Source organism: Uranotaenia lowii, chromosome 2 (genome assembly GCF_029784155.1).
Source record: "Uranotaenia lowii strain MFRU-FL chromosome 2, ASM2978415v1, whole genome shotgun sequence".
In the NCBI taxonomy this organism is placed as follows: Eukaryota; Metazoa; Arthropoda; class Insecta; order Diptera; family Culicidae; genus Uranotaenia; species Uranotaenia lowii.
In genome coordinates, this window is record NC_073692.1 from 237,837,786 (window position 1) to 237,909,874 (window position 72,089).

General features: G+C 37.7%; 2 protein-coding genes and 2 long non-coding RNA genes across 7 annotated transcripts; all 4 read left to right on the forward strand.

Annotated features, from left to right (window-relative positions):
• The first annotated feature begins 763 nt into the window (after positions 1-763).
• On the forward strand, positions 764-2,044 carry LOC129740989 (uncharacterized). Its single transcript, XM_055732672.1, has 3 exons — positions 764-1,300; positions 1,559-1,707; positions 1,771-2,044. The coding sequence occupies exons 1-3, from the start codon at positions 824-826 to the stop codon at positions 1,997-1,999; spliced, it is 855 nt and encodes a 284-aa protein (XP_055588647.1). The 5' UTR covers positions 764-823; the 3' UTR covers positions 2,000-2,044.
• Positions 2,045-18,539: 16,495 nt separating this feature from the next.
• LOC129746451 (glucose-6-phosphatase 3) lies at positions 18,540-35,308 on the forward strand. Of its 2 annotated transcripts, none has more exons than XM_055740100.1 (4): positions 18,540-19,008; positions 19,149-19,313; positions 19,380-19,976; positions 34,740-35,308. In XM_055740100.1, the coding sequence occupies exons 1-4, from the start codon at positions 19,001-19,003 to the stop codon at positions 34,969-34,971; spliced, it is 1,002 nt and encodes a 333-aa protein (XP_055596075.1). In that variant the 5' UTR covers positions 18,540-19,000; the 3' UTR covers positions 34,972-35,308. The 2 variants fall into 2 exon arrangements, with proteins under 2 accessions (XP_055596075.1, XP_055596074.1); XM_055740099.1 differs by having other exon boundaries at positions 18,540-19,004.
• A 19,517-nt stretch (positions 35,309-54,825) lies between these two features.
• Positions 54,826-55,881, forward strand: LOC129749692 (uncharacterized). The gene is made up of 3 exons (XR_008738133.1): positions 54,826-55,125; positions 55,206-55,584; positions 55,663-55,881. It is a non-coding gene; the product is annotated as an uncharacterized LOC129749692 (long non-coding RNA).
• A 7,524-nt stretch (positions 55,882-63,405) lies between these two features.
• LOC129749221 (uncharacterized) lies at positions 63,406-65,191 on the forward strand. 3 transcript variants are annotated; one of them, XR_008737969.1, is made up of 5 exons: positions 63,406-63,948; positions 64,010-64,205; positions 64,327-64,423; positions 64,492-64,627; positions 64,684-65,191. It is a non-coding gene; the product is annotated as an uncharacterized LOC129749221 (long non-coding RNA). The 3 variants fall into 3 exon arrangements; XR_008737968.1 differs by having other exon boundaries at positions 64,507-64,627; XR_008737967.1 differs by having other exon boundaries at positions 64,010-64,423; positions 64,507-64,627.
• The last annotated feature ends 6,898 nt before the right edge of the window (positions 65,192-72,089 follow it).

Below are 72,089 nucleotides of genomic sequence, written 5' to 3' on the forward strand. Positions count from 1 at the left end.
TTTCTCAACTATTTTATTTGGAAAGCTGATAAAATTTCAATGCATTTTGATGTGCTATTTTATAATTTCCGTTGAGAAATAACAGAGTTATGTAGCTTTGAAAAATGGTTATTTTTTATTGACAAAAAAATCTAACCGAAGCTAACTCAAAAAATAAAAATGTTAGAAATCTGAAAAAATACATGTGTTTTTAAGTCGCAAAAATGAATCAAATTTTCAATTTTGGGGAAAATCTGAAGATCCCCGGCGCAAACCCGTCAGATAATAAAAAAAAATCCCCATGTGTCAGTTCAAGGTAAAGTGAAACCAGTAATTGTTTAATATTACATATTGTTTTTTTTTTCTTATCACGACTTTACCCCTTTTTCCTATAAAAATGATTTCTGGCTATACGCCACTGCATTTTACAAAAATAATGCAAAAAAAAATTACAATTTAATGTCCTCAGACTGAAAAAAAAACTTTTTTTATGATTCGATTATCCGGAAGATTCGATTATCCGGAGTGAAAAATATATCGATACTCCGAATAATCGAGTCCGACCTGTATAAAAATTTAAGAATTTGAAATTTCCATATAAAGCTTGAAGCGGTCTAATTTATTACATTGGAAAGATTAAATAAGCATAATCTAACGTTGAAAATATAATTTCAGCTTTTCAGCGTCTGCTTTGAAAATTTGCGTTTCCTTCACGGCCGTTCTGAACACCAGATAAAAGTTCAATCCACACTAGTTTGAGTTCCCGTTTACTTGGATGTTGGTAAATATTTTTAGATGGAAGTGACAGCTCTTTAGTTCGTAACACGTGGTATTAGAGGCAGAAATGGACAGCGATTCTTCAAGTCAACCGGTCAGTACGCAACTTAACCTCACAACGGATTCAGAGTTCTACAAGGATTGGAAACATGAGTATCGCCAAGATACAGAAAACGCCATCCTCAATTCCGATTATGGGACCGACTCTATCCTGGCTTGGATAACGAAAACAGTCTCGAATCTTTGTGACCACTTCCAGCTGTCTCACAGTATCGAATTCTCAACCATAGACACGTTTGAGCAGCTGCTCATAAAGGTAATCAAGAACGGAGAAGAATCGGAGCTAGCTAAAAAGTTCCTGAACAACATTGTTCCCAACCTGATGACCGTATTGAGCTTGGTTAGTAAACATTTTGATTCTCGTACTGGTATGGATCGAAGTTTGATGACGTCATTACTTAAAAAACATAACCCCTACTTCGACTTGTCTAACCATGCAATGTTGACAATGGAGTTTGACGTGCTGAAGGCGTTGAACCATAAGGTAAAATATATTCATTATCTAGAAAAAAAAGATACTGTTACTGAAAATTCATGTTTAGATTCAGAATTCAGCCTCCAAGTTCAGATTCATAATCCAGATTCAGAACTTAAAATTCGGTTCCAAAATTCAAATACTGCATTAAGACGATTAATTTAAAGCAGTGTCAAAATTTCGTTAAGTCGAATAGTTGATTCAATTTGGATGATTTATGGGTTGTAATAATGTCCCTATAACTCTGATTGTGTCTCATCATTCCAGATAACTTCTTCCCTGCTGCTAGGCGCAGTCGAGCGATTCACTAAAGACTACATACTAACATTGGGCCTCGCAAGGAAACACCACATCGGACGCGTTGGTGCTAAATTGATTCGGACCGTTTATGCCTGCAAACTGGAAATATACGCCAGGTACGAAGACATGCAACAAAAATACTTGATCAGTAAACATTAAAAATTTGAAACCATCAACAGCCTGAAACCGCTTATGAAGTCCGACGAAATGTTCGTAAGATTCAAAGCCAACAAGCTCATACTGGCAGCTGCGATTGTAGCCGCCATTCCGTTCTGCTGTGGATTGCAAATTGAACCGGCCCAACAGGACCGCATTGTCAAGCCGCTGTCAAACGACTGCTTCGTCGAACCATCAAACATAATCTTCCTGCGGGACGCCATTCTCAAAGTTGTGGCACCTGGCCGATAGAATTTGGTTTTATTTTCATTTTATTTTTTGCTCAGAGCAAAACAGAGTAGGTATTCTAGCCCACGAAAAAACTATAAAGAACCATACTGATGATATCATTGTTCTAATAAATCGCATAAATCTCGTGCATACAACTCGACAAGGAGTGTCGTAATGGATTTTAATTTGGCACTTTAAAAGTTGTTATGGCTTCAACAAAAGGCGCGTGGCTATTTAGAAGTGCCGACAAATGCCGAGACTGATCTCTGTAGGACAGAACGCCGACTTAATTACCACCCGCGCGCAAATCTTTCAAGAGATGTGAGATTTGAGTTTGATTTGAAGGTGTCGTGATTGCTGGCTTTGCGAGCGATTTCCTATTCCTAAATAAGACTAAATTAGTGTTCACACTTTAGAAACAGACAGGTCCTAGTCATGATTTGTTCATCTATTGAAGAAATAATTTTGTCGTCATTGCAAAAATCTGAAAAATAATATCGATTACAACCCTCTCGTTACTCTTCCTAGTGTCCTCATTCCGTCAGAACAGGGCGTTGTCAGAAGCATATGCGACGGACGGACCCACCAGGAAATCAAAATCTTTCGCTAGCAACCTATAGGCTGCCAATAACCGGCAAACCGAACAGTAACAGACGCGATCAACTGGTGTTACACTGCCTGTTGGTTTGAAAGATCATTAACATAAGAGGACAGGTTTTATGGCGCACATTCATACGTACATCTGATTCGCAACTTCATCACCCGCCGCTAACCTTTCGGCAATCTTGATCATATCCCTACATCAACCGGTGTTCTCAAATTACTTACTTCAGATATTTTAGACGAAATCTGGATCGGAATTTGTTCGGTTTTGTTTTTCGTTGGCCTCTCACTTTTTAGCAGTGGATTCAAGATCAAATCCATTTTTGGATCATATTTTCAACCGGCAAGTTTAGGAACATCACGTCTACACTTGTCCTGGTGCAAATAATTGGACAAAACTGCACTTGGTACATTATTTCAAAAGATTATATTATTGTCATATTTGTAGTTTTTTTAATTTTTTTCGTTTTTGTCGTTTTTGACTTTTTTGTCATTTTTGAATTTTTTTTCCTTTCTGTCATTTTTGTCATTTTTTCGTTTTTGTCATTTGGTTATTTTTGACATTTTAGTCATAACTAAGACAATGTCAAGCAGATAAGAAAAACTTTTTTTTTAATTTAGGTAGTTTAAGAGTAAATTCGATTCAAACCACTTATTTATTTTTTTTTTTAAACATCGTTATTTGAAACGGCTCATACCTTTAGGCTTTAAGGAGCCAAACTCGTTTTGTTTGTTTACAATTGTGTGCTTAAATCTAGTTCATCACTTTTTATTAGAATAGAAAAGAAAATAGATAGGGAAATATGAAAATAAATAGAATTATAGATGAAGCTAAATAGCTTTTAGGGAAAGGTATATTTCGAACATGTAGTCCAAGTCTATTACGGCCAGCACATCTCTCACTGGAACATAGGGTAGTTTTCCTCGGGCCCGAAGGGAGTCTATGAAATTCGTTCTAGCGAGAAGATGAACCTCGCACTACCAAACAATATGCTCGATGTCATGGTAACCTTGACCGCAACCACACAAATTGCTGCCAGCAATGTCAAAACGATAGAGTACCGCGTCTAAGGAATAATGATTGGACATGAGACGGGAAAATATACGAATAAAATCCCGACTCAGGTCCAATCTATTAAACCAGGGTTTAAGGCTTACCGTTGGGATAATCGAGTGGAGCCACAGACCCAACTTATCCTCGTCCCATTTGAGCTGCCAGTTGACAAGAGAGTTTCTTCGAACCAAATAGTAAAATTCGTTGAAGACGATTTCACGTGGATACGTGTCGCCTTCCATCGCCCCCACCTTTGCCAGAGAGTCTGCCTTCTCATTGCCCTTCAAACCACTTAAATAATCAAAAGACACAAAACTACTTAAACACTTCAAAATGCACATTTGGCTGGTCGAGTAATGGGCTGGAATCCGAGACAATTGTAATAAACTTCATACAAACCTTGAAAGGTCAAAACTTTCGACAATACAAAACGAGCAATAGCGTTTTTGAAAAAAAAACCGGAATTTCAAATAAACCTTTACATATTAATCCTTCAAGTTCCATACGGCATCAATATGGAACCTCTACGCACCTTGGGTGAAGGAGATGCAGTTTTTGCATTTTGACTCGTCTGCTTTTCCAAATTGATTTCCTAATATTTCGTTCAAACTATCGTTATGTTATCTTATATCCACTGTAGTCAAAAGATAACCAACCAATGATGACTTTTATGTGCAATTCACATTTTACAAGCCAAAAAAACTGACCACAATACAAATGCAAAGTTTGGCGATAAAGCTAGTTTTGTTAGCACTAAATTACTGATAATAAAAAAACCGTAAAAAAGTGAAATCTTTTCGTTTTTAAATATTGACTGAAATAAGGAAAGTTTTATAATAGCGCTTGGGTGAATAATTTTGGATTTCTTAACGACACGAATGAGCATTAAAGTCGACGACAAAATTTCTGATTTTTTGAAAAAAATAGCTGTAGTTCTGTGGTTTAACCAAACTAGTCCATCAGGATTATCCGTGATGCATTTTTCAGAAATTTTGAAGAAATACCACAGAGAACAGCTCGAACAAAAAATCTACCAAAAAGTGTGTAAAATTTCAAATGCTGACATCCAAAAATACGTTGAAAATTGACTTGAAACAGTGCCATCTATTGCGCCGTTCAAAAGTTACAAATCAAATTTTCAGGTCTCCAGTTTTCGAAAAGGCGTAATCGTAATGAATTCATTAATGATTAAACTAATGCCACTCTAAAATAGACGGGTTCAATTTATTGTTAGATAAATCCAATAAGAGTTACCTTTGGCTGGATAGAATTTTACTTCCATTAATTTTGCACTACTTAGACAGTCAAAATAACTAACAGTTTTGGAATAAGTTTTCGCACTTCTTGGACGGTTATCGTCAGATGACGAATCGTCTGTGTTTAGTTGAAATTGGTTCAAACGGTAGTTGGAAATTTTACACAAGTTTCGAAGGCTAGCTTGTACGTCTGTTCTCTGAGGAAATATTGTGCAAAACATAGAGAATTGACTAATTACACTTGAAGATTGGCATTAACATTATCATAAATCAGTTAAAGATTCTTATGCTAGAAGTAAATTAAGTTAAGAAAATTCATCTATAGTAAATTTAAAAAAAATCCTTGAAATCGGTTGAAAAAATCCAGAATAAAGATGATCTCATATAGAACTTCAAATAAAAAAGAGCTTTTCTCCGTTTGTAGGAAAAAAAAGTCGGGGCTTTGAAGACTAATTTCAATTGTGGAAAAATTTCCGTAAATACTCCAAGAAAAAAGAAATCAAAGTCAATAAATTTCAATAACAATTCAACATCCAAAGCAGAGAAGAGAGTGATTTCCTAAAATAAAATATTTTAACTAGTATTTTTTCCTGGGATTTATACTTTAAATGACAGTAATGACAAATCGTATCATAGGTTTGAGCAAAAAAAAAGGATTTTTCTCAGAAAACTGTAAAAAAAAATTCGTTTGCAATAACAGAGGGAAGCAAATCATGTATCTATTTGGAAGAATGTTTGCGAAGAAGTTCAAACCAATTAAAAGTTTATAATTATTATAAAATGATAACGATGTATCGAGTGATAAATACGGTGATAAATTTCGGGTTTCTTCAAAAACATCAATTAGTTTTATCTATCCTTTTCCAGATTTGTTTTGTAAAAACTGAAGTTTCAAAAAAAGCTCTGCTAATCTATATCTATATATGTGGGTGGGTGGGTTTGTTGTGGGTTTGTTTGTTTGTTTGTTTGTTTGTTTGTCCACTATTAGGATATATTGACAGTTCTACACGAACACCACCTTAGCAGGAGACCTCAGCCCTAACCTTAAACCATGGGAGAACACAATCGATTTTTGAGAAGGGCGCACGATGAACGCGATTTTCCGGTACTAATATCGACAAATTCGCCCTGTGGAAAAGCGTTCGTGTTTTACTTTTTTTGGGTGTTAAGGGGGGCCAAGTGCATTGATATTTGTAAAATGTTTATTTTTTTAATTGCATTGTTATTGAAAAACCTTTTCATGAGTGTACTGAGAATTTGCAACTTTCCCGTAGATTTCTATTCGAATGTGAAATTAAACGCATCATTTATCTGAACGAAATGACAACTTACTGTATCGTACACTTAAAAGATGTAGCGAATTATGTGGATATGTTTAAAATAATCAGAGCATGTAGGCGATTTTTTTCAAAGTCAACATAGACGGGGCATTGATTAATTTACATGTTTGATTTTGCATTCGTTTATAATTTAGAAACAATTCTTTTTTAATCTATCAAGCAGTACATGAAAATATATTTCAGATGTTTTGAATTCACCTTGAAAATTCATTAGCCAAAAATTACTTATCTTCATCCATTTAGGGACGCCCCGTAATGAATTGAAACGTTTAGTTGTTGATAGTGAAAAAAATTAATCAATTCAGAAATATTATAATTAGTTTTAAATAGAGATGTACCGAATAGTGGTATTCGGCGAACGGCCGAATACCGAATATTGACCTTTTCAACTATTCGGCCAAACGAATATTCGGCCGAATATTCGGCCGAATATTCGGTCAAATATTCTGTTGAGTTTCCAATAGTATTTCTTCTATTTCTACTGGTATTTATAATAGATATCTTCTGTTTCTGCCATTCACATATCTCTCATGTTTTAAGTCGATTATATCCAAACAGATGTATCAGATCTTTTTTAAGTAGAGGTCTTTTTGATTTTCAAAATGCCACCATTAGCTGAAAGGTCGTCAGATGACTTGTCGCTTCTAGCACGTTTATCAACAAGGAGATTGGGTTCCTGTGAAATCTGGGATACAACATGTTGAAGGTGCCAAGAAATTTTAAATTGCTGATTTGCTTATTCAATTTTGAGTAAGATATTTTCGAAACAGTTGTTAAAAACAACGTATCCATATGGTCGGGAAATTGCGGACGATTTTTGAAAAAATGGCAAATCTTAACGAAATCTAGGTTTTATTTTTAAACATCAAAGAGGCAAAAGAAGAATACACTTAATATTAAAAGTTTTCATAGAATCACATCATCAGTGTAAAAATCGTATCGAAGGAATAAACAAAAACTAATGTTCATTTTGGAATTTATTAAAAATCGATTTTGCTTACAAAATCCTAAAATTTTCAAAAAGAAAGTTGGGTTTTTTTTATTTATTTCATAATCTGAATAAACCCGGGTAAAATCCGGAAAATTTTAAACAATATCAGGGCATCCCGGCCAGATTTAACTTATCTCGGATTTACGGGCAACCTGGATTTATAAAGAAAATCTGGAATAAACGATAATCATAGTATAACACGATATTCGTCAGCATTTTCCTGTACGATCTACAGTGAAAAGTATTCAGATACCCCTTGAATGTTTTGCTGAACCATAAATTTTTGATTATTGTGTAGCTTTTTCAACATTACTTGAGGATATTTCATAAATTATCCAAAATCATTTTAAAAAATTGACAAATCTGTTATTGTATAAATTAAAATATTAAATATTCGTCCTATTCGGCCTATTCGGCCGAATACTTAGCTCAACTATTCGGTGAGCCGAATATTCGGCTTAACGGTTTTTTGGCGATATTCGGCGCCGAATATTCGGCTGACCGAATATTCGGTACATCTCTAGTTTTAAACAAGCAAATGTTGATTTTAGTAACGCACTAGCATCACTGGTGAGGCCGCCAACAAATCAAAATTTGAGGTTATGGCTGAGGTCAACTTTTCGCCAATACTATCGTCCGTATATACCCTTATAGGCTCAGCCATCTTAAGAGCTAGAGAGCTGAAATTTGGCATGGATACTCATTAGGACCAGGAATGATGAAAAATGTTTTCTGATTTTTGGATGACCCCTTCTAAAGGGGGTCGTCCATACAAGACAAATATTGTTTTCGCGATATTGATGTTAGTTTTCGTCGGATTGTGACATAAATTTGCACATAGGGGTTTTGAGAGATGGGCAATTGATTCCAGGTATTGAATTTCGTGTCAGGGGTCGGCAAAAGGGGTCGTCCATATGAACTATTCAGTGTTTTTACTATATTGACGTTATTACGCATTGGATTGATATGAAAATTTGCACATGAATGTTTTGAGGAACGAGCAATCAATTACAGGTATTAAATTCAGGGTCAGGGGTCGGCCAAAGGGGTCATTCATATCAACTTTTTAATGTTTTTACGATATTGGCGTTATTATGCATTGTATTGAGTTGAAAATTTGCAGACGGAGATTTTAATGAACGGACAATCGATTCCAGTTATCAAATTTTGTAGAAGGAGTCGGCAAAAGGGGTCGTTCATATTAACTGTTCACTGTTAATGCGATATTGTCGTTATTATACATCGGATTTAGATGAAAATTGGTACACGAGAGTTTTGAGGGACGAGCAATGGATTTCAGGTAATAAATTCGGTGTAAGGGGCCGGCAAAGGGGGTCGTCCATATTAACCTTTCAATATTTTTGTAATTTTGTCGTTATTTGACATCGGATTGGGATGAAAATTTGCACACCGTAGTTTCCGGAGACGGGCAATCGATTTCAGATGTCAAATGTTTAGCCAGGGGTCGTCGAAAAGGGTCGTCCATATTTAAAAATTTCTAATTGTTTTTAGCAATATTCACGTTACTATGCAATGGATAGCTTTGAAAATTGGCACACGGAAGTTTTTAGAGACGGGCTATCGATTTCAGATATCAAAGATTGTATAAGAGGTTTAAATTTTTTTTATTAATTGCGTTGTTATGCAATGATTGAATCGAAATTTATTGACGAGGATTTTTGTCACGGTCAATTGATTCCTGATTTCAAATTTAGTAGCAGACGACATAAAAAGTGATCGTCCAATATGTCTGAAATTATTACTTAACAATGAATTCGGAATACATCTGGAAAATGCTTGGCAGTTGACTTTCATACAAACTGTTAATGACATATTCCAAGTTCAAAGCGAAACGGAGTTCGTATGGGATCAGCTAGTTAATTTATAAATTTTATTTTGAATGCGATTCGCCGACAAAATTTCAAATTCAAAGTGGCCCGTTGGATCAAAAGGTTGCTCACCCCTGTTTTTTTTGTCATTTCTTTATTTAAAACGGCTCATACCTTGAGGCTTTAAGGAGATGAACTCGTTTTATATGTTTACAATTGTTTACTTAGGTCTAGGTCTAGATCATCACTTTTTGAAGAGAACAGGAAATACATAGATAGGGAAATATGAAAATAAAAAGAATTATAGATGAAGATCAATAGCTTTAGGAAAAGGTATATTTCGAACATGTAATTAATGTCTATCGCAGCTAGTATATCTCTTACTGGGGTACAGGGTGGTTTTCCTCGGGCCTGAAGAAAATCTATTAAATTCGCTCTAGCGGCCAGGTGGGTCTCACATGACAAAACGAGTTCCACTTGCAACATTTTCGTATAATTTAATTGAAAATGGTAGAGACTGATCTTAAACATACGGCAAAGCTGAAAATTTGGAGGAATTTTAGATATCACTAGCTCTTTTGCATAGAACATACAGTGTCGGACAATAGAATAGGACCACTCTAATGCAAAATATTCAAATCACCTTTAAACTACCAATTCAAATATAATAATATGCGACACCTAGCGGCAAGCACTTATTGTAGTATGCCAACTTTGTATACTGCAGGCAGGGATGCCAGGTGTTGAGGATGAAAAATCTGGGCAATTTTGAAAAAAAGTCTGTGTGTGTCTGTGCATAAGGAAAATCACAAATTTGGTACTAAACAAGAAATTAAATTTGGTGAATCGTGTGTGAGCGGGGGGGGGGGGGGGGTTTGAGGTGTGTTTGTGCTATGGTGTACGGGTTATTTTCGTGTTGATAACTACATAACAAACACTTTTTCCTACCACGTACCATGCCGATCTTATTTAAAAAACGATTGATTGGTCATATCAAAGAATACAAGTCAGATTTTAGTCAAGTCTGCCACTTACATATCAAATCTGATACATTAATATTGATTTTATCTGTCAATTTTGAAAGTCTGTAAAATCTGGGCACTCTTAGCAAAAATCTGGGCAAAATCTGTGTCTGATCAATATCTGGACAAAGGGTCAAAAGTCTTGGTTTTACAGACAAATCTGGGCACCTGGCAACCCAGACTGCAGGTTTGTTGCAATCAAAGCAACCCGTTTGTTCTACTCGACCAGAAAGCTGTCAGAGGGTGAAAAAAGTCGCGTCATAAAATAAGACCAGCTCATCGGTTCGGCTGTTCCGGCATTTTCAGCGCTCTAGATTTGAAGAAAAGGTGTTGTTTTCAGTGTTGTTTGTCCATTTTCGTGTCCTGGTAAGTATTTCTCATAAAATTAATCATGTAAATCATGAAAACAAACAAAAAATAAAGATTTCCTTCCTCCTACTCTGTTTTCAGCGAAAAAAGCGATGGGTCGGGCACAGCACTGCACGAAGGTCCAGCGAGCGATCATCCGGAATCTGTACAAGGCTGGCAAAAGCCAACGCGAGATTGCCGACTCCTTAGGAAGGTCGAAAACTTTCGTTTTCAACGCGCTTCACAGCACCGGCAAACGGGAACTGACAGGCCGCCCCCGCAAAACGACGCCGGAGGACGGTTCGGCAATCAAGCGGGCCTCGCAAAAGGACCTTTTCAAAGCGTCCAAGCAGATCAGAGACGAGCTGATCTTATCTGTGAGTTCCCGGACGGTTCAGTGACGGTTGGCGGAGAAGGGACTAGGAGGAAAAAGTCCCCGGAAGGTGCCGATGCTGACGCCGAAGCACTTGAAGGCGCGGCTGAAGTATGCGAAGGACCACTTCGATTGGGTCGGTCCGGAAAAGGAGAAACTATGGAGAAATGTGCTGTGGTCGGATGAGACAAAAGTGAACCTCATCGACTCGGACGTAAAAAGTTGGGTACATCGCCCACTCGGCTGTGCGTATATGCCCCAGTATACAAATAAAACATTCAAACATGGAGGAGGTAGCATCATGGTGTGGGGGTGCTTTTCTTGGTACGGGGTGGGACCCTTGTACTGGATCGACAGGATTATGGACCAGCATCTCTACGCCCAGATACTTCGGGAAGTAATGCTGCCACACGCCGAGTGGGAGATGCCCCTAAAGTGGCAGTTCCAGCAGGACAACGACCCCAAACATACCGCTAAATCGGTTAAAAAGTGGTTCCAGGATAATAAGGTAGACGTTATGGAGTGGCCAGCACAGGCCCCTGATCTCAATCCCATAGAGAACCTATGGGAAATAGTTAAACGTAAGGTGTACACCGAAAAATCAAAAAACAAGCAGTAGCTGTGGGAGAGAATCCAGGCGGTGTGGTACGCTATCCCGGTGAGAACATGCCAAAAGCTGGTGGAGTCGATGCCAAACCGGGTGCGAGAAGTGATGCGTAATAAGGGTTATACCACCAAGTACTAACCCTGCAAATCGATCACGGTATGAATTTCCTTTTTTTTTAATTTTTTTTTTTACCATGAATTCTAAAGCGGCCCTAGCGCGTTATTTTAGTCAGTAAGTATGCTTAAAACGCATTTTTAAAAGGACAATTGTTTTAACTACGGATGATTTTAATTTCTTTGAAGAATGGAATTTACAAATTGTAAATGGTTTGATACACTTAAATGGAATTTTTTTTCTTAAAGTTTTGTCACTTTCTGTTTTGGATTGAGCTGTGGTCCTATTCTATTGTCCGACACTGTAGTTAGGGATGCCATATGGCTATATTTCATGGTAATATTTTCATATCATATTTTAATCATATAAGTATTAAGCTCTTCTATTTTCACTGTATGATTGTAATTAGAGCGTAGATTAGATGTTTCAGTGATTAAAAGTAAAAAAAAATATGACTACCTAATATATTTTTTCTAGATAGATGCATTAAACCTTCCTGATTTGGACATTCAAAACCTTTCTGTTATTTCAATGTCTTAACATTTAAAACTTTGCTAAAAGCTTTAATTTGTTGAATTTCCAGATGAACTAAATCATATGTTGATCTATCAGCCATTTCGTAAATTGGCTGTATGCGCATTAGGTTGTCCCAAAATTACATAAAGTCTGGAAATCTGGGAGCACACCTTCCAAATGGTAGAGTAGGACGTGTAGAACAAACTTTTGTATGGTGCCAACTTAAAAAAAATCATGGCACCAAAAGTTTGTTCCCCATATCTTACTCTACCATTTGGAGGGTGAACCCCCAGATTTCCAGAAATTATGCAACTTTGGGAAACCCTAGTGCGCATATTACCTAATATGCGCATTTAGGAACACTTCCATTATTACAAGGCATTTTGGCTACCATTAATAGTTTACTTTTACAGATTGGATTACCATAAATATTTCAAACACTACATCAGGCTGCTATTTATTTACTTTATTTCCATGGTGTTAAAATATTAATAGGATAATGTGTTTTCGAAAAATCAATGTTGTCCGGCCTTAGACAAATCCCCCTAATATGTCCAAAAATGTATAGGTATTGCTCCTTTCCAGTACTGTTAAACCTGAGACCACTGTTCTGAGGCGGCCAACCGAACTGTGATTTAGAGAGAACCAGTGGCCAACGAGTTGCAACCATAAATAAGATCATTGCCAATGTTAGTTCACACGACATAAAACTTCCCCGTATCATATTGGGGCGCGCGATCAGCCTTTGTCTTGTTTCGCGTCTAGGTAGAGTTATTTGTATAGGAAAGACGCAGAGGGAGCAAGTATTTTTTTTTCATTCTGGGAGTGAGCAACTTTTTCTGTTTCCTGCAAATTCGCGGTAATAGTAGAAGGTACAGGGTCCAGTCAGACCTTGCCCCCGCAACGCGACCGCAGACCAAACTCGTAATACCTATATCGATGAACTTGCTAGTGCTAAACCAATCAGGACTGGATCGGCGACGATCAACGGTTGATCGGGTGACGACGCTGCTCCACCAGTTTTGTTTTTACGTCTGCTTCAGATGACGCGTCAGTTATTTAATTCGTAAAGTCATGCCTTGTCGACGCCCAAACTTTTCGATAACAAACTACCTATAGGCTCGAGCTAATGCGTGAGCGTAGGTGTGCACATACACCAGTAGTTGGTCGATCGGGTCAAGATTTAGTCAAACGATCGTCTACTAGGAAAGCACCGTAGATAAAATATTGGAGTTATGCCGCCGATTGGTCCCGAGCGAGAGACTCTTTATATCGATTGACAATAGTAATAAAGATAAATCTATATTCCATTAAATAATCAACATGTTATTGGCAGATTTACTCGAGAGGGGGGGCCTTACTCATAAAGCTATAATCATAAAGTAGCACGCATCTATCGGATTAACGTACATGGAAAAACTATGGACTGGTATTAGAACTTTACAACCATATGAGCTGCTCAGAGTAGAGTTAGCATCATAAATCATAATCTGTTGTTTGCAAACGATAATAAACACCAGAGACACTCGGAACGTGTTAAGTTTCCATTAATAGGTTGATTGCTCTATTGATTTAGTATAATGATTATTGACTACTGGTGGAAAATTATTCAATGGGCTTATGTGCGATTACTGGCTAAAACATTCATTCATGGGGGACGCTTGACATATGCTGATTTTCAGATTACTTTTCAGCGATAGGAGATAGATAAAGTCCATCTGTGGATAAAGCTATGTAAACGAATCAACGGTTATGTTTAGCAATGAAATATAATATTTTTCGGAATATTTCAACGACAACCAACAAACTAATTTGACTGTGAAATGTTTGTTTTTTTGTTTGTTGTTTTTATTTATCACTAGCTGACCCGGTGTGCTTTGCTACACCTTTCAAAATCAAATTATATTTTCAATAATTATTCAAATTTTTATTGGTTTGTTGGCATTATTTTGAATCAAATTATAACATAATTCATAAGCAACCGCTATAAAATGAGAGCTGCAGCTGGAGATTCGAATTGCAACACAAAGATAACTTAAACTAATATTCTGAATCTTGCTCTAATTTGTGTTAAAGATCTGATAATGTTAATCTGTCTGGAAGGTCTCAAATTAATCGTACGCAAACAATCTTACTTATAAAATATGGCTGTTTTTGCTTGATATGTTCTGGATTTATGCTAAAAAACTGATAAGAGAGCCCCCTCCCCTGTTCTTCCCTTCACCTCCTGCTGAATGGAGGTCGTGATCTTTAATAATCATACCCATTTTTTTCGTTCCAAAAAATCCTCTTATATTAAATTCTTCTCCTCTCTACACTGTAAAGCGTAAGGGTCTATAACAATCGTAGAAACATATCTCGTAACCAAGTACTTTTCCATGTCATATTTGTTTCCATTTGTTGACTTCGTTAGCATAAATTGAGAACTTATGCTAACAAAATTGTATTGGGATCACCTCCCTCCTGCTTTGTACCTACTCACTGGAAGTGTGTCAGATAATCATAGAATCATACCAAAATGATTTTCTATGTTAAGTATTGACGATTTCTCGGATTTTGTAAAAAAAAAAAAGTTAAATGTAAGTCTCCTCTTCTCTTCCTATATTCCCAATTCTATCATCCTAGTGCAAGGAAGGAATGGTTTCACATAGAAAAAAATATTTTTCATACTCAAATACTTTTTGAGCCTAAATTTGGTTTCATTTGCTCTATTAATTCTCGAGTTATGCAAAAAAATTGTATGGAAGCCCCTCTTTCCCCCTGTATATCTTTCCGCTAAAAAAGATGGCGCCTCAATTTATAATAGAAACATTTCTCGTATCCAAATACCCTCACATGCCAAATATGGTTCAATTTGATCGATCAACTCTCCAGTTATACTGAAAATTGTAAGGGAGACCCCTCCCCCTTTTCATCCACCTCTTTGAAGGAGTGAGGGATACCAAATATTCATAGAAGCATTTCTCGTACCCAAATATCGTTCCATGCCAAATTTGGTTCCATTTGCTGTTGTAGCTCTTGAGTGTTGCAGTAATAACAGTATGAAACTTCCCTTTCTCTTTCTTTTTTCCCCGCTGGAAAAAGGAAGGGGTCTCAAACAATCATAAGAATATGTCACGTTCCCAAACACCCGCCCATGCCAAATTTGGTTCCATTTGCTTAATTAGCTATTGAGTTATGTAAAAAAATATACAAAGCCCCCTCCCCCTATATATCTTTCTACTGGAAAGACGTAGGGGTCCCAGATAATCATAGAAATATTTTTCGTATCCAAATACCCTCCCATGTCAAATTTGGTTCCATTTGCTTTATTAGTTCTTGAGTTATGTGTAAAAATATGAAAGAGGCCCCCTCCCCCATTCTACTGGAAAGAGGGAGGGGTCTCAAATAATCATTGAAATATTTTTCGTATCAAAATACCTTTCCATGCCAAATTTGGTTCCAATATCTTGATTAGTTTTCGAGTTATACGAAAAATTGTAAGGTAGCCCCCCTCCCTCCTTCCTATCACCCCACTGAGAGGAGGTAGGGGTACCTAATATTCATAGAAATATTCCCCGTCCCCAAATACCACCCCATTCCAAATTGGATATCATTTGCTTGATTGGTTCTCGAGTCATGCAAAAAATTGTCTATTGTTCGGGAGGCCCCTCCCCCCCTTCCTGTAAGGGGGAGGGATCTTAAACCATAATAGGAACCTTCCCCGGCCTCCAATACCCCCACCTGCCAAGTTTCACGCAAATCGGTTCAGTAGTTTCTGAGTCTATAGGGAACAGACAGACAGACAGACAGACAGACAGAAATTCATTTTTATATATATAGATTGCAATTTAAGACACAATCTTATAAATCACTGTGAAATGTAACCCAAGTAACAGACTCAATTCTTTAATAATCTACATAGGCCTTAACAACTCAATGATAAATCAACACCAAGTTTTATGTAGCGTTTTTAAAACACTTTTTTTTGTTTATTTGAAACGGCTCCTACCGTAAGTTTTACTGAGCCAAACTCTTGTTTTTGTTTTTACAATTCATTATTTAAATCTAGTATAGTTGAAGAAAAAAGAATAAAGAAAAGAGAAAAGGAATTTATACACGAAGATCTATAGATTTAAGGTAAAGGTATAATTCGAACATGTAATCTAGGTCTACCGCAGCCAACACATCCCTCACTGGAACGTTAGGTGGTTTCCCTCGGGCCCGAAGGGAGTATATTAAGTTCGCTCTGGCGATAAGGTGGCCCTCACAAGACCAAACAAGATGCTCGACATCATGGTAATTTTTAAAACATTTATAAACATGAAAAAACCCTTCAGGAGGTGCATAGTAGGATTACCACATCCTGCAATGTAAAAAGAGTACATCGAAATCATATATAGGTGAAACGGGAGAAACCGGGATACTAAAGCCATTTAAACACTGCCAACTAAAGGGTGATACGGTCAAATCCGGTTAATATCAACTTGACGTATTTCTTTCAATTTTGCATTTAAAAAAACCTGAACACCCCTCATTGTGAAGGTGTGTGTGTGTAGAATGTTGCTCCTATTTTGATTTTTGAATTCACTCTTCAGTTGTCAAAATGCCGTCCAAGAAAGAAGAGCAGCGTATCAAAATTTTGCTCGCGCATCGCAAAAATTCGAGCTACTTGCACGCAAGGCTGGCAAAATCGCTAAAAGTTGCCAAATCAACCGTTACAAATGTAATTAAAGTGTTTGAGGAACGTTTGTCGACAGCCAGGAAGTCTGGATCGGGGGGAAATCGAAAACAGGAAGCCGCTGAGACGACAAAGAAAGTTGCCGGTGGTTTCAAGCGAAACCCTAACCTCTCTCTCCGAGATGCCGCAAATAAGCTGGGTGTATCGTCTACAACCGTGCATCGAGCTAAAAAACGAGCCGGACTATCGACTTACAAGAAGGTAATGACTCCAAATCGCGATGATTAACAAAATACGACGGCCAAAGCGAGATCCGGGAGGCTGTACACGACGATGCTGACGAAGTTTGACTGCGTGGTAATGGACGACGAAACCTACGTCAAAGCCGACTACAAGCAGCTTCCGGGACAGGAGTTTTATACGGCAAAAGGTAGGGGAAAGGTAGCAGATATTTTCAAGCACATGAAACTGTCAAAGTTCGCTAAGAAATATCTGGTTTGGCAAGCCATCTGTACCTGTGGCTTGAAAAGCAGCATTTTCATAGCTTCCGGGACTGTCAACCAAAAAATTTACGTGAAAGAGTGTTTGAATAAACGTCTGCTTCCTTTCCTGAAGAAACACGATTGTTCCGTACTATTTTGGCCGGATTTGGCATCTTGCCATTGCGGTAAAAAGGCCATGGAGTGGTACGCCGCCAACAACATGCAGGTGGTTCCCAAGGACAAGAACCCTCCCAACACGCCAGAGCTCCGCCCAATTGAGAAATACTGGGCTATTGTCAAGCGGAACCTAAAGAAGACCAAAAAAACTGCTAAGGACGAGCAGCAGTTCAAGGCAAACTGGCTTTCTGCGGCGAAGAAGGTGGACAAGGTGGCTGTACAAAATCTGATGGCAGGGATTAAGCGTAAGGGCCGGCAATTCACAAACACATCAGGATCTCAATGAAACATCATGTTTCCTCGAAGAGATTCTTTTTTTCCTTACTCTAAGCGTACATCTTTCGAGGATATGATGGCTAGCATCTTACAAATGCTAAAACCACCAACCTACCGAAAGTGTACTATGTATGCCGTGACCGGGACTCGATCTCATACCCCCTGGCTTAGAAGACTTGAAGACTGTCCACTACGCCACCGGCGGCGGCGGGGATTTGGATTTGGAAAAGCGGAAGCCTAACTGAATATTTTTCCTGAATTTTATACTAATAAAACTTGAAAAAGAAATTTAATCTGATTTTTACCAAATTTTGACTGTATCACCCTTTACTATCCCCTCCCCCCTTGCTATGTTACAACTCCGAGTGGCAAAAGAAGGATTTGAATTTTTTTCCGGCCAATATGAATTCTATAAACTTTGTTACTAATCCCAACCAAAAACTTACAAAGCTTTCATAGTAAAACATGGTCAAATTTTTATCTAAATAAATAATAAAAAAATTAAAATAAACGAATTGAAAGCAAGAATCAACTTTATCGTTGTTTTTTCATGATCGGTAAGATATGAAAATTTCTATTTATATTGATGAAATTGTTTTTCGTTCAATAATTATGGCAGATTGATTTTACTGAATCAATTCTTCCAAATTCAGGTTTTATGGCATTGGTACCAAAAGCAACAAAAATCTATAAGGAACTACTCCTCTAAAACAGATGAGCGAATGAACATTGATTGTTATTATGTTTAATTATCAAAAAAGTTTTTCCACGTGCTAAAAGTCACACTGCACACAAATGGCGCCAAAACATACTTTTAATACTTTGGTATAGAAGCGGAAGCATATGACAAACGAAAACGCATGCGCTGTATCATTTTTTGCCATGCCTTTTTATTGATTTTCCGTCAATTTATTAGCATATTCAAAAGCAGCACCGAACCGCTGTCATATTCCTCTCGTTTTTCCCTGATCCTATCAGCTGATCCTGACACTTTCCCCTAATATTCACAGTGTTCCCTTTTCGTTCCAATCAAATTGCTGTGCCCCGGTCCTCAGAACCCGTGCTTTCTCCCAGTCTCATTCCCTAAAGTTTCTGTTCGTGTGTAAGTTGCTGATTTTTGGGTTGAAAATTTTTCACCTATCTGCCCCACACGTACCTTTGGCAAACGGAAGTGCAGCAACCACAAAAGCCGAATGTGCCGCAATCTAGTCATCGATGCTTTTCAGTGACACCATTTAAGCAATTTGACCCTTTTCATCGATACTGTGATCCAAATTTCGTGCTCCCGTCTACTGAGTCTAGTTTTAGTGATGGTAACGAAGATGTACGGTTACGTGCTCAAGAGCGAGATTTATCAGATTCTGTACGTGCAGGATGTGTAAGTAAGAGACGCTTGCCAATTTTTACGCGTGTCGCTCTAGTACACAAAAAACCAACATCAACAAAAGTACACGATGCGGGAAACTGATTCTGGGGCTTGTGGGGCCGATGGTTTCTCCTTTTCTCAATGTGATGCTTCCAGCTTTTCGCGGTATGAAGACTTCCTGACCATCGTCACCAAAGCTTTCGATCCAAAAGTTTTATCGCTCACGGTCATCCCGCTGGTGGCGGCCTTCAGCACCAGGCTCTACTCGCGGCTCCTCCTCAGTGTACTGCTAACGGAATATCTCAACACTATATTGAAATGGTACCGATAGGTCTAAGTAGCTTCTCGCATCTTTCGTAAGTAACAAAAGAATATTTATTTTTGCAGGATACTTGCCGAAGATCGTCCCTTCTGGTGGGTCCGAGAAACGAAAGAGTTCAGCTCCCTAAACCGTCCAAAGTTGTACCAGAATGAGCTGACCTGTGAACCAAGTCCGGGCAATCCGTCCGGCCACCTCATGACGTCAACTACATTCCTATACGTGATATTTTCTGTGCTGGAAGACGCTGGTCTTCAACATGGCAAAGCAGTTGTCATCGTTCTTCGTGCCTGCTACTACCTAGCATTGTGTTTGATTTCGATTTCCCGCATGTACTTCGGATGCCATTTCCTCCATCAGTGCATCTTTGGCATCCTGTTTGGGGTTCTTTTCACCAAGTTCACCATGTCGTTGAGTTTTGAAAAGTACCTCTCCAAGCTGAGCCGTAAGCGGCGATTAGCCTACGTCTTCCTGACTTGCTTGCTGCTGCTGGGAGTCTACTGGGGTCAAAAACTGTTCGGAGTTGATCCACAATGGTCGGTCAAGATGGCTTTCAAGTGGTGTGAAGATCCATTCTTTTTGGATCCCAGCACAACACTAGTGTTCAGCATTATTCGGCTGTCCGGAGCATTGTTTGCCTTTGCCATCGTTGGACCAGTACTGAGGTAACAAACAGATAATTCGCAACTTTTCACTCGTTGTTCTCTCGTATCACATTTTAATCAAATTTTGATGTGTCCTCAATCAGGACGTAAGTGACAGAACTTAAACAATTTAGTTATTATTCAAAAATTTTTCTTCAATAGGTACTTATGAACGTAAAAAGATAGAGGCAATCACAATTGATCGTATACCAATGTTGTTTTCTTCGTTTTTGGAATTTTAAGGCCTTAAGCATTGATGAAATGAAATCAATACTCATCCATCTTATAGAATTTTTTTTCATCTTTTCAATGATGAATTGGAAAAAAACATTCCCTTTTGATCCCAAGAGTTTTAATTTTATACAGGATCCTTAACCTACTTCTTGTGACGAAGTTGAATTTTGACCGTTTTTAGTCGTTTAGAAATATATTTTAGAGCAGTCACTGTTGTTCAACAGGAGTGATTTTCCCGGGTTCAATCCTGTATTGTAAGAAGTTATCACGTGGCAGACCCAATTTCTTCATGGGTGGGTTGAATTGCAACTTTTTTCAAATTAAAAAACGCATGTAGAATGAAAAGTTACGTTTTACATCAAAACGAACGGCAGACTTTCGCTTATTAAAAAAAAGGCAATTAATCCTGATTTAAGTTTAATTATGAAAAAAAAACCATTGCATCTGGTGACTCGAAATTTCAGGTATTCCTATATTTTCTTCTTGCAAATGTTAGAAAATTTAATTTAGAACTTTTCATCAGAAGTCAGAGAAGTCAGAGTCTTAAAATCTAAAATCAATTCACTTTCTTGATAAAACAATATTTCTGAAAATTGGACTGAAAATCTGGCAGTGTTGCTAGATTCTTTTCATGAAAAAAATAAAAGAAATGCTCTATTTGAGACGCTTTGACTATTTTTTCACTACTCCTACCGCTTCGCAGTTTTCGACAAAGTTGTAGCCATATGCAGAGAATTTTCCGTATATTGGCGTTTCATTTGCATCGCGTGAGAACAAAATATTATAATAGAAAAATTCAAAAAGTAACATTCTCCAAACAAATTTTGGCATCTTTCCATACAAAACTTGGATATTTAAATCAAAACCCGGGTACTTTTATTCTTAGTTATATGGTTATATTGAAAATCTTCGAAAATTCTCGTTTCTTCGTTTTGACAAAAAAGATAAGCCTACTACAGGCGTTTTGAAATTCGAAAAAAGTTGCAATTCAACCCATCCTAGTGTATAATCAACTTGGCGATTGAAAAAAGTTTAGTTGGAGGCATTCTTTTTTTTCCTATAAAGGAGAATTCCGATTTTATGAAAAGTATAAACAAATATAGGGGAGAATGAGGATACTTGATCCCTGGGGATACTTGATTCCTTAGCTATATCTCGAAACTGGAATGTCTTACAAAGATCAAATATTCTAGAAAAATGTGCTAAATGAAGCAAAACATCAATGCTTAAAGCTCAAAAAATTTTAACAAACTAATTGTGTGGGTTATTGAACTTTGTTCGAAAACTTTCACAAAATGTGACTTGAAGATCTTTTTTCATTTTTTTTAAATTCCTTACATGGAAAAATTATAATAAAAATATGTTTTCCAATATATCAATCGTTTGAGTTTAAGTTAAACTTCATAATACCTTATTTTCAAAGCAATGGAAAACTCCTACCTTTTTTGAGAAAAAGTTTTCTAAAATGTTGATTATGGGTACATTTGATCCCTAGGGTTCGAAACGGTATATTCTTCTTTTGAATAGATCGTGATTATTGCTGATTACGATATTAATAATATTTATCCAATTAATAATATTTATCCAACAATTGTCTGAAGAAAAGGGTTAAAATAATTAATTTTCTCCTTATTATAGAAAATAGCGCCTTTAAGTATGCAATGTCTTGATGGTTGAGACAAAGTTATAGAATTTTTTTCATCTGACAGTTATAAATTGTGAATTGAGAACAAACATGACCAAAATAGTCAGTAGACATTGTATCTTGAAGTTTTGTTTGATTTTTTTTTTCCAAGGATTAGAGCTTCATGAATAAAGGATCAATCAAGTCTTCAATAGAGGTTCAAGTCTCCCTAAACTTAAAATTTTCGCAATTTTTTTACTCCCACCAAATTGCTTCTAGTTTATCTACGGGTTCAAATATCGTTCCAACTTTTAAAGCATAGAAACTTGAAGTTACACGCGGTCAGAAAATGTAAAACGATGCTAGTTAGTAAATTTTTCCAAAAAGATATGGTGTGAATAAGAAAAGAGGATCAAGTATCCCCATTCTCCCTACTTATGTATGAAATTTTTATAAACATTTACCCATGTTTTGAAGTAATTGGGTAGGATAGCATTTCATCAGAAGTGATCGATGCGCACTTTTGAATCGACATTGAGTTAGGTACTGCTGGAAAAATATCAAACAAACCGAAATCGAGTGTCGTCCAAACCGTGCGAATGCCTATCAGTGTTCTGATTGTTTTAAAAATAGGATTTTTTAGAGATTTTTGGAAAATTGTTGGAATTATGGGCGACCTCATCAAAACTGACCAAATAACATGCTAAGTTTATGAGTTTTCCCAAAACATTATTTCGATTGATGCTATGTAATATCAAATAGTTTGAATTGAAATAAAGATATAAAATGACGCCTTCAAAGCGTCGCATGTAATGGGAGGGTTTTAAAAGTTCAGATCGGCAAGGATGTTTTGCTTTAGATATAGCATTGAAAACCTTTTTTGAAACAATAAAACTATGTTGAACCAAATTGAACATAACTCTTTCGCTAATTCAAAAGTACTAAATAACCTAAATTTGCAATGCCGATTTTCGGTGTTCTAACTCACCCGCAAAATAATTTTCACTTAAAAAATAAGTGACATCTGTAGTAAATTCTCGCCATACGTAATTTTTTTTTAATTTTAAGTGATGAGTCAAGTGAATTCGCTTAAGTGACCGGTCAAGTGAATTACACTATGACGTTCGAATGGAATTTATCTGAATTTCTAAGTAAGTTTCTGGTTAATTATCTCTCGCATTTTAAATAAAAGAACATTTATAGAACACCACTTCGATTTCAAATACTAACATTACGCTTTCGCCATAAATTTATTGATTGGAAAAATTCCATCGTAATCCCAAGGCAGATCGGTTACTGCGAATAGTGCGACTTCTAAATCTTCCCTGCTGCAAACCAGAAAATCTGTCCAGTTCAACCCACAAGCTGAAACATGTTAAAACCTTTAAATAACTTTTTCTTACATCACATTTAACACAAACTACGGCCAAAATCGCCTTGTAAAGAATTGGGAAAATCCAAATCCAGCATAAGCTTTAAACGCTGCTCTTTAGAATTTGCCATTTTGAATTCTGAAAATAAACTCAATTACATCCCGACATTCACTTGAAATTCAAGTGATGGGGAAGTGAATATTTTTTCTCACTTCAAATTCAAGTGACGACTGAAGTGAATGTGGATGAATTCACTTGAAATTTAAGTGACTGCCAAGTGAAATGTATATGTCGCATTTGAATGGAAGAAAATCACTGGATCCTTGTTTTTAAGTGAAAAATCATGTGTATTTTAAGAGTGAATTTGGGTTCAGTGCAAAACTATACCGTGGTTGAATCTTTCGATTGCTTTGTTCAGTAGAATTATTCAACCAAGTAGGCTCACAACACATAATACTAGTTTTATTTATTTTTTCAAGTTTCTGCCAGTTATAAAATGATTTTTTTTAGTGGCTGAACACGAAACAATGATGAAACCACAAGAAAGATTCCCTTTCATTCAACTACTACGGTATACCGTGGCTGAATTAAAGGGAATATTTCGATTGCTCTGATTCAGTAGATAAAAACGTTTAAAAATGCATTTTAATGTGTTTTGCCGGAAGCTGATAATCAGTAACTGTAAGGGCATAATGAGAACCCTCCCTGGAACAGTATAGACACCATTAATTGGGGCACAATGAGCATTTCCTGTCGTAGAATCTTGCAGCGACTTCAACTAGATAAAGTCAAATGAATTATAGAGCTACAATTTGACTTGTTTCATCAAACGATTTAGCCTATTGATAAGGTGTCGGAGAGATAATCAGAGGACTCGAGCTCGATTCCTGGTCAATTTTTTTTTTTAATTAACAATCATGATAGATGCATTTTGCACTAAATGGTGAGTCGTAAATCCATCAAACAAAGCAATAACAAAATAATGTAAGTCTGAATGTAGAATACAAACAATTCACACACACTCATACTTTTTTTTTGCAATACTTTACCAACGTTTCTGGCATTCGTGTCAAGACTAATACTTTATGTTTCTGGTGGTTTGTTTGGCGGATGATGCTACTAGCCGTATAATGCATAGATAAAGATAATCGATCATGAATGGTTAATGAAAAAAATAGCTTCGACCAGGAATCGAACTCGAGTTTTCTGATTACCTGTCCGCTAAATATAAAGAAGAAGAAGAGATGTGCCTAGCCTAATTTTTTAAGTGCTCCGGTTCATTCCGACTTTATTGCCTGTTTTTCATAACTAAAATTATCTGCGATCAGCACAAAGTGTGCATAGATGCTTGTGTAACAAACTGTGCATAAAGTTATTTGTGAAAAACATCTCTTAAATCGAAAAACTACCAAATAAGTTCTTGCAGTTACTCTAGTCTGCAAATCACCGCATTGTTCAACTCTTGTTTTACGAACGGAGGAAGAGTAGTAATGTCGAAAACAACAAGATCTGCTTCGTCATTGCTAGTGGCTGATTCACTAAAATCGGCAACAAAACGTTCGCGTGAAGATTTGACCGACGTTGGTCCCGAGGAGGTATCCAATTTGCAGCAGCTTTGGGAGAAGATAGAAGCCAAAATCGACAGCTTCAATACCCAACTTAGCCAGCGGATCGATTCAGTAGAGCAGCAAATATCTTCACTCCTGGATGCAGCTGTTGGTGAAATTCGTTCGGAAATAACCGAGTCAAGTGAGCTGCTGGCAAAGTCTCGAGAAGTCATCATCTCAGGTATCCCGTTTGTCCCCCAAGAAAATCTACCCGGCTTGTTCGAAACGATTTCCAACACACTCGGTTTCACTCATTGCCCGGTAGTCAATCTACAGCGTCTAGCCAAATTTCCTGTTTTGGCTGGCTCTCGCCCCCCCATATTGTGCGAATTTGCATTGAAGGGAGCTAAATCCGAGTTTTATCGACGGTACATACAATTTCGCTCGCTATCACTTCGTCATGTGGGGTTTGAGTCGGAAGAACGCATCTATATTAACGACAACCTTTCGATAAGTACCAGGAAAATACGGGCTGAGGCGATAAAGTTAAAAAAAAACAACAAGTTGGAAAAAATTAGCACCCGTGATGGTGTCGTCTACGTTAAAAAGCACGACCAACCAGAGATGATAGCAATTAAAAATATCGATCAGCTAAGCTCTATTCTCAACGAAACCCCCTCCTAAAAAGTTACTCTATTCCTCCCCAGTTCCCTTTACCGCTCCTAAAAGTCAACTTAACCTATCCATGCAAAAATCTACTTCCTTTCATTTTTCCCATGTATCCAATCCTATAAATATCCGTGATTCCTGGTCCTTCCGAAGTCATATCCTACCATGGCTTCAAAAACAAAACAAAAAAAACCTTCTCCGCGTTATAATCTGCTTCCTTTCCCCCTCTTCCCGTGACTCCTATCCTCAGCTATCCATGATTCCTACTCCTTCCGAAGTCATTTCCCAGGATGACTTCAAAAAAAAAAACCAAAAAAAAAAAACCAAAAAAAAAAACCAAAAAAAAAACCAAAAAAAATAAATCAACAAAAATAACCCTCTCCTTGTTATAATCTACATTCCTCCCCCTTCATCCCGTGACTCCCATCCTGAGCTATCCGTGATTCCTTGTCCTTCCGAAGTCATTTCTTCATGACTTCAAAAAAAAAAACACAAAAACCAACAAAAAAAACCCTCTCCTCGTTATAATCTGCATTCCTTCCCGCGTTATCCCGTGACTCCCATCCTTAGCTATCCATGATTCCTAGTCCATCCGAAGTCATTCTCTAACATGACTTCAATCGCAATCTACATCCTGGCGTCAATGGTACCCATGCTCGCTGGGAATGTGATGTAGACATCCAGGCGTAATCCTAGAACGTTGACCGCTGTTTGGTGCCCTCATCGATTCGGCGTCCCAATGGTGTACGGAGTCCACGTAGTCCGCCCCAAGCATTCACTGACAATGCGATGGAAGTGCGTCGGATTCGATCAGCAGTGGGTACCTTGGTCATTCATCAACCATAATCTGGGAAAGATACGGAGACGTGCAGGCAACCTACTTCTTTTGACGGGCTTTACGATGGGATGCGAACACATACACTCACTGCTGGTGCCGATCGATTCCGAAGTCGATATAAGGACGCTCATGCTACTTCTACGAGATGACCGCTGTGTGGAGGTGATATACGCGATGACTGTGAGTTAGGGGAAAGGTTTCCTAAATGGGCCTATCGGGTTAAATGACCCTACGGCTGTTTGATGAAATGGCTGACTAGACAGCTTATCTGATCTATGCATTTTGAGGGTGATACGCTTAGAACATAAGGCAAGAAAGAATTTTATGAATTTACAAACTCAAAAAAATTTAAAAAATCATACAAGGTTTTGATACATTTTGATGTAATATTTCGACTTTTAAAAACTATACGTAAAGAAGCTTAAAACAAAAACTAGGATGGTTTTTGTTTCTAACTCAAATGAACTTAAGAAATAAAACATATTTCAGCTTTTGTGGAGGTTAAATAATGATTATGTAGTAAAATAATAGAGTGTTTTTGTATGCCCCCATCATGTTTGTAAAATGCCTCCATCCTAAAATAACAGGCTAAATAGAATAAATAATTGATTTTGATCATTGAATCTTCAAATCTAAGCTCTGAATAACATCGTAAGAGAGAATTGGAGATCTAAAAACAGATTTGATAAAGTTTTCCTCATGGATGAACTGCCTCCATAGTATGGCAACCCTAACTTTTGTTTTATTCCATAAAATTATAGTTTACAAAGATTTTTATAAAACTTCAGCTTTATCGTACGGAAATTATTACTTTCTAGCAGTTTCAATGAAATTTTACGGAAATATTGCCCAAAAACAGAAGTTTGGTTCAAATCATAAATAGGCGCATTTAGCCCGCACGGTTTGAGGTTCGGCATTTTAGACAACACTTATAATAAAATCGTTTTCTTGGAAACAGAAGAAAGTTTTAACATAAAAAATACTCCAATGTATAGAAAACAGATGCCTGCACACGTGTATATAGTTTTTGTACACACATTCGAGGTGATATTTGATTAAATCAGGGTTCTGCTTAATAGGCGCATATAGCCCGCTCCTCCCCTACATAGTTTTTTTTCCCTCTTGGCCAACCTATTCGTTACCAGCAACAATCTATGCTAACCTGCTATGGTTTCTTTTTGTTTTTAAACGCATTTTTTTGTTGTTGAAAATAATACTTGTAAGAAAACTAGCCCTTATTCTGTTGGTTACACGAATCGTCGTATTTGATCCAAGTCGAATTGAACTAGAGGCCCATTGATAGTAGCAGAATGAAATTGCCAAAAAATATACACCCAAAATTCAGCCTCTGTGCCAATGGCGTGTAGTCAATTACATAGCATCATTGGTACAAGAAGATAACGCGATCGGTGCTGATTCGATTTGCTCCCACCGGCATTAATCTCCCAAGTTAACCGAATTGCGTATGTCTGAAAGAAACAAAATAAAAACGCTTTCACGTCCCCCCCTATCGCATCACAAGACGAAGAAGGATGGAAATAAATACCGGCCACCACCAGGCAGCCAGCGAACCGAGCACTGTGCGTGTGAATGTAGCAAAAGCAACAACAAAAACATCCTTCTAATTCAATCCCTTCAATCCACCGGCAAACAACCACGGCCGAGCTGTGCGTGTGTATGCAGTAAGGCTGATGTCATGCTGAAGCAACTAGCAACGCAACGCAACGCAACGTTCCAATAAGATTGCGTTGCAACGCATTGGTATGTCATGCTGGCGCGACCTGTGACTTTGAAATTCCCTACAAATCATCACTTCTCTACATCTGATAATGCTTTGAATCGTCTCCTTTCTTTCGGGAGCCATCAAAAACTCATCAAATCACGACCCGGATTGCAAGAATGCCAAAATTTGAACCGACAAAATTCCTTGTTTTTTTTGCCGGAACTAAGAATTCATGAAAATTTTCTCGCCGATTAAGATATTTTTTAGTTTATTATCACAAGTTCGGACAGATCTTCGTACTATTGTGCTTAAAACCCGGAATCACTGCTTCAAATCGAGAAAAAACAATATTCCTATTGGATTTCCTACTAGTCGCGCTACAAAACACATTGGCATCAGATTGGTCGCGCTATACAAAGCGACCAGTATGACAGGTCTGCGCGATTTCCATGGAGATCAAATGAGAGCTGGTTTGTCGTGTGAACGTTGCGTTGTAGGTCGCGTTACTAGATGCTTCAGCATGACATCAGCCTAAAAGCAACAACAGAAAAAAACATTCCTTCAATTCAATTCGCCGGCAAACAACCACGGCTAAGCTGTGCGTGTGTATGTAGCAAAAGCAACAAGAATATATTCCTTCAATTCACCGGCAAACAAGCACCGGCCAAGCTGCCCGGCTTTAGCAGCTGTGTATATGTAGCGTGTGTATGTTATAGCAGGCAGTAAGCAAAGCACAGTTCTCATTCAATGGGTTTCCCGTTTCCTCCACTCCCGTTCCCTTTCCCGTTTCCATCGCAAGACAAACGAATACCATGAAAGGAGGCCAAACGCCGGGAAGCCACTGTCGTGCGTTTCTTTTGTGATTGATCGGTGGCAGAATGCCTATGACAAATATCCCACTTCCTGCATGAAGCTCAAATAGTACACTGGTTAAGATGTCGGTCTGGCAAGACTATTTGGTTAGTGATTTGAGTTCGATTCTCCCTACGGGCGCTGTGGTTTATATTTTTATTTTCTTGTTTCTGGGATGAATTATCCAATAGGAACGAAATCCCATAAAATCTTTTTCTTGTTTTGCTTGAATGTAGTGGTCATGCATCATTTTAGTTGGGAGCCGAGTCCTTATGCCAGTTACGGTTTTTCAAACATATCATCTTCGGCACAGTGCACATTTCAGCGCATTATCGGCACAGAGATGTGCTAAATAGGCATTGGATTTTTGCAACCTCTTCTATGGGTGTAGTGATTAGATTAAGTGGTTTGCTGATTTTTGTCGTTCTAAATGTAGGGTCTGCTCTTGAATCCTTTTTGAACTCAGACTTAGAAATTTTTATTCTTTTTGATGGATAACGTTTTGAGGGATGATGCCTCCACGAACTTCTCTGTTACCAGAACAGTTTTACAAAGCGTCCTTTTGAGTGATAAACTTAACATATGCCACATGAATGTTCAAAGTTTATGCGCCCGGCGATTAAGCAAATTCCTCGAGCTAAAAAACATATTTACTCAAAGTAAGGTCGACATTATTTTTATGACTGAAACATGGTTGAGTGATGTTGTTAGTGACACAATGATATCTATTGATGGCTTTAATATAATTCGTAATGATCGTAATAGGAATGGTGGTGGAATATGCATCTATATTAAAAAATCTCTTCGTATTGAAATAATTGAAAAATCTGATAATAGCAACGGCTTATCTCATGGTTATCCAACTGAATTTATCTTAACTAAACTACACTTGGGAGCAAACAAATTATTCTTTGGAGTCTACTATAATCCTCCGGATGTTGACTGCTCTGAAACATTGCAATATCATTTACAGCAGTACTCCTTAACTTGCAACAATAGTTTTCTTATAGGAGACTTTAATACAGACATTATGAGAAAATCGCGTAGAATAGTGTTACGTTCGAGTTTTATAACAATATTTTTATTTGATATGATATCAGCGATATTGGCAACTTTGTATAAAAACCCATCCCCACGCAGAGAAAATAAGCGTGATAAAGATTCACCCATTCAAACGCAAAAATAATTTGTTTATTTGTTTATTGTTTTAAAAACCATCTGACATAGTTGTCTTAATGATAATAAGCGTGTATTAAAAAATACTCTGAGCGAAGTAAAATCAGCTAACCGTGAAAGAAGCTGTCACTGCAATTTCCGGGAGACGGAAAATTTTAACAGTTCGGGTCGGCCGCAAAAGTTTTATCGCGCCGTTTTCACGACACGAAGCGGAAGAAAACGCTGGACATTAACGGCAAATTGAAAGGACAAACGCCGATCTCAGGACGATCATTCGTCAAGTGCACCCATGCGGAACATCGCTCAGCCGGGGCGAGAAGAAACTCCACCAAAGGTCGCGCAAAGCGGCTTTTTTTATTTACCGCCTGTGCCAAACCGGAGGAAATTGTTGTTCGTGCCTTTTCGCACACTGTGCGTACGCCAGTAGAAGCCGCAGGTTCCGCTTCTTTCCCCTGGTGGCTTGTCAAAGCGACACTAAGCTGGTGTGAAGCAGCGCGAGGAGAAATGTCGTCGGCAAACGAATCCGGAACAACTGGTTGGCCTAGCTTTCGACCACCTTCAGCTGCTTGGGAATTGCTGAACCAGCAGCAGAACAACAAGAACACCAGCAGCGGAACCACAACACCTTCAGCAGCAGAAAACAACAACATCGGGCCACATATCATCATCGGCAGCTTCGACTGCACCTTTCGGCTGTACCTGCAGTGGTGCAATCAACTGTGGCATTTGGCCACTCAGCATCATACACACAAAACTTTCGGGGCTCCACTTAGCAAAATTTCGCTGTTACTTTCCGTTAGCAAAAATATTTTTTTACTGTTGAGTTAGCAAAAAGCTAAATTTACTTGATTTTAGTAATGAAAAAGGTCATTTTACTTGATTTTAGTAAAACGAACGTTTTTCAGCCGCTATGTTCACAGACTCCAGCCGCCGCGCCAGTAGGGAGAAAATTAAAAAGCTGTCGCGATTAAGTGCGGTTCCGGATGTTCGTCGCTGGTGGTTTTTGTTGGTGGGCAACTTCACGGAGAAACGGTAGCTAAATCGACACCGGATGCTTACAGGTAAGGTCCAATCTTAAAGTGTTTTGATTCTCCAATATTTTAATTTGAAATTTGTGTGTTTGTTTTTTTTCAACCAGGTTGAAAGTGCAACACGAAACCCGCAACAGTCCGGCAATGAAGAAGGACCACAACTGGAATTTCAACGAGCTGCATCCGGAAAACACCCCGGTGTTTTCTTTGATGAAGATGGCATGGCATTTTGCTCGCCAGTAGGTGCGTTCCCAGGATCGAACCTTCCGTTTAACGAAAAGTGTGAAAAAAATTTAAAAAATGTGAAAAATAAATTATAAGTGAATGTAATTTGTGTATTCTATTCAATAATCAAATATTCCCCTGATTTTCCAGAGAAAAAATAACAAAACATGAAATTACGGGTCCCAGCAATCTTTTTCTCCGGTTTTTGCTAAAAATTTGAGTAAAAATTGCGGCGGCTAACTTTTCCCCTCGTTTGCTGAAATTTTAGTAAAAAAAAATTGCTAAATTGATTGCTATGTTTCTAGCTGGTCAAATTTGAGCAAAATTTTGCTAAATTCCGGCCTCAGAAATTTTGTGTGTAGGCAGCCTCGACTGCACTTTTCGGCTGGACCTGCGATCGTGGAATCGACTGTGGCATTTGACCATTCACTACCGTCGGCAGTCTCGACTGCACTTTTCGGCTGCATCTGCGGTCGCCGAATCAACTGTGGCCTTGGGCCATCCACCATCACCGGCAGTTGCGAGTGCACTTTCCGATTGCATCGGTGGTCGCCGAATCAACTGTGGCATTTGGCCACGTATCATCATCGGCAGTTTCGACTGCAATCTTCGACTGCACCTGCCATCATCGAATCAACGGTGGCATTGGGCCATTTATCATCAACGGCACTGCTCGACTGCATCTGTGGTCGGCGTACTAGCGGAGGCATCGGTAAAATAATTTGGGGCATGATGCCGGAGGCGGCGAGAGGAGGTTTGCCCACACCAAGGCGGAGAATGAAAAGCTTCGTGGCCACTCAATGCGCCGCTGCGCCTTCACGGACGATGCCGTAAGTGTGATAGAATATGAATGAAAATGCTATGGGGGAAATGTGGGTGAAAAATGTTGCAAGAATTATAAACTAAACTAAAATTTGAAGTTTTCGAGCGTTATTCATTTCGTAGCTCCGTCTACGGCAAAGCCTTTATTACAATAGATTGTTTTAAAGATACAATTTCAAGTTTTTCATTTCATTGCATAAACTCAGAACCAACTTTTTTTCACAATAATGGTTGTTCGCAATTGGATCTGATTCTCACTGATACACCTGATAAAATTAATCGTTTTAGCCAAATTTCAAATCCAGGTGTTTCACATCACGACATGATTTTTGCATCTCTTAACTTTGAAAAAAATGAAGAGCAAATGGGCTACTGGTATCGCGACTACAAGCATTATAACTTTTCTGTGTTATAACGCAAGTGAGCTTTTTGCAAATCTCTCCAATTTGAAATAGGATTCATTTTTTAGCATAAATGATTCCGATATGTTAGTGGAATTACTGAATAATTTCCTAACAGAAATACACGATCTATTCTTTCCCTTAAAATTCAAAAAGTTCCGTAATCATAGCTGGTTCAATAAGGACATACAAGTTGCAATGATTAATAGGGATCTGGCATACAGAACATGGAAGCGTTCTCGGAGTTTAGTCGATCGAAACCGTTATAAAGTTTTAAGAAACAAAGTGACCTCATTGATTTCGGATGCCAAACTTAATCAAGAAAAGCGTTCTATAAATTTGAGTGTTCCAACTGAAATCAATTCTTTTTTCACTTCGAATTTTACCATTAATAACAACGCAGCTCTGCGACTACCTGAGAACTCTAGAGGGTTCCGTTTTAGGATTGTGGAAGAATATGAAGTTGTCAATTCTGTATCTCAAATCAAATCCGATGCTGTGGGCATAGATAATATTCCGATAAAACTTATAAAAATTCTCCTGCACTCTTTATTACCATTATTAACTCATCTCTTCAACACCATTATTTTAATTTCGAAGTTTCCCGTTTTGTGGAAACGGGTGAAAGTTATACCTATTCCAAAAAAATCAAACGTATCAGATATTACCAATTTTAGACCAATCAGCATTTTGAGCTCATTATCTAAAGTATTTGAAAAGCTTATTAAACAACAAATATATGATCATATTGGTGAACATAACTTTCTCAGTGAGTTCCAGTCCGGTTTCAGACCTAATCATAGCACTGAAACAGCGTTAATGAAAGTGCACAATGATATAGCCCTTGCCTTGGATAAAAGAGGAAGCGCATTACTTCTGTTAATTGACTTCTCGAAAGCTTTGGATAGGGTAGCGCACAACAAACTTGTTCAAAAACTAGTACATAATTACAATTTTTCCAAACATGCGGCTGAATTGATTTTCTCGTACCTTCAAGGGCGCACGCAATCCGTTTATTTCAATGGTGTTTTTTCGGAATTCTCAGAAATTGATTCGGGGGTTCCTCAAGGTTCTATTTTGGGCCCTATTCTGTTCTCGCTATTCATAAACGATCTTCCTTTGGTTCTGAAGTTTTGCTCAGTGCATCTTTTTGCTGATGATGTTCAGATATACGCAAGTACTGATGATAACCTTCTGCCTATTAATCCAGCAAAAACAAAAGCACTTTTCATCAACAAGTTAACTCCATCTGTCCTACCTCCTAAACTTTATTATGATGGACAAGAAATTTCGTTTGTAGACCACGCTGAAAACCTTGGTGTTATTTTTGAAAAAAGTTTCTCTTGGGACCGCCAAATAATCTCCCAATGTGGTAAAATATATGGATCTTTGAAAAAGCTCTACTTGACAACTAAACATTTGGATACCTCAACGAAACTCCGCCTATTTAAGTCGTTTATTTATCCTTTATTCATCTACGGTGATTTTCTTTATCAAAACGCTTCGGAGAGATCTATGAGAAGACTTCGCACTGCGCTGAATTCTTGCGTCAGATATGTTTTTAATCTTACAAGATTCTCACACGTCTCACATCTTCAAAAAGATTTATTAGGATGTCGCTTCGAGAGATTTTATGCCTTCAGATCCGTTACTGTTATTCATAGGATTCTTTCCTCAGGCAAACCGGAGTATCTAAGATCTCTCCTTGTACCGCTACGTAGTTCTCGTACAGGATGTTTCGTTATTCCCCGACACAGTTCTGTTTACTATAGTAACTCGTTTTTCGTGAGAGGTATCGTTAACTGGAACGTTATTCCTTTCCATGTAAAATCTATTAGATCTAGGTCAGAGTTCAAGAGGGGTTTATTAGCAGGACTTGCAGATTAAGAACGACATAATCTTTAAGAAACGAGCGAATAAAAATTTAGCTAGGAAAACACATCAGTATAACACATTGTAACAAGTTATAAGATTGTATGTTACGTTACATAATGGCAATAAATAAAAAAAAAAAAAAAAAATCATCAGATGTAAACTAGCCAAGCTGTTAATTCAGTTGACTTCATCGAGTTGAATTTCCTGCTAGATTCTTCGACACTTGCTCATCGTGCCCCGATCGATGGTGCTCTGTTCGCCCCGAGTCTACAACTTGAAGTAAAAGCGGATGGATAATGAATAGAGTTTATCACTCGTATATCAATTTAAGTTATTTTCAGAAAAGAAAAGTTATTACCTAACTTAATTTTATAGCGTAATTTTCTCTCCGCAGGACAACCTCGTTAAACTGGAAGCGTAGTGTCCCATTGACCTTGGCCATGATGGCCGCCAAGTGGATTGCAGTCGGATACACTCCTCGCTACTACGGTGTCGTTCTTTACTATCTCTACACATTTTTTGTCCATATGATTTTCGTCTACGGCTACATGCGAATAGTTCCGGCTTTGGCCAACGTCTCGTCAGATTCCAGAGTACAACGCAATATGAGGCTTAAAACTAACTAGGCTGAAATCTAGAGCCAACTAACACCTAGTCTAATTTATACACAATTACTTCGTGCAATAAGTGAGGTTAGTGCAATAAGGCTTAGCTGAAATGAGTAGATGGTATTTAAGATCCGAGTCAACTCTAACGTGCATCCTACGTAGAAGTAAAAACAAAACAAATGATAAGTCTTCGAAAGAGAAAAGTGGCGCTTTTTGAAACAGTCAATTTATGGTTATACAATGCTTTTGCATGCTCATATCACACGCGCGCACTCCACATTAGTTGAAACAATTCACTTTAAACATGATGTTAATAGAAATTTCTTTCCTAATAAATAACAAACAAAAGTCTAAACGAAGAATCGAACACTGATTGAATATCACAAGCCAATTTTCGAAACCACCTTGGCAGTAAAGTTTGAGATTATCGGGTTGTAAAAAATAAAATTGATTACGCCCAACAAGTTTGTTCTAAAGCCTTATATCGTTTATCACCCAAAGCTAAACATAATAATCAAATGATTTATGCTGATCGTTAGGCCCGCCAAATAGGCTCTAATATTTGTTACTGAGGTAAAGTACTAATTACCATAATGGATATGGATTGATCACGACTATTCGTTTCACGGCTCATTTGGTCAGTCTTAGGAGCAGAGTAGAGTACGGTACAGTTTGTTTAGTTCAATCAAAATATGCACACGAAATGTTCTGCAGCGCCATCAATTGGTAAGTGAACGGCCAGTGTAATATAACTCGTGATAGATGGTAAGACATGCTAAAAGCTCCCTCATATTAAAATCCAGGTGCAGTCAACTTGTCAGGTTTCTTTTTCCTTTAAAATAAACAAAGATTAAACTTCAACATTCTTTACACTCAGTACCGCATGCATGTCTATTTATCATCAAGCCCCACTTTCTCGTTCCAATTATGAGATCAATTACACGACATCGTGATGAGTCATTCATCATAACAGAACTTGTCAGAAGAATGGAACGATTGTAAGACTACACACAGAGAAAACTTGTACCATTGAAACAAAAAACTACTCCTTCAAATCAAGATTCTAGTAATCTTAAAATCTAAATTCTATTTCTTAGATTTAAAAACTGTGTTTATCAAAAGAAAAGAAAATTATTATAAGTAAATGTTAAAAAATTCAAATTAATGCACTGTACTTGTAATCAAAAATTCGTGCCATGATTCAATGAACAATTTTTTTATTATTTTAATTAAATTTTCTTTTGAAATGAAGGCCAAGGAGAAGGGAAAAAAATTGAAAACTATTAGAATTCAAGGCAGCCTACGCGACCGGTCAGGCTCCTGAGGTGCGTCGATACCGGGATTCTGTAAGACTAGTCAGGCGGCAGGCGTCCCAGAGATACCCTAAACAATCCCTAGGGTCGGCAAGCTTACTGAATCTAATGCAAAATGTAGAGAATATTCGGAGGAAGAAACAACTCTACCCTCCAGCTTAACACATTATTTGTAGAGTTGTACATTCCAAGCTTGGTTTTTCGCCCACCACACTTTTATCACTTAACAAAACAGAATTGTATCTGACCTGTTTGCTGCTACCACCTGGATCCAATCCTCGTTGCGATTCAACCTCGGGTTCGAAGAGGTCGGAGCCTTGCACCGACATGGCGATTTGGTAATGGCGTCCTTGGTGAAACGACTCTTGTAGAGGCGTAGAGATCGTACGGTGAGCTGTGTACCTGGCCCCACCTTGGGCGCTCAACCAGGCACGGAGTTGCTGTTGGCCTGATCCGAAGTTTGCCGGTGGCAATTCAACCCAAACCAGCGACGGATGCGATGCGCAAGTTCAACTGCTGATTCAAATCCGAATGTCGAAAGATTTATTGAATCTCCAAGGCCGCCGAGGGGTAACCTCAAAGCAGCGGCGTACAGACGGGTGTAATGGTGGATTCAAATCGAATTGACGGCGATGGATCAGGGTTGGGATTCTATCCAAAAATAGCGGGGTCCTAAATTTAGGGTCCAAACATTAGTAACGAGGTTTATCGGCGAGAGCAAAATGGCGGGACGTTATAATCGGCAGGCTTTGAACTCCAACCGGTCATTGCTCTCGACCCGCGCCTTTTCTAATCCGACCTGTAAATCTAAATGAAAATAAAAATTTCGAATGATGAATCTCTATCACCATTTGGAAGCTTTGTTATGTTTGACTTTTGCATAAAGTTCACGAACTTCGGGACTCGCAGCAAGCTGTGCTCGAGAACGGTCACGTTTTCTGTCGGTCTCGTTTTTGGTCCTGTCGTAATGTGTTTTTTAGAAAAAATATAGTTTTGTTTGGCTGATCGGGGATTTTTCGTGTTGTGTTGAAGTGATGTATGTGACTGTGGCAGAAGTATACCTCGCGCCTCGCACCTAGATCAGGAGTAACTTTTTGCATGCGCCGCTGGGTGGAGAAAAGGCAACATCTCTGACGAATACGGAAAAAACCCGGTGAGGATATTCGATGATGGCATTTTTTTCTCTTTTTTCTCAGGGATTTTAAACCAATAATGGAATTTTTCAATTTCACTCTCTCTTTTCATTAACTTAAACTGTACACTTTGTGTGTGGAGAAAATGAAACAAACACCTGAATATAGTTTTATTAGAGTTTTTCTTAAAAGACGGCGGACCAGCTCGATGTGTTTGCGGCATTTCATTTACGCATCTGGAAACATACTTTGATAACAATCTTAATGTTCTCTATTTTATTTCAACATTTTGAGTTTTATTTTTATAATTGCAGTTATTTAAAAAAAATTAAGTAGTTCGGGTTCACCCGGCACCAGTGTTCGGCACTTAAGCGCTAATCCGCTAATCGCTAGTTAGTCCGCTTATTTTTTGTTAGCGGTTTAATTTTGCCGCTAAATTTTTATTGATCTAGCGAAATAAAAAGTTCCGCTATCCTTTTGTTCCGCTAATTGAAGATCGCTAAGTCCCATATATTTGTATCAATGTCTCGAATTATTAGTGATAGAATTAACTTTTTGGTATTAATCAAGTAAAGGTGACATCGGGCATCATTCTGACTGCTTAGTTGGATTTATTGGAGGAACGCGTACTGGAGTTATAAGAAAATGTAGTTATTGTCATTTTTATCTTTTTTTGCACATTTTTCGCAACGTTTCCAGAAAAAGATAACGCCTCGTGTTATACATGATAATATTTTTTTTAATATCTCTTGATCAGCTTTTTGTTTTTAAAGTGGTTGAAACATTCACTTTTCACAATACAGTTTCTAGAGATTTTACAGAACAGTTCATATAAAATAAGATAAAATCACCATAGAATGAATTGACCTTGTTAAGTTGTGAATAATTCATTGTAGCTTTCGTTTAAAATTAAAATATAAATTGTATAAATGTTTACGTTCGACAATGCTTCTGCCAGTTTGAAAGAGGGGAAAACTGGTTAGAGATTTTACATGAGGATTATGTACAAGTAGGCAAAAGGCAACAAAGTAGAATAAATTGCACAAACGATTGTTTGCAACGAAATTGCATACTATCTATGCTTGTCCAACACCTCGCAAACAGAACAGAGCAGAGAACGAATTACACTTTTATCATTTCGGTTTCCGAGTGCACTGCTCAGCCGATCAACGTTCACTTATCTTTTTGCCGAGTGCGCCCGATTGCGGTTGCTCTGACGGTCGGGTGGACGTCGCTCGCTCTAAAGAAAAGAGAAAGAGCTGGCTAGAAAATTGTGCTCTAGCGACGCTGCTGTGTCGCTCAGTGTATCAAGCCAGAAAGATTTCAATGCAGGAATGTTTTCTACAAAAAAAGCCGCTATGCAGTGCGGGACAGTGCATCAGTTGAAGAGGTCCAATGTAGCTTTATGTATGAACTATTTTTGTACGTAGCCGGGCCGGGCACTTCCTGGCAAATTATTTGAAAAACATGGTGAAAACCGGGTAAATAATCTGAAATTCTCCATTCCATAAACCGAGCAATATCCGGCCAGATCAGAGGAAATTAAGGAAATTAAGGAAAAACGACTTAAATTTTTTTTGTCGCAACACATCAGCAGTGTCAAATTTATGTTTAAAGCATACGAAGGAAAGTTTGGTTTGATATTTGATGAAATAAACTTTCACAAATCCAATTTTTGACAAACAATTTTAAACTGAATTCGATTTTCTTGTTTCATTTTCCAAATAATGTGGATAAAACTGGGCAAAATCCAAGTAGTTTTTTCACAATATCCGGGCATCCGCAAATTGCTGTATACTTAGGTTTATGTCCTTTTAATATCGTACGTGGGAAGCATTATTTTACAAAAGCAGCAATTCGAAAAGTAACATTACTAAAATTATCCAAAAATCTTTGCCTTTTAAACAAACTGTGAACATTACGCAAGAATCTGGGACAAATTTAAGTAATAAAACTTCAAAACTTTTACAAATAGTAAAATTTAGGATTTATCTTCCTTAACCGCTACGCTTTTGATATTTTTCGACCGAAGAAAGCTATCGTAGCTAATCATTTGTCCTAGTGCAGAACATCAATCTAGAGGAACTCGCTCAGGAATGAAAAGATAGGTGTTTTGGGCAAAGTTGTTAATTTGCATATTTTTATATAAAATTTAAAGGCGAGAGATTTAAAAATAGCGCGATAATAACAATAACTTTTTGTAGAGCATTTTTAAAGTATTTTTTTTTAATTCAACCGTATCTCCTTGGGTTAAGATTGTAGAACTTTGATTTGTTAAGCAAAGTTGTGTATTTTGTTGAGATAAAGAACTTTGTAGAAGAAACTTAAGCTCTAAAATGCTAAACAAGAAAGTTATGATTTATATCTCGCTATTGATGGACTTCTAAACTTTATATTTCATATCAAAATATGCGCTTTATTATACAGAGCAATGTTGTCGAAAACACCAGTATTCTATCTTAACTACCTTTGGCGTTATTAATTTAGTTCCGTTAGATTTATGTTCTGCATTGTAAATTCTGACGCACTTCCAAACATCGATCCAGACGCAACCGATGAAGACAAACCGAGTATTCTGTAAAGCTTCTCTTTCGCCCGAGTGCGAACGAATTTATCTGCACCGAGAACGCACTTCATCAGTTTGCTTGCTTCTCTTGCCCACACTCGGGTGGACGCTTGGTCGCTCTGAAGGTAACGGAGCATTTTTTAAAGATTCTCCGTTTGGGAAGAGCACATCGAAAAAAATACACGCTCTTACTCTGAACGGGCAAATCTGAGGAGCGATGCCAAGCATATACTTTGCACAAAACCGATAAAACGAGTAAATTTTTAACTAAAATTAACAAAAATAGGTATAGCTTTCATCTTCCACATAAAACTTTTTTAGAATTAGTTTTTTTTTCGTAGAACACAGAGAGGTGATAAAATTCTCATCTTTGACAGTTTCGTTTCGCTCATATGGTTGTATGAAAATTCGATCAACTTATTGAATTTTAAATGAAATACCTGAAACTTCATTTATTCCCCCTTGGGAAGTGGGTTAAATCGAAGAGGGAAAGGGTGTGACAAATGATGAATTTGATATTGTCAATGCAGTTGATATATGAAGTTTTCACGCGGGTGATTGGCAACCTTGCCAACCAGCGATTCACCAAACACCTCGGAAATCGGCAACCCTTTCTTTTGTTTGGTTCCAACACGTGAAGATGTTTGATAGATGTCTGGTCAACATGCAATGTCGTCAATGATATCGCCGTCGCTGATGTTGACGAAAACTCCGGTTTGGGAGTTCGGCGACAATATTTGTTTCGGCCTTAATGTTGGTCAACAGTTAGCGATTAGCGATTAGCGCTTTAAGCTTAAAGCGATAACTTTTTCGGCACATTTAGCGTATTTAATTAGCGGTTGCTAACTTTGAATGAGTTAGCGGTTTAAGTAGCGCCGCTAATTTTTCAGTTAGCGATGCCGAACACTGCCCGGCACATATGGTGCGAGGACGTGTTTGAGTGTCCGGCTCCCATGCGACTTATTTGTGTAGGATGTTTATTTTACCAGTTTTAACCCATTCGAGACGGCGACTTTTTTCGAACGCGTCCCCCAGAAGCGAAAAATTTTTATTCTTTGATTCGATCAATTTTTATCTGAAAAACATGAATTCAATGAAATTCCCAAAATTTAATCGTAAATTCACAAAAAATGTCCATTGCACACCGTGTGTGCAGTCCGCTCCTCGAAATAAAATTATTTCGAGGAGCCGCATTGCACACACGGTGTGCAATGGGTAGAAAAATAAAAATACACCATTTTTAACATGTTCATCATTCGTTTAATTTTTGTTCGGTTATAAAGGAAAAAATATAAAGCAAAAAATATTATGTAGTGTGGTTTCAACCAACAATAAGTTTTTTTAAACTTTATCCAAAATGTGTTTACTTTTGTGATTCATGAGCATGATTTGTCGGTTTTAATCCAACTTTTCTTGTGTCTTCCTATTGATTTTTTCTATCTGATAGCTATTTGAGTTGTTCAACTGTTTAAGTCCGGCTAACAAACTCTTATAATAATTTAGATCTCCATTGAAAAATCTTACGATCGTCACATAATCTTGCGTATATTCTACTGAATAGAACCTTGAAAGGAGGGTGATTTGCCAAATATTTCATGAAGGCACATCGAACGGAACGTTAAAATTTCAAAAATTTCAATACAATACAAAACAAGAAGTTACAAGAAAATCATGTTATGATTGTTTGAATACATTCCATGAAAAAAATCCATGATGATGATATTATTAGCAATTACCATAGAGCTGAAGTTTATTTCATTTGTTTTTTTAGATAAATTGTTTCAAAGTCACCAATTCTTTTTTTTATTCAATCATACGTTTAGTTGAAAAGCTACCGTAAATAATGTTTTCAACTATAAGATACAGATTTCACCTGGGTGAAAGTGGAATTTACTAAAATTACTCCGTCAAGGGCTGGAAAGCCCAACAGCACGCTCTAAAGCTTGATAATTTAAAAATAAGACTTAACAATACGAAGTTTACACAAAGGCTATACACCAGATCTTAGATGCATATACATTTCAGTTATTCTCCCCTCACCATAACCTTAACAATCACCGACGCACACTTCCAGAAAAACAGCACAAATAACCTGCAAATGACCTACTGTCTGTATCGACGAAACGAAACTCTGTCTGCGCTACCTAATTTTATAAGTCATTTTCAACCTCAGATATTTTGAAGACATTTTCATACACAGTGAAACCAATGCCAAATTACGATTATCTATGCTTTTAACATTCTATTGGTTCAAGAACCATGAAAATTGGTCCACAGGTTTATTCAAAATCATGAAAAAGTTAAAACTACTTCCATTGCACACACGGTGTGCAATCGGTCTTATAGCCTCGGAAAGTCATTGCACACACGGTGTGCAATCCGTCTCGAATGGGCGTTCAGTGGGTTATGTTTTAATTTGCGTAACCTGCTTAGTTGCGATTTTTTGTTGAAATTTGTTTCGCGGAATTTCAGTTTAAGCTTTTTATTGCTTGGAGTTAATTATGATTTATGTTCTGCTACTTAGTAAAAATCGGGAAACAGAAAACACAAGGAATTTAATCCTATCAACAAATATTATATCCGCATACGTGGGATCAGAGCTGGGAAAATTGGCAGCGTTTAAGATGGCTACTGTTTTTTTTCAATCATCATCACTTTCCCAAACTCCAACCATGCACCGAGCCGCAGTCAGGGATCATTAGCAGGCTGATAAACATCATCGTCAAGAACACAATGATAGTAAGCATGGTAAATATTCGATATCATTGTTTTTCATTGAATTGACGACGGCCTTCTAAAATTTCCTTCCCATGCCGGCTGTTGATATTTAAAGTTTGTTATTTCTAACCTGGCAACAGCGAAATTTCCATATTATTGTTATATAGTCGAGCTGCTTACTAGATAGCCCATAAAACGAACTGAGATCTGTTTCAGAGACATAGGATTTTCCCGCCTTTTTATTTCCCATTCAATTTTAACGCACAGTCACGTGTGCATTAATGTAAACCCGAATTTTGCTAATTATCACAGTACCCATTTTCTGTAATTTTTAAAGATCATAGAATGTCGATCACAAACTCAGTAGCACGTTGACATTCGTTTGCTCGCTAAATCTCAGCAACTGGCTCTGTCACTACATATGTATGTATGTATGTATGGCTGATAGGTCTTTCGACCCGAGTCTCGGTACGGGAAGTCTCGATCGCACATTCAAATATTGTTCATGCTTAACTCATCAACAATAATTGCAGCACAACCAAGGGGTCCGTTACCACTGGTTTGGGACAGGTTTGACTCATCTTACTCCCTTCCAACTGTTCGAAACAAATACATACATATTTTGGAATACCTAATATTGTAAACGAATTGTTAAAATTGTTTTGACAGGGTTTTGTGCCTGTTGGAGAAGAGGCTTGAGAGAAGCTTAACTCCAGCGGGCTTTCCCTGTCCGAGGAAAAAATAAATAATAAAATAAAAAAAAAAAAAAAAAAAAAATAAAGAATCCTGAAAAGGTACCTGAGTACCCTACCCATGATTCGAAATTTGCCGAGATACTCCGGCTAGCTTGAACCCACAATCCATTGTATTTCAGTCTTCCGATCGTCTGATGTCCTGTCCAACCCCCCTTAAACACCCCTTGATAGAGTTAAGCTATTCTATTTATTTATATAATTAGATTTAAAATATACATATGTAGGAGGAATAAGGGCAAGACAAGCCCCTTGAGCTCACTTCCAAAATATCATTTATTTACCAATTGAAAATCCAAGTGTTTTATATGACTTTGAATGAGAAATGAACTCCAAAATAAGATGTGCTTTATAAAAAGACTCAAAAAATGCAATTTCTCCAAAACTGACAGTGCCCATTTTGCCTCGTGTGGTCAACATGCCCTTATTTCCCCTACATAGATATGAATATATAAACATGAAACAAATGCTTCAAGTTCTACTTAGCTGATTCCTTTGTTGAACTAAATTTCTTCCTCAGCATTTTGCTTTCCTCTTGAAGAAATCGAAGCAATCTGCCCAAAAACGGTCACCGACGCTGTCGTTCCTTTTATTTTTTTTCTTAGTTGGACGTGTTGACGCAAAACACAAACTTACAAAGTTTGTGAAACACATTGTATATATGTAGTTCCTCCTTCTTTACCATCAGAACGAAATAACTTCAATTTAATCGTTGATTCAAATTAACTATCAATTCTAGCAACTGGCTCTGTCATTACAATTAACATAGTGATTGGGTATGGGTCGAAGCTATCAACGAAAATGCTCTAGACTGGACAACCACGTGTTATGATGGCATGCTTTTGATTCAAGAAATGATGACGATTTCGATCTAGCTGGCATATTCATTAAATGTCAGTCGTTAACCATCACCATTACCAGCTCTGCGTGGGATCTGTATTTTAAATATTTTTTTCCTAAGCTGAGAGTTTTGTTGAATTACTGTGATGGTTTTATTATTCCATGGTTTGTAAGAATTCATTTAGTTCATGGAAAATCAGGCTCAAGGCTCGCTTTATTTTCATTGTTTGTAGGATCCCTTACGGGTTTACCTTAGAAATATTTGTTCTATTCATTTTTCTTGATCAGCTTGAACTCCAAGTCTAAATTGTGTTCCACTGTAAAGCAGATTAGGCAGCAGCAAAAATAGCATTTTATTTGGTTAGAGTAAAAATAAGAAAATTTTCTGAAGTATGTTTTTATTTTAAAAATGTTTAGAAAGGTTTATCAAGCAACGTAATATTTCAATATTCTTCAGCTTAAGTTGAATAAAAGTTTCATTGAATTCGATCAGGTTTGAATTTATTATTTTTTCAAACTTAAACAGAGTTAAAAATATCTATAAAATCTTGCTCTATCAAAATAAATAAACAATAAGCATTAAAAGTTCTAGATTTCGTTATTTGTTCAATTATATAAAACAACAGAAGTATATAAGATAAGGTTTACAACCAAAGCTATTGCACTAGTCAAAAGTGTCTCCTGATCAAATCCTTATACCCATACTCCAAACCAAAATTATTTTGCTAGGATGCAGAGGTGACCTCGGGCCTTAAAGCACGAAATCATTCTTTCATCCCTTTCTCTTTCTTCCAATCTATGTATTGACTGCTAGGACGTGGCAGGCGCCGTTATTGATGGTTAAAGAGAGAGCATCAGTTTTGGGCAATGTGAATGAGCTGTCAGTCCCAGACACCATTCATTTGACCTTTGAACAAAATTGGTGGCTAAGAATAAAGTTCACGAACTTCGTATCTATGTATGTATGTATTTGAGTTGATGGCCGAGAGTTTGGTACTCTATATCACCACTATTACGAAAACTTTGTCATTCGTGTTGCATTTTGTTGAAATAGGGATGTTCCTTATTTTTCATTTGTTTTCCACTTCCTTTCTGTACTGCTTAGATTTTCATTCGTGCTTTTTCGAGAAAATTGAGAATTTCTCTCAATTTTTCTTCATCAAAATCTTGGATCATTTCGAGCAGATTGGAATATCGATTCCAATCATAATGATTTCGAATATGATTGAATTGAATACATTTTAGTAGTGCATGTTCAGTGGTAAAGTTTTCGTTACATAATTCGCATAATTTTGTGTCTCGAATTCTCATGATTCCCAAATAATATGGTGAATAATCGTGTCCGCTGAGTAATCTATTCAAAGTTCGAGTTTGAATATTGAACTTCGTATCTGAATATATAACAGAAACTCATAATGATTTCAGTTTTTTTCTCCAATTCGGAAAAATATTATCTAGGGGAGATAAGGGCATAATGGCCACCTTAAGGAAAACGCTTATTTAACCATAGAGAACAGCTATAATATGTGAATTACATCATTGTTTCGTGACACTCAAATAGTCTATTGCATAATTGGATGAAACTTGAAAAAGTAGATAAAAACGTTTAAAAATGCATTTTAAAATTTTTTGCCGAAAGCTGAAAACCAGTCACTGTAGGGGCATAATGAAAACCCCCCTGGGGCAGTATAAGCATCATTAATCAATGCAAGATGAGCGTTTCCTGCCGAGGAATCTAGCAGTGAATTCGACTCGATGAAGTCAACTGAATAATAGAGCTACAGCTTGACTTTCATCCGACGATTTGGCCTATTGGTAAGGTGTCGGAGAGGTAACACTAGTTTACAGCATTTTTGAACTCAGTAAACTGAAGGTCATTTCCAATGTAAAATCGGGCGCTGAATCCGAAAATGAAATTCAAAAAAATCTCAGTAGAACCGTTTTTGAGTTATGCTCCAAATATGAAATTCCGAAAAAATTAAAAAAGTTCTTGTACTTAGATTAAAATATCTCGGACGGCATAACAGTAATTTGAAATCCCTCTTTTGCATATTGAAGGTGAAAAAGTTTTCTATCGATCATCTGAACACTGTTTTTGCGTTTGACCAACAGTATTGTTGATATCAGTGACTTTATGAGAAAAAAAATTATAAAAAACGCATTTTTTTAGAGAAAATTTGGTTTCAATGAAAGTTTTAGACTCGATGGTAGCATTTAAAAAATCTGATTTACTTTTGCGCTTGAATGTCAATTTAAAACAAAGATTTCAAGTGGTTATTTATCAAAATCGGTTGAAAATTGAAGAAGTTATGGCTACTTTACCATAACTTAAATTTTTGGAGTTTTTCATAATTTAACGAACCGCAGTACACTTATCATAGCATATGAAGAATGAAACATGATAAATCTCACTCGCTCCAAGTCAAAATTATTTATTAGCTGACCAGAAGGTCACATGCCAAGTTTCAGGAAAATCTGACCATAGGAAGGGGTTGCTTAAGTCTCAAACGTGAATAAAATTTTGAGGTATTTTGCCCGGAAGGAACGAAAAATACTGGTTTTTCATCAATAACTTTTTTCATCACTAGCTGATTGTTTTTTATGGTTGATTTTCTTAAAGCTTAAGCTAAGACAAATATTTCACCCGAAGACTGTAACTCGATTGGATTTGAAACAGAAAAGTTATTGCGGTTCAAAGATTGTATTTTGGTCGCAAATTGTCGTATTAAACGCAATGCGTAAAAAGTACTCATTGCGTGTTGGACAAAATTTGCGGCCTTTGAACCGCAATAACTTTTCTGTTTCAAATCCAATCGAGTTACAGTCTTCAGGTGAAATATTTGTCTCAACTTAGGCTTTAAGAAAATCAACCATAAAAAACAATCAGCCAGTGATGAAAAAAGTCATTGATGAAAAACCAGTATTTTTCGTTCCTTCCGGGCAAAATACCTCAAAATTTTATTCACGTTTGAGACTTAAGCAACCCCTTCCTATGGTCAGATCTTCCTGAAACTTGGCATGTGACCTTCTGGTCAGCTAATAAATAATTTTGACTTGGAGCGAGTGAGATTTATCATGTTTCATTCTTCATATGCTATAATAAGTGTACTGCGGTTCGTTAAATTATGAAAAACTCCAAAAATTTAAGTTATGGTAAAGTAGCCATAACTTCTTCAATTTTCAACCGATTTTGATAAATAACCACTTGAAATCTTTGTTTTAAATTGACATTCAAGCGCAAAAGTAAATCAGATTTTTTAAATGCTACCATCGAGTCTAAAACTTTCATTGAAACCAAATTTTCTCTAAAAAAATGCGTTTTTTATAATTTTTTTTCTCATAAAGTCACTGATATCAACAATACTGTTGGTCAAACGCAAAAACAGTGTTCAGATGATCGATAGAAAACTTTTTCACCTTCAATATGCAAAAGAGGGATTTCAAATTACTGTTATGCCGTCCGAGATATTTTAATCTAAGTACAAGAACTTTTTTAATTTTTTCGAAATTTCATATTTGGAGCATAACTCAAAAACAATTCTACTGAGATTTTTTTGCATTTCATTTTCGGATTAAGCGCCCGATTTTACATTAAAAATGTTGGTCAGTTAATCAAGTTCACGATTTTTTTAAAATTTTGTAAACTAGTGTAATCAGTAGACTCGAGCTCGATTCCTGGTCAAGGCGATTTGTTTCTCATTTATCATTCATGATCGATGCATTTTGCACTAAACGGTGAGGCGTAGATTCATCAAACAAAGCAATAACAAAATAATCTAGGTCTGTTTGTAGAATTCAAACAATTAACACATGCTCATACATTATGTTTCTGGTGTTTTGTTCGACGGATGATGCTACTAGCCGTATAATGTAGCCAGTGTTCGACACAAAAGCGCTAATCCGCTATTCGCTAGTTAGTCCGCTAACTTTTTGTTAGCGGTTTGAAGATGCCGCTAAATTTTGATTGATTCAGCGAATTAAAAAGTTCCGCTATTTTTTGGTTCCGCTAATTGAAGACCGCTAATTCCCATATATTTGTATCAATCTTTTGAATTATTAGTGATAAAATTAACCTTTTTTCATTAATCAAGTTAAGGTGACATTGGGCATCATTCTGATTGCTTGATTGTGTTCTTTGGAGGAATGCGTACTCGAGAACTTTTTTTCGCAACATTTACAGTAAAAGATAAAAATAAAAGGTGTTAAACTAGTATAAAACTATTTTTAACATCTCTTCATCAGCATTTGTTTTCAAGTGGTTGAGATATTTACGTTTCACAATACAGATTTTTCAAAAATTCACACAAATACACACAAATACACAGACATCATCAGAACTCATCGAGCTGATTCGATAGGTACCTATAAAGGTATATCTAAGACCCATAATTAATGATCTCCCAAATCGACCGATAACTATACCTTTCTATAAGAAAGGCAAAAAGGGGGAAACAGGTTAAAGATTTTGAAAGAGGATAATGTAAAATAATGCCAAAAAACACCGAAATGGAATAAATTGCACAAAAGATTGTTTGCAACAAAATTGCATACTATCTAATTTGCACAATACCGATAAATCGAGTAAATTTTTAACCAAAATTTAAAAAAAAGAGATATAGAACACAGAGACTTGTTCAAATTCCTTTTTTTGACAATTTGGTTTTGCTCATATAATTTTTGAAAAATCGATAAATTTATCTGACGTTGAATTAAATACATAAAACTTTATTTATTCCCCCTTTGAGAGTCGTAAAAATCGAAGAGGGGGTGCCTGACTAAAGAAGAATTTGATATTTGTTCCGGCCTTAATGTTGATCAACAGTTAGCGATTAGCGCTTTAAGATTAAAGCGATATCTTTTTCGGCACATTCAGCGTATTTAATTAGCGATCGCTAACTTTGTATGAGTTAGCGAATTAATTAGCGGCGCTAATTTTTCAGTTAGCGATGCCGAACACTGAATGTAGCAATAAAAAAAATCTCTTTTGAATGGTATGTGAAAAAAAAACCTCGAACAGGAATCGAACTCGAGTCTACTGATTACCTCTCCGACACCTTACCAATAGGCCAAATCGACAGATGAAACAAGTAAAGCTGTAGCTCTATTATTCAGTTGACTTCATCGAGTTTAATTCACTGCTAGATTCTCTGGAAGAAAACGCTCATCATGCCCTGATTTATATTGCTCTGTTCGACCCAGGTCAACAAATTTAAGTAAAAACGCGTTTTAAAATTGATTAAAGTGAAAAATCAAAAATTTTATGATGGGGAAAATTGAGAAACAATTTATGTTGCAGTGCGTAAATTTCAGATCAAGTCGAAAATTATAATATTTTCGTCACTTGAGAACCTAGCTGTAAAGATGAAAAGGAAATTTCTTTTTTGGTGAATATTAATACTATAGGTAGTACGAAACAAATCCTCATGAAAATTTGTTTAGGAAAATACGTACTTTTGTAGAAAAAAGAAGTGCTTATTATGCCCTAGGTGCTCTTTATGCCCTTATCTCCCCTACTGAAACCGGAATAGAATTCCCGAAATCAACAAAATCTAAAAAAAATTAGTTAATTAACCTGATTTAGGTACCTTTAATATGCATAGTGTACTGTACGGTACTTATCCCAACCTCAAAGCTCGCATGAAACACACCGTAAACGCCATACGGGTTGGCGGTATAAAATTGAGCAATAAATAGCCTAAGGTATGCAAAAGCCACTACCAACCAATTACCAAGGAGCGGATTGAGTAATCATTACCTAAACATATGGTATAGTTCGCCTCCTAATTGCTAGAACTACTAATCCCTAGGGAGCCAAGCAAGATAGATTGTTCCAGTTATTACCACATACTTGCAGATGTTTTTCGCGAACACGACTTTACTGGCACCATCCATTGCTGGAGACTATTACCTGGAGCAACCTACCGGTCAAATGGCCCTGGCCGTGCTTCTGGTCTATCGGAGATTGTGTTAGACGTTTTCTCATTGACATTGAACTGCAAACACTCTCCTGGGCGGGTCAGTTGTGCTTAATTCAGAAGCTAACACATCAAGGATCACGAAAAAATCTAAGCCTGGAAACACCTGGAAACACAAGATTTTAAATTTAAATTGGCCCGTTCATTCAAAAGGTTGCTCACCCCTGGTTTAATGCATTTTTAAAAATTGGTCAAAAATGCTGGATATGCCTTGAATTTTTATTTTTCAATCGTGTCAATACTTTTCAATTTTCAATAGTACATAAATTGAAAAAAAAAATCGTGCAAATGAAGTAGTTTTGAAGCCAAAAAATCTTATCAATTTTTATTGCCACCTGCTAAATGCAGGCTATATGCGCCTATTAAGCCGAATAATGATTAAATCAAATATTACATCGAATATGTGTACATAAACTATATACACATGAGCAGGCATATGTTTTCTATACATTCGAGTAATTTTTATGTGGAAATCTCCTTTAGTTTTTGAGAAATCAATTTTATTATCACTGTGGCCAAAATTGCCGAACATCAAACCATGCGGGCTAAATGCGTCTATTTATGATTTGGGCAAAATTTATGTTTTTCTGGCAAGATTTCCGTATAATTTTATCAAAAATACTAGAAACTGATAACTTTCATACGACAAAGCTGAAGTTTTATAAAAACTATGTTCTTTATAATTTTATAGAATAATACAAAAGTAAGGGTTGCCAAACTATGAAGGCAGCTGAAAACTAGTTCATCCATAAGAAAAACTTTACCAAATCTGTTTTGAGATCTTCAATACTCTCTTATGAAGTCTCCACTTTCTGATCATTATAAAACCTTCATAAAGCTTAAATTTATTTTACTTTTCAAGTTCATTTGAATAAGAAACAAAAACAACTCAAGTCTCGATTTGGGCTTCTTTTCGTATAATTGTTAAAAGTGTGAAAATATTACATTAAAAAGTATAAAAACCTTGTATGAATTTTTCTTTCTTTTGTTTTTGAGGTAGTAAAATGCATAAAATTTCTTCTTGTCTTATGTTCAAAGCGAATCACCTTCAAAATGCATTGATATCTGTCTGGTCAGCCATTTCGTCAAACGGCTGTAGGCGCTCTTAGGAGCACTTTTCCCTACATCACATTTATCATGCAAATATATCTCGTTTATTTATTGAGATACAAGAAGAAAAAAAATTACTGTCTGTTATCTTCAGAAATCGAGGAATCTTATGGTATACTAGCTAATTTCACCCGGCCTTGCTCGGATTCACATAAAACATAAATCAAAATGATTTGTTTGACTTATCGAAATTTTGAGAGCTTTATAATCATTATAATAAGAAATTTGACCATGTAAATTTTGTTAGTCATTTTAAAGTTTTTATTGAGATAATTCATTGTCTTCAACGTTTTCATATTATAGAAAACCTTATAATCATGATTAAAAATTGGACATTCAAAATAATTTCCCTTGAATGCTTCATCCTACCATGAAAAACATTTTTTTGACCCACCATTTTCTAGGAAGCTTGAATAGATTCGGCCTATATATTTTTTTATCTTCAAATGTTATAGTTGTTTTTTATCTTTCCTATTCCCCATCTAAATAATAAAAATCTATTTTTGAGCTTATCCTGCTTTTCAAGATGGGTGATCTCCCTGTACAATGGAATATTCAAGTTTTATTTACTAAGAAATTTCTAAAAAGACCAATTCTTGGACACAATCATCGCGTTAATTAATAATGGAAAAGGAAGGGATTTATAGGGGATATTCTTCAATATCAGTTTTCCATTTGGGTCCGGTGGTGGCCTCCTGTAGCTGTGGTGGTCCTACAATAAGTTTTCGCAAAATTGGATGATAGATGTGTCCAATCATTGATGACCAAAAATAACTCAAAAGTTATTATAAATTAGCATATTATAAGTATCGACTAGCTCAGGCGGCTACTTTGTCAGGGTCGGCTTCCACTAGCTAGCAGAGAAACAACAACAGGGGTGGACTGGGATAAGGATACGGCAGCAGAATTTCTACTGGCCAAGAATGGCTACAGAGGTTCGGGATTACGTATCACGTTGTATAACTTGTAAAGAATGTAAGGCGCCCAATATATCCTTAACTCCGCCCATGGGAGAACAACGGATTACCACCCACCCGTGGGAAATCGTAGCCGTTGACTTCATCGGGCCGCTTCCACGCAGTAAGAAGCAACATCAGTATATCTTGTCCACTGTCGACTTACACACTAAATGGGTCATGCTCTTGCCCTTTCGCAGAATAGATAGCGCAGCCGTTTCAATCGCGATCCGTGACCAGTGGTTCTATCGGAACTCTGTCCCCAAAGTTATGATCACCGACAATGCCTCCTGTTTCACATCCAAAGAATTTCGATCCCTACTGGCAAGGTTCAACATACGGCATTGGCTGAATTCGAAGTACCATTCCCAGGCCAACCCAGTGGAAAGGGTAAATCGAACAGTCAATGCTGCTATTAGAACCTACGCCCGGGGGGATCAAAAGCTTTGGGATGTGAAATTGTCCGAGATTGAGGCTATAATAAATTCCTCCGTACACTCTGCAACGAAAGTTACTCCCTTCTTTGCCACTCATGGCTATGAACTCGTCCTTCAGGGAACAGATCATAACCGAATCGGGCCCCACGTTGGGCGCCAAGTATAAGTATCGACTAGCTCAGGCGGCTACTTTGTCAGGGTCGGCTTCCACTAGCTAGCAGAGAAACAACAACAGGGGTGGACTGGGATAAGGATACGGCAGCAGAATTCTCTCTGGCAATATGGGCTCTCGGACCTAATTTAGAAAAAATGTATTTTCATTTCAAACGTTTATTGGACAGACATTACAACAGTAGGAAAGGGAACCGGTGCGGCCGTTGATGTCCTGGTCCTGGAATGCAGCATGGTGAATGTGCCCTGGAGGCGGGCCCGCAGCTGGAGATGAATGGCTTGATGGTTGATTGCAGATGGTGGGGAGAGAGAGGGCTTGAGACGACGAGAATGAGATTCGGCGACGGACGGACGGACGGCTTAAGATTTGAGTGTGGTAGGCGGAGAGGTTAAGGTATTGACTGCTTGAGGAGGGGCTAAATGACGGGCGGAGCCACGCACCTGATTATTGATAGTCAATTTGTTACCTGTGCTCCTGCAAGGCCACGTGTCTGGTCCGTTCTCGGTCGTCCCAAGCCTGGTATCTCCACAGATGTTGCTGGATGTTGCAGGATTCCTGGGACAACCAAACCCCGTGCTGGTCAGAGGTCCGTGTGTCTTCAGAACGAACCTTGAAAGCCTGAAGAGTTCCCAGGCAGGATTTTCCGGGCCACGTGGTCGCTGCTTGGAAAGGCGCGCTAGGTGTCGGCAAAAGCGCTACCTCCCCTTTTTTCCTGGGCACCAGCGAGATGAAGAACCCGGCAAAGCTGGAACGGGTCGGATTAATGGCGGCTAGACCCCCGGCTTCGAACAGATCGGTTTCTGTCTGGTCTTTCCCACTGGCCACGTGGACACGACTTCGGCGATGCGCTCGGTAAACGGAAGAGCGCTTTCCCTTTCGGATGTTGTTCGACGTTTCCTCGAACCACGGGCAGGCAAGGAATCCGGTAGGGAAAAAGTCCGGAACAGCAGATGGTAGAATTTTGATGGTTGTTGGCTTTGGGTGTAACTACACTATAGATAGAGCACGTGAGCACACTTTTTCTTCCTTTGGGGGAGCTACGGCAAACACGTCTCCCCTGCTTGAGAGTTCCGGACTGAATGCCCGCTTTACTGCTAAGCCGTCGTCGTTGAGCTTTGTTTCGTCCTACTCTCCACTTTTTCGCTCGATTTTCGCCTGAGTTTCCGGCTGTCAACAAATTTTCGGCGATAGAGTTGGGAGCTATTGGCTGTCGAGTTCGAATGGTAGGAGTGAATGTAGGGTGACAAAAGACACTGAAACAAATCTAGCTAATAAATATTTATATAAAAAAAAGAGCCAATAAATAAGAAAATGGATATAATAATAATAATCTATATTTACTTTAAGTTAAGTTAATGTGCATATTACAAGGAAGTGTTCTGAAAACCATTGTTACTGTTTGACGGTAACAATATGAAATTGAATTATATAAAACTCAAAATCTCAGATTTAATTATTTTATTAGATTTCTAATGCCCCGTTTAAATTCTCCGGCGTTTATCAAAGCGTTGAAATCAACTTATAACTCTGAATCTTATTATTTTTTTCTTTTTATATGAGGAATTCCAAAAATTTGAAAATGGTTGGTTCTTAAAAGCAGGAATTTATGAAAAAAGGTTTATTAGTTTTTCAGCACTCAGTCCAAATAATTATTTTGCTCAAGAAGTCAATTCACTGTTCACTGTTCAGTTCACTGTACATTCTTGTAGACTCTCAAAGCCCCCAGGGGTGGTACGGAGCACTTTGAAAACCACTACAATTCTAGTCAATATTTTCCTAACGGCTATATCTTTACTTGTATTTTTCAATCCAAAATGTAGGCTCATAATTGTATCCTAATATCTCGTACCGGTACCACGTACTTTGGACAGTAGAACCCGAATAGCAAAGACCATGGTATTAAGATAAATGAACAATGAATTTCAATCTAACAATCAATTTCACCGTAGTTTCTAAATATATTTCAACCGACAGATGCACGGTTTCACAATAATTTTCTTGTGATTATTATTGTTACAGTGTAATTCATAGTAAAATTACAATCCAAACCAAAACGAACAATGGTAAACTTCTCGTTTTTTACACATTCTCAAATGAGCGTGTATAGAGATTTATTTTAAAGAGCAGCCATTTTGAAAAACAATTTTATCGCGGGCAATTTGTTTTGGTTACCAGCAGCGATTGCAAAATATCTTGAATGGTGAGTATTTTTTTGAATAAATTTTGTTTTTCCTAGCTGTATTTTTAAATATACATATTAATTTCATTTTTTTTTTTCAGATGCTGTCCCACGGCTCCTTTCACATGCAGGCTTTTGAAAAAGCTCCCGATAAAGTTCCCACTGCACACAAAACTTTCGGGGATCTACTTAGCAAAATTTCACTGTTGCTTTTCGTTAGCAAAAAAAATTTTTTACCGTTGAGTTAGCAAAAAGCTAAATTTACTTGATTTTAGCAGTATGAAAGTTCATCTTGCTTGATTTTAGTAAAATGAAGGACTTCTAGCCGCTTTGCGTACAGACAGCAGCCGCCGCGGGTAGGGAGAAGAAAAAAAAAACAAACAGAGACGATTGAGCGCGGTTAAAGCGCTGCTAGTGGTTCAAAAGGTGGCTTAGTCAACAACAAAATACTGGCCAAATCGACACCGGAAGCGAACAGAGGTAAGAGTCAACCATAAACTATACAGATTTTCCGTATTTTTAATTACAAAATTGTTTGTTTGTTTTCTTTTCTACCAGGTTAAATCTGCAACAAGAAACCCGCAACAGTCTGGAAATGAAGAGGGACCACGACTGAAAATTCAACGAGCTTCATTCAGACACACACCCGGTGCATTTGCTTGGCACTTCGCTCGCCGGAAAGTGCGTTCCCAGGACTTCTATTTTACAAAATGTGTAAAATTGAAAAAAAAGTGAAAAATAAATCAAAATTGAATGAAAGTTGAGTATTCTATTATATAACCAAACATTCCCCCTGATTCTCCAGATAAAAAAACAATAAATTTTGAAATTTCAGATCCGGGCGAACTTTTCCTCCGGTTTTTGCTAAAAATTTGAGTAAAAAAATGCGGCGGCTAACTTTTTTCTCGTTTGCTAAAATTTTAGTTAAATTTTTTTGCTAAATTGATTGCTATGTTTCTAGCTGGTCAAATTTGAGCAAAATTTTGCTAATTTCCGGCCTCGAAAGTTTTGTGTGTGGAGACGGCAGGACGAGAAGGACAATCTTGCGAATCTTGTTTTGCTGGCGAATACAGAGTAAGTATTCTTTCCAGTATTTTCCATCGAAACTAGCAAAAATGTTGCGTATTTCGTTCCGTGCGAATAAAATGAGGCTCAACATAAATATTTTTTTCAGAAAATAATTTTTATTTTTTCGGCTTATCATTCGTTTTCGATTTTCAGGCTGATGGATGCAGCATGAAAAGATTAAACCGAATTTGGGATCACGCACCGCTTGTAGCTAGTTGGAGCTGTGTTAAAAACACATCGAATGGAATCAAGGTACAGGAATTTATAGAATTGTGAAAGTTATTAAAAAGTGAAAGTGCGGAAAATAAGTTAAAGAAAAAGTTGTGAAAATGAAAATGATTAACAATATTAAGATAATGTTGTTTTTTTTAATTTCTTTTTTTGAACAAGGTACTGATCGCAATAATTGAATCAAAATTTAACATTTTGCTAAAGTTATTCCTTGTTTTAAGGGATATTATTCCTGATTGATCGTGCTTTGTTATAAATGTACCAGTACCAAACACGACTAATCATGAATAAAATTCCTTGAAACGAGTAATAAATTTAGCAACTATTCCAATCAGTAAAATTATAAATTATTCATTTTTTTTTTTTTTGTAAATTCTTTATTTGAAACGGCTCATACCTTTAGGCTTTAAGGAGCCAAACTCGTTTTGTTTGATAACAATTGTGTGCTTATATCTAGTTCACTTTAAAAGAAAAAAGAAGATAGATAGGGAAATATGAAAATAAGAAGAAATTAAAGACGAAGATCAATAGCTTTTAGGAAAAGATATATTTCGAACATGTAGTCCAAGTCTCTCACCCCCAGCACATCTCTCACTGGAACATAGGGTGGTTTTCCTCGGGCCCGAAGGGAGTCTATGAAATTCGTTCTGGCGACAAGATGGACCTCGCACGACCAAACAATATGCTCGATGTCATGGTAACCTTGGCCGCAACTACACAAATTGCTGCTAGCAATATTCAAACGATAGAGTACCGCGTCTAAGGAATAATGATTGGACATGAGACGGGAAAATATACGAATAAAATCTCGACTCAGGTCCAATCTATTAAACCATGGTTTAAGGCTTACCCTTGGGATAATCGAGTGCAGCCACCGACCCAACTCATCCTCGTCCCATTTGCGCTGCCAGTTGACAAGAGAGTTTCTTCGAACTAAAAAGTAAAATTCGTTGAAGGCAATTTCACGCTGGTACGTGTCGCCTTCCATCGCCCCCACCTTTGCCAGAGAGTCTGCCTTCTCATTACCCTCTATCGAGCAATGAGAGGGAACCCAAACAAAGGTGATGATAAAGCGACGTTTTGATAAAGCACTCAAACTATCCCGTATCTTCTCGAAGAAGTATGGCGAGTGCTTTCCCGGTTTTATTGAGTGGATTGCTTGAACAGAACTCAGACTATCCGTTACAATAAAGTAGTGCCCAACTGGCCTTGAAGCTATACTGTCCAAAGCACAATGAATAGCTGCTAACTCTGCTATATACACAGAGCATGGTGACTCGAGGCTGTAAGAGGCGCTAGATATTTCGTTGAACACTCCAAATCCTGTTGATTCCTCTATAAGTGATCCATCAGTAAAGTACATTTTATCAGCATCGACGTGTCTATATTTAGCTTCGAAAATTCTTGGAATCAGAAGGGAACGATGAGGGACCGGGATTCCACAAATTTCCTGCTGCATAGACAAATCAAACTGGACAGAAGAATGATCGTAGTCTGGGCTACAAACACGAGTTGGAGAGAATGAAGAAGGGTTTACCTGCATTGACATGAGGACATGGTATATAGACATAAACCTGGTTTGAAAATTTTGCTCAAGTAGCCTGTCAAAATTTACAATCACCAGTGGGTTCATGACCTCACACCTGATGAGGAACCGAAGTGATAGTAGATTGAATCGATCTTTCAAAGGGAGTATTCCTGCCAAAACTTCAAGACTCATGTTGTGCGTTGAGGGCATACAGCCCAAAGCGATGCGAAGACAACGGTATTGGATACGCTCGAGTTTGAGGAGGTGAGTTTTGGCAGCTGACTGGAAACAGAAGCTACCATATTCCATCACTGAGAGAATAGTTGTTCGATACAATTTTAAAAGATCTTCTGGATGGGCTCCCCACCAGGTGCCAGTGATTGATCGGAGAAAATTCATTCTTTGTTGGCATTTTCCTTTCAGATACTCAATGTGGGCTCTCCAAGTACACTTGGAATCAAACCAAACCCCAAGATACTTAAAACACCTCGATTGAGTGATCGTTCGGCCTAGAAGTTGAAGCTTAGGTTGAGCAGGTCTACGTTTCTTAGAGAAAACAACCATCTCCGTTTTCTGAGGAGAAAACTCAATCCCAAGCCCCAAAGCCCAGGATGACAATCTGTTTAAAGTATCTTGTAAAGGTCTGAGCAGATGAGACTCAGTAGAACCTGTGACAGACACCACGCCGTCATCTGCAAGTTGTCTTAGAGTGCAGCCTTCAGAGAGACAACTGTCGATGTCACTTACGTAAAAGTTGTACAAAAGTGGACTCAAACATGAACCCTGTGGGAGGCCCATGTAGGAGGTTCTTCTAATTGCAATATCTCCGTGAGCAAAGTTCAGATGTTTCTCACAAAGCAAGCTGTATAAGATGTTGTTCAATAGAGGAGGCAGACCCCGGGAGTGCAATTTGTCTGACAACACCTCTATTGAAACTGCATCAAAAGCTCCCTTTATGTCTAGAAACACTGAAGCCATTTGCTCACGTTTTGCGTACGCCATTTGTATCTCTGAAGACAGCAAAGCAAGACAATCGTTTGTCCCTTTGCCCCTTCGGAACCCAAATTGAGTATCTGAAAGGAGACCATTTGCTTCTACCCATTTATCCAAACGAAACAAAATCATTTTCTCCATCAACTTGCGTATACAAGACAACATCGCTATTGGACGGTACGAATTCGCATCGGACGCTGGTTTTCCGGGCTTTTGGATAGCGATAACTCTCACTTCTCTCCACTCTTGGGGAACAATGTTGTTCTCCAAGAATTGATTAAATAAATTTAACAAGCGAAACTTGGCGGCGTCCGGAAGGTTTTTCAACAAGTTAAATTTTATTTTATCAATTCCCGGAGCTGAATTGTTGCAAGAGAGGAGGGCAAGTGAAAATTCGACCATCGAAAAGCTGGAATCCAGACCACACCTATCAGGAGGCACGTTCCGGATTATTTTTTGTACAGGTGTAGAATCTGGGCAGACTTTCCGTGCAAAGTTTAATATCCATCTATGTGTGTTTTCTTCACTTTCATTTGTAGATGATCGATTGCGCATGCTTCGTGCCACTTTCCATAAGGTACTCAAGGATGTTTCCCGTGATAAACCACCCACAAAATTCCTCCAATACGCCTTTTTCTTCCCTTTGATCAATTTTTTGAACTGATTTTCAAGGGAAACATATGATTCAAAAAGGACGAGGGTTCCATGTTTTCGAAAATCTTTGAATGCTTTTGATTTGTCCTTATAAAGCTTGGAACACTGCTGGTCCCACCATGGATTTGGGGGCCTTCGAAGAACAGATGAATCTGGGATGGGTTTTTTTTGAGTGCAAAGTGCACTTTCATGGATCAAACGTGAAAGAAAGTGATACTCCTCCAAAGGAGGTAAAACATTCATAGAATTAATGGCATCTGTTATTTCGTCCGAGTACTTTTTCCAATCGATGTGTCTTGTAAGGTCATATGCCATATTTGTTGAATTTGAAGTGCTGGCCCCATTGGTGATTGTAATTTTGATTGGCAAGTGATCACTACCATTGGGATCAGGGATTACCTTCCACTGGCAATCCAATGATAGTGAATTTGAGCAGAGTGAGAGGTCAATTGCGCTTGGTCTTGCAGGGGGTTTAGGTACCCGTGTTTTTTCACCCGTGTTCAAAATTGTTAAATTGAAACTGTCACAAATGTCATAAATAAGAGTAGAACGACAATCGTCAGTTTGTTCTCCCCAGACAGTTCCATGTGAATTGAAGTCACCCAGGATCAACCTTGGCTCAGGAAGCACTGAGCACAGGTCCTCTAGGTGATTTCGATCCACTGCAACTCTATGAGGCCAGTACAAACTGACAACGCATAAGTCCATACCTCTTATAGTTATATGACATGCAACAGCTTCAATTCCTCCTGATAAAGGGAGGTGGATTCTGTAAAAGGAGTGGCGCTTATTGATCCCCAAAAGCACCCCTCCATAAGAATCGTTGCGATCCAAACGGATAATGTTAAAATCGTGGAATGAGATGTTTGATTGAGAAGAAAGCCATGTTTCTGAAAGGGCAAAAATATCGCAACTAGTTTCATGAAGAAGAAATTTGAACGGATCCAGTTTAGGAACTAAACTACGACAATTCCACTGTATAACAGTGATATCCCCGACCTCTGGGCGTAAATTAGCCATCGAGAGAGATAAACATTGAAATGAGGGGCCAAGTTTGCATCAATTGCTTCAAAAATGTCTTTACTACAGGAAGCATTGTTGTTACAATGCTTTTGATGGATTCAGAAACGTTGAAAAACGAAAAAATTCCATTCAGAATGTCAGTCAACTTAAACAATCCTGGCTGGGAAGTTGATTCTGAAAAAACTGCATTCGTCAAAGGGGCCTTTGAGGTCCCTGCTGGTGTTGCATCATTCTGTGGTGAAAAAATCGTACGGAATCCAGGAGGATTTTGTTTTTGTTGTTCTGCAGCATTCGGCTTTTTAGGGACACTGATTGGAGGGCTCATTGTAGGGATTTTCTTGGGTATTTTGGGTGTCTTGGGAGTTGTTTTAGCACGTTTCCGGGAGTTCGCAACGAAAACAAAAGGGTTTTCCTCATCCGTTGTTTCTTCGTTGTCAACTGGCAACACAGAAAAGATGTTACTTGAATGAGGTTGGGCCAGTGGAGAAGCGCTCTTTAAGATAGAGGCATAAGAACGTCTCGATCGTTCCTTTAAAGAGCGCTTCTGTTTATCCCAGCAACTCTTGAATGCCTCGCACGAAGAGATTTCATGGGGTGAGCCCCCGCAATAAACACATTTCTGCTCTATTGCTGAGCATGCTCCAGCCCCATGATTCTCTCCGCATTGGGGACAGCGTGGCTTATTGCAACAGTGCGACGCTGTGTGCCCCAACTTGATGCAATTTTTACAATGCATGGGTCGAGGCACGAAGAGTCGCACAGGAAGCCTTAATACTCCGTCAATCAAGACGTAGTGAGGGAGGGCGGTACCCGCGAAAGTCACACGAAATGAAGCTGAAGGCGAGTACTTTGTAACTCCATTTACGACGTTGGCAGTATTGAGTTGACGGCAATCCACGATTTCGACCGAAGTCGAATCGAGGCTCTTGAACTTACCAACGCCGTTGGATTTAACGTACTTCGCATCCAGACTCATTTCTGTGATCACGCCCTCAATCTCTACGTCTCGAGACGGGATGTAAACGTGATACTCTAGAATTAGAAAATTGCTAGCCACAATCTCGTTTGCAGCTTTCGAGTTAGCCACAACAACGCGCAGCTTGTTCGCACGTAATTTTGTAACGCTGGTTACCGAGGTCCACCTCGCCAGATCTTTGGTGATCTGTACCACATTCAGAGGTTTACCGTTCTTTTTGGGCCGGATGAAAACCACCCATGGCCCAGAGGAAGATGAGCCTTCAGCATATTTTCGGAGCCGGGTGACTCTACTCTCCACTGGGGATGATCCGACATTGTCATCCATCCGAGAACGATTTGCATCTGAAGGGCCAGCATCAGCTGATTCCTCCAGATGCTCCTCATCTTCATAGGTGATATTCGCATCATCCCCAGTTGGAGGGTATAACCCCCCGCCTTCGCTCATATTTTTCAACGGGAAAACGAATGCCCTCCGTGTTGAAAATATAAGCGAAGCACAAAATTATCGAAATATATATAAAGGGAAATATGATAGAAAAAGAAAAAGTGAAAAAAGAAATAAAAAATAACTTACAAATTATTTTAGCACTTTTTAGAACTATATTTTTTACAGTGTATATAGACTGCTCCAACCACGTGGTTCTCCGTTGGTCTTCAAGGATGACGATAACCGAAGAACCCAACCAAACGAGCGTTGGCCCTTCCTCGTTGGTTGAAGGTGGCCTCCTCGTCTCGACTCGGCCTCGATGATGATGATTGATGATGATGATGATTGATTATGATGGTTCGCCAAACAATGGCGGCGGACCTCGTGGCGATCGATCGGCCCTTCTGCGAGCTGGGGCCAATCAAATTAACCAGCCTTTGGCAGGAAACTATTGTCGCGGCACAAAACACCGTTTTTACCGTCCGAACGGCACAAATACCCGGATTCACTGGACGGGATCACACTCACTTTCAGCAGTTCGCGAAGATCGGGACACTTGAAAACGCGACTGAATTCTCCGAGTGATGCGATACGAATGCAGTGAGATTTGATATAATCTTAAGATGTTTTTGACTGTCTAAATTATTCATTGTAAACCATGAAACTTTATGGTTGAAACGATAATAATAAACCATAGAATAACCTTTATTTCCATCTTCGTTTGAACAATGTAAATTTACGGTTTTTCATGGTTTTACTATGAAAAAGTGGAAGCTGTTATCACCATGAACTTCATATTTTTGAGCTTCCGAATGTATGGGAAATCGCCATTTTTTTCATGGTCACGCTGCATAACAATACCCCTTTTTCATGGTTATTTTCGCCAAAACATTGAAATGTATGGTCGGAAACTATGAATTCCAATGTGCATTCACGGTATCGTGGACGATAATAAGCATTGTGTAGACCATAAAATTTATGGTTTGTGAATATGGAATTAATGGTTTTTTCATCGTACAATTCTATTCGGGAAGGAACATAAAAACACTCGCCAAAATTTCTCATTTCAAATCTCTGATACTCACCAAGCTTTGATTAGTTTTCCAGTACACGTGTTGTCGTTTCTAATCCCTGGCTCATGGTGATGGTGAGAACAACTCCGCCAAAGGGTACGAATTTTGGTTAACAAAATGGGTGCCATGACTCAGTGTTCTGAAAATCACTCATTTTCAATGAATGTTTCTGATTGCACTTCGCACGTGAATGTACAGCGGTCCGGTTTCGTTATTGATTGCTACTGGACCTACCCGATCATCGATCGTTCAATTCATCGCTAAAATACAGATCACCTCGCACGATGCTACACAGTAAACGAAAATTACCGAGTTCGGTAATTTTTTTTACAGAACCAGTTCTGTAATATGAAACTTTCGGTAATTAATCAATCTGACGTCTTATTCTTACCGAGTTCTGTAAATAGTTTCGCAATTTACCGAAGTTTGTTAATTTTTGAGTAAACAAATCAGTTTGCCGTAATTTTTCGGTGAAATAGCACCGAAAACCGTAAAACGAGACTGAAGCAGCGGGGCTGCCAGGACAAACGTCAAACTTTGTTTGTCATTTTACTGGCAGTTGTACATTCTCTCTCTCACTCTTGCTACCGTAATTATTTGTTTCGAATTTGTTACGTGTGCTCGAGCGGGATGAACCAAGCAGTCGTCGCATTTTTTTTTTTCAAAGACGGTTTCGTAAGTTTCGTGTGTTGTGAACTTTTCCTTTTTTTCAATTTTGGTGCCGTATAAAGACCTAATTTTGTTTGACCAAAATGGAAAAAAGATCTAAGTTTACAGGTTTTTACATCTAAATTTTTATGGCAAAGCATAATATTAGGTCAAATCGTTCAATTATCTTGAGTTCATAATTATTGTTTCACAAGGAGCTGGTGTGTATGGAAAATTTATTTGTATCGTTTTAAAAGTTGACGTGGTTTTCAATCTTTTCAGTAGCTTCATCATTGCCGTGCTTCAGTTGCTCGAAATCCAAGTGAACAGTGGCACTGCTTGATAAAAAAAAGAAATTCGAGCAGTTTCCAGGCGAGAAGTGAGAAGATAGCAGGCGCTGAACTGTCGGAAAAGTTTTGTTTACATTCGTGACCATAGTCGGTGAATCGTATGGAGTGAATTAAAAATTTGAAAATTGGTAGGATTAACTATTAACCCGTAAAGTACAAAGACCTCAGCTTAGCGCCTAGTTTTTGCTTTTTATGATGACGATGGTGTCAAAATTATCTTCGACTTCACGAGAAAATCTTTTAAACCAGGTTTGTTTGCGCTCTGTGCTGCTCGCGGAATGCTGATATTTTGTAATCCAACAAAGGGACCGGTTCTGCACGAATGTATGCTGATCCGAAATAAGATGTAAGTCATGAAATCTGTGTAAAAATGAAAGAAAAATCATTCTTTATTCATATGGTTATATGAAAAAGCGCTTGTCTTTGCAGATGTTATCCCATCCTAGCTCAAGACCTGGCGCAGTGCCATTTGTACCGAAAAACCCCAGGTTAACTTTTACTTTCTCAACTTAAATCGGACATGTACAAACAAACCCACTCAAAAAACAAGGTATTTTTATCATGAAGCCACTCATAATATCATTAAATCAGTTCTGTTTATTCCAGAGTTCCTCCGGACGTGTAACGTGTAACGTCCTTGCAGCCAAATAGATTCTAAGATCAACAACCAGCAACACCAGCCAGAGTACGTTCAGATTAGAGCGTAATATGAAAAAGAGAACAGCAATCGGTAAACACGAGTCGGTTAAACAATCGATTGAACATCATATGTCGCCGAAATCATTTTTGACGACTAAGGTGAAAATGACGGACCATAGAATCTTTATCTCTGACGTGATGCAGATATTTTTTCAATTTTTTCCTATTTCGGTCGGTTATGCGTATGACCATTTAACCATAAATTTCCATGGCGGTAGCCGCTGTGGCCAAGATACGATAGAGGCAGAATGATTATGGAAACCGTTCGTTGATTTTTTTTACTCAACATAATCCAGAAGCAAAAGCAGTAAAACGTCGACTTCCGGAGTTAAAAAAATCTGATATTTCGCTGGGTCGAAGTGCGTTTGGCGCTGGTCACAATCGATTTGATCATGTAAGGTGAGCAATTATCCTGAGTTACCGTTTTACGTTTTACCTTCAATTTGTGTTCTTTCTTTTTTCGCCACCCATGCTTTCATTGGTACGTATGCTTAATTTTGAATTTAAATTTAGAAAAATTGTTAGATTTTTCGTGTTTACAAATTGTATTTCACAAATGAAATATATTCTGTAATTATGATTTCAAAAGAATTTATTCTGAAAAATATTTCTGTACAAATCGATTTATAAATTCTTGTTTGATTTCTTTGAATTAATAAACATTTAAATATTCGCGTGAGCTTTCATTACGTCGTATGAAACATCTTAAAAAAACACAGAAAACTGCTGCAAAAGTTATCTAAACAACTTCAGAATTTGTATCAAACATATAGAATCTGTTGTCCTGGCTACAATTATTCTAAATGGAAAGAAGTCGCGACTAGTTTATGTCAGTTTTTGTATTTTTTCGTAATAAAACTATTTGTTTACATTTTGTTTCATACGACGTAATGAAAGCTTACGCGCTCAATCTTTAAAAGATTTGGACTGTTCACTAATTGATTTTTTTTAACTTTGATTATAATTTACATGAATTTAACTTTTTCTTTGAATATTTTAGTAAAATTCAGATTAGTCACATGTTTTATCCCAATTTTCAATTTATTCATTGTTTTCTGTGCACATCGTTATTATGCTAAACTTTTTTGTCCCAAATCTCAAGAAAATTTGACATGTTAAATCAGACCCAATATACTTTTAAAATTATGCTGTGGTAAGACTAGGGATGAATCATCCGCAAAGGATGAAAATTCTCGAAACAGACATAAAATCTCTGGTAAGATAACACGAGTGGATATTTTTTTTATAAAAATGTAAAGAACCAGAAGTATTTTTAAGTTTACTGAGAAATCCATTTTGTTAAAAGAATTTTATTTATTTTAATAATTCCAGATTTCAAAATAAAATATGTGTGAATCAATATTATTAACGCATGTTGTAATTCAACGATGACATCCCTTTATTTAGCATGGATATTGGAAAACAATTCCATAAATTACATTTTCAAATGTTAGGTCTCAGGCATTTTACGTCATTTGGAATGGAAATTTAAGTCTCCGAAAATTTATGTCTTCAAGCGTTTCTGTCTTCTGAAGAATAATTTTATGTCAAAAGTGATGCTTCAATTTTGTGCATCTTATTTGACATAAATTTACACCAAAAATTTAATAGTGTGTTTTTACCGAAATAACGAACTTTGATGTGAGATAACACGAGTCGATTCGAGAAAGTGCTCCATGCTAAAATAACGTCGTTTTAACTGAGCCTCTAATGCTCATCAGAATGGATATGTTTCGCTTGTAGTGTCGTCCGAAAATGCCAATAATATTTACTGAAAACTGTGAAACGTTCGTAAATGTTTACCGAACATCGTAAAACATTCGGTAATTTCAGTTTTGGTGCACGGCGTATAACGCGAAATGATTCGAGACTCGAGTCATCTCGCGTAATAATCTGTGCATCATAAACTCAAATTATCGAATATTTTACGGTGTTCGGATAAGACTCCTAAATTTGGCAGTTTTCGGTTAATATTACTGGTATTTTCAGACGACACTACAAGCGAAACATATCCATTCTGATGAGCATTAGAGGCTCAGTCAAAACGACGTTATTTTAGCATGGAGCACTTTCTCGAATCGACTCGTGTTATCTCAAATCAAAGTTCGTTATTTCGGTAAAAATAAAAAATACCCATTTTTCGGTAAAAAATACCGATTTTTCGGTAAATATTACCGAATTTTCGGTAGTAATTACAGACATATCGGTAAAAATCACCGGATTTTTGGTAAATATTACCGAACTTTTTGAAGTTGTCTGGTAAAATTTACCGGTAATTCGGTAGTAATTACAGATATTTCGGCAAACTCTACAGATTTTTCGGTAAATATTACCGATATTTTACAGTTTTTTCGGTAAAAATGATCCATATTTCGATTATAATTACGGTATTTCGGTGAAAATTTTAGGGATTTCGGTAAAAATTTTGGGGATTTCGGTTAGAGTTCTAGGTATTTCGGTAATAATTACAGGTGTTTCGGTGAACTGTACCGGTTGCTCGGTTCATATAACCGAGCTTTATAGTTTTTTGGTTAAAAATGACCGACCTTTCGGTAATAATTAAAGACATTTCGGTTCAACAATACCGGTTTTCGGTAATATAACGAGCTGTCATGTTAACAACTGTCAATATTTTGACAGAAGATCTGCCGAGTTTTGGTTATTTTTTACCGAAAAAGGTCCGTAATATTTGACAGCTGTCACTCCTCGGCCATGAAAAAATTACCGAACAGTTTAACGAACTCCACATGTTAGGATTTCGGTAAAATAATTACCGAACTCGGTAATTTTCGTTTACTGTGTAGCTGTCAAAACAGTGCAGCACCATCATCCAATTGGAATCTCACCAATGCGCAATGCATATGGCGAATCTTGTTGGTCTTCGATCAGGAGTGAATGGATCAGGCAGTGAGTGAGTGATACATGAAACCGATCATTAGCATAATTTGTTTGATTTTAAACATAGCAAATTAATAAATTTATTTGCTTTTATGACGTTTTTTAACATCAGTATGATAAAAATCAAATTGTAGTTGTGTTTGTGAGGGAAAGATGTTCACTCTCGCCGTGTTTTTCAATTTTTACAAGTTCTCTTATTAAACTGTCGTCCGTCACGTTAAAATTACTGAGAATTTATGGTGTTCCTCACAACTGTTTGATTTTTCTCGTCCTGCAAAAAATAATTTTGAATTTCAAATAAATCAGGCAGACACTGAGTGAGCGACATTCAGTATGGATCAGTTTATCTCACTCATCTCCAATATGCGATGTTTGCAAAACCGATGATTTTGAATGATGCGACTCGGTTTGCATAGCTGAGTGGAGCGCTGATCGAGATTGCATACCAGTCAGGCGAAGCAGTTGTGAGAGGCGCTATCCCATTATACAATCAGAATGTTTCCAACAAGAAACGCGTCCTGAGTGTTTGTTTTGATTGATTTTCGGAACACTGCCATGACTTTTGATACGCGGGAATAAAAACGAAAGTTGTATGGGGGTCAAACCATTACTAAAACCCTATCCTGGTCCAAAAACATCCTTTGACGAACGCTAGCATCGATTGAAAAAAACACCACGATAGAATAAATCAGTTTACGAACATGCCGTATGATGTATCGCCCAGTCCAAGGTGAGTATGTATAGGAGGTGTATAACAATATGTGAAATTCCCAGGGGTATGGCATCCCTACCCAAGCAACCAAAAGTCACATATTTACTTGAATGAAGGCATTGAAAGTTACATATTGGCTGACAAAGAGAATCAACTGCCCAATTCCCTTTAGTGAACTTTATGTACTCATTAATGTACTTGAAAGATGCAAAAGTGATTAATAAGTACGTTGTATGTGACTTGTTTTGCCCAATTCCCATTAGTGAACTATATGTGCTCATTAACGAACTTGAAAGCTGCAAAAGTGATCTATACGTACGTTATACGGGACTTAAGTCACATAAAGGGCACAACAGTGCCCAATACGGGATTTGGTTAGTTACCTCAAGGGCACAAAAGTGCTCAAACGGGATTTGATAAGTCACAAAAAGTGCATTGATGTGCTTTCAAAACCAAATCACCTCTTCGAGTTTTAGTTTCAGTTAGAACAACATCTAGGCGTAGTCTCGTGGTAGCGTGTTCGATTCTCACCACGAAGGTCGGGGTTCGATCCCCAAGCGGGGCAAGTTTTTTTTCAATAAGTAATTTTGTACATGAGTGACCATTCTGATGCGATATATGTAGGAAATGTAGGAAAAAAGCAATTCAGAAATTTGTCGAGTTTGAAATCCGGCGCGTGGCATCATGGCGGCACCGGTACAGAACACAGTAAATAATCAAAAGAAGGTGATATGAACCGAAGCCAACGGTTCAGTTGAGATAGAGAGAAATTTTTTTGCTCATTTTGCGATTTTTTGGAAGCTGAATTAAGAGCCCGCTGGAAGCTGAATAGAAGATCATTAAACTTGTTTTGGAACTTGAAAGTATCAATAAGAACTTAAATTTTGAGCTGCATAGAACGTACTTCATATCAATGATGGGGCTGAGTAAGCGTTTTTGTACCTGTTTTATGGGACTTTTGGTTGCTTGGGTATTCTTGTCATTGTATTTGACAACCATCAAAATTACGGGCCCACGATTTTTTGGGTCCATAACTGTCAAGGAACCGGACTAAATGTCAAATCCTAGAGAATTATGAATAACGGCACACTACACGGAAAAATTGAGTTATTCATAAAATGTATTGTGATTACACCTTCAAAATAACTAGTCGGTTGTTGCTCAAAATTTGAATATCCCCAATTCAATTTTGAGTAGTTTTGGGTTGCCAATATACATATGCGAACTAAAATTCGATTATTCAGTTCTGTATAAAAAGTTTGCTGTTGTTGGAATCTGTTGAGAAGGGATGTTCAAAGCTAATTGTGAGCTTTTTTGCGGAAAAGACAAGAAAACAAACCGCGTGTGTTGTGATGGTTTCTATTTTCAATCGTTTTTTGTTGGTGTAATCTTTATTGTTTACTCGTAAAAGGTACATTGCTCAACATTTAACGATTCTTGTATTTAATTGTTCGATTTTAGGGTGGATGCTAACGATTATCATCCGATGGGTATCTGGAAGAAAGAGCCCCACGACCATCTATTTTCTATTCTTAATAGGGCGACCCAAAGGTGTGGCTAGAAGTATCGACAACAGCTCAACATGCCTCGGTGATCAATCCCTTTGGAAAGGGCGCTTTGGTCAATTTACTAAGACCGACGGGAAAACTTCACGTCGATAGGCAGCTGATCAGTGTTGGTTGTACCGGATATTCAATGTTTGGTAAGTGACGAGAATTTCAATATTCTGACTACAACTGGTAGATTTTTTTTTTTTTTGTAAATTCTTTATTTGAAACGGCTCATACCTTTAGGCTTTAAGGAGCCAAACTCGTTTTGTTTGATAACAATTGTGTGCTTATATCTAGTTCACTTTTAAAGAAAAAAGAAGATAGATAGGGAAATATGAAAATAAGAAGAAATTATAGACGAAGATCAATAGCTTTTAGGAAAAGATATATTTCGAACATGTAGTCCAAGTCTCTCACACCCAGCACATCTCTCACTGGAACATAGGGTGGTTTTCCTCGGACCCGAAGGGAGTCTATCAAATTCGTTCTAGCGACAAGATGGACCTCGCACGACCAAACAATATGCTCGATGTCGTGCGTGGTAACCTTGGCCGCAACTACACAAATTGCTGCTAGCAATATTCAAACGATAGAGTACCGCGTCTAAGGAATAATGATTGGACATGAGACGGGAAAATATACGAATAAAATCTCGACTCAGGTCCAATCTATTAAACCAGGGTTTGAGGCTTACCTTTGGGATAATCGAGTGGAGCCATCGACCCAACTCATCCTCGTCCCATTTGCGCTGCCAGTTGACAAGAGAGTTCCTTCGAACTATGAAGTAAAATTCGTTGAAGACGATTTCACGGTGATATGTGTCGCCTTCCATCGCCCCCACCTTTGCCAGAGAGTCCGCCCTCTCATTACCCAATATCGAGCAATGTGAGGGGACCCAAACGAAGGTGATGGCAAAGCAACGTCTTGATAAAGCACTCAGAGTCTCCCGTATCTTCCCGATGAAATACGGTGAGTGCTTTCCTGGTCTTATTGAACGGATTGCTTCAACAGAACTGAGGCTGTCCGTTATAATATAGTAGTGTCCTACTGGCCTTGAAACGACGCTGTCCAACTCCCAGTAAATGGCTCCTTATTCTGCGATGTATACCGAGCATGGTGGATGGAGGTTATATGAGGCAGTAGCTATTTCGTTAAAAACGACTGGTAGATAAACTAATTGTTCAATTTCTCCTGTTTTAGAAAACCATCAGATATCAACGCCTTTTGATGAAAAAAAGTCTGCAAAGTAGCTTTCTGGCGTTCCGAGTGACATCCGCATATTGATTTCTGGCCAAAGGGCTATAACTAAATGTGCCAACAGTCGCCAAAATATTTGGAAATGATTTCCGATGGGATTGGCTACTTTTCTACGTAAATGGATGCGGTGTCCGCTGGAGCTGCCAAACGAAACTAAAAAAGCAGTTCAAAACCGAGCACAGCTAGTAGAAACAAACCAAGATAAGACGCTTGTATTTTTTTTTTGCTTTCATTCATTCAAGTTTCTTTTTTTCGAATTGCAGCATAAACGTTTGGAAATACCAACCAGTGCCAAGAACCCGCATGAAAATTTAAGAAAACTGAAATGGGATGAAAGCAAATGTAAGCTTTTTGCCAGGACAACTTTTCCAACTATCAAGATTGCATTATGGTTCCGCCGGAGCAAGCTTCCAAGATCGCGATAATCCTTCTCGTCCGATCAGTTTGAAAGAAGAAACTGGTTCTGACGATGGCCTTCACTATAATCCCAACGATTCTGGTTGGCTGCTGGATAACTTTAGACTTACGCATATTTGGTCCTTCCATGTGGATCTTCTACAGCGGTAACAAAAAAGGATAACATTTTTCAGGTCAGTCAATGTGCAACATGAAAATTTTAAAAATTTGTAAAGCTACACTAGAACAATCCTAAAGTTTAAGTCACCGTTCAAAGATCGCTTCAAAAGTTTTGTGATTGCTTTGAATTTTGTAAATGTTTCTGAATAGTAATTTTAATTCCAATAGACAGCGCTAAGTCATTTTAGTTTAGAAATATTTTATTAATTAAAAATTTATTTTTTTTGAGATTTTTTTTTACATTACAAATTGATTATTGTACAGTACAATAATCAGTTTGTATTGTAAAAAAAATACAATTTTTACTATTTAAACGAGTT

Bases quoted from the DNA above. Each gene is read 5' to 3' on its own strand.
- LOC129740989 (XM_055732672.1), top strand. From the start codon at position 824: ATGGACAGCGATTCTTCAAGTCAACCGGTCAGTACGCAACTTAACCTC. The intron at 1,301-1,558 runs GTAAAATATATT...TCATCATTCCAG, and splicing joins TGAAGGCGTTGAACCATAAG to ATAACTTCTTCCCTGCTGCT. The intron at 1,708-1,770 runs GTACGAAGACAT...AACCATCAACAG, and splicing joins AAACTGGAAATATACGCCAG to CCTGAAACCGCTTATGAAGT.
- LOC129746451 (XM_055740099.1), top strand. From the start codon at position 18,937: ATGGTAACGAAGATGTACGGTTACGTGCTCAAGAGCGAGATTTATCAG. The intron at 19,005-19,148 runs GTAAGTAAGAGA...TGATGCTTCCAG, and splicing joins ATTCTGTACGTGCAGGATGT to CTTTTCGCGGTATGAAGACT. The intron at 19,314-19,379 runs GTACCGATAGGT...TTATTTTTGCAG, and splicing joins CTCAACACTATATTGAAATG to GATACTTGCCGAAGATCGTC.